At 40.3% G+C, this 72,089-nt stretch overlaps 1 protein-coding gene and 1 long non-coding RNA gene across 2 annotated transcripts in view; one reads left to right on the forward strand and one right to left on the reverse strand.

The window, feature by feature from the left end:
• LOC105269129 (uncharacterized) overlaps positions 1-4,486 on the forward strand; it is a 9,364-nt gene extending 4,878 nt beyond the window's left edge. The window contains exon 5 of the long non-coding RNA XR_892408.1: positions 4,346-4,486. This is a non-coding gene — a long non-coding RNA (uncharacterized lncRNA). The remainder of the gene's footprint in view (positions 1-4,345) is intronic.
• A 10,682-nt stretch (positions 4,487-15,168) lies between these two features.
• Positions 15,169-40,058, reverse strand: LOC105269209 (uncharacterized). The gene is made up of 2 exons (XM_011309278.1): positions 40,001-40,058; positions 15,169-15,491 (listed from the first exon to the last, which is right to left on the reverse strand). The coding sequence occupies exons 1-2, from the start codon at positions 40,014-40,016 to the stop codon at positions 15,169-15,171; spliced, it is 339 nt and encodes a 112-aa protein (XP_011307580.1). The 5' UTR covers positions 40,017-40,058.
• Positions 40,059-72,089: the final 32,031 nt, after the last annotated feature.

Raw genomic sequence — 72,089 nt, forward strand, 5'->3', positions numbered from 1 at the left:
ACATTTTGAAAAATCATCCCGGGAAGTCATTGACACCATATTTTTCTCACTCTCTCATTTTTTCACCCTTCGATATATATATTTTTTTTTTCATTTTTAGAATTGAGTGATCTCCTTTTCATATTCTTTTTTCCGGATCTTTTTTTGGGGGGGGGGGGGGGGCAGAGATTGCGTTCGCGGTAGGCGAAATTTTCGATTTTTTGGGGCGATTATTTTGAGGTGAGGAATTGGAATGTGTGATTTTTAGATGTGGATATCTGATGAATCGGATTTCGATGTTGAAATAATTTATTTTTAGAAAATGACGATTTCTCGAATGAATTGGATAGGTGGTACCGTTTTTTTTTCGCATGATACTTGAATCGATTGATTACGCAACAATTTCATCAGTCCACAATCAGAACAATGCGAAAAGAGAAAACGCGGGAGATGCAAACGAACGGATTTACGTTACAAACGAAAAATAAAGGAGATGAAGCGAGAAAAAGAGGGTGGTTTGACTGGTGTTGATCGAAAGAATGAAAAAGTTTGGGATGGGGTAGCTAGAGACAGACTTTAATCTCTCCTACCAATCGAAAGTAGCGAACAATACCAAATACTCGTTGAGTCTGAAGCGCGCGGTGCGGTCGATCAGCTCTCGATTAACCCAAAAGATTTTTGTTTCACTGTAAAAAGCGCTCTGGCCAAGCTTTTATGGGAAGTGGGGAAATTGAATGCCGTTGCACACAGAGGGCCACGATGCTCCCCGCGAACACATGGTACCCCTCCTTTTTTCCGTTATTTTCGCTTTTTCGGGGAGAGATGCGGTAGCCCGCGACTTCTGCAAATAAACAAATAAATACTACCGCAAGTTTCCGCAGGTTTGCCGTTGACTTCAACTTATAAATTCTAAGAAACCGCGAATTGAACTCGCGATTTTCCATCAATTTTTAAATTCTTGTACTCAAAAAGTGGAGATTTAAAAAAAAATGAGATATTGACGTCTCGTGGTATTCCGCGTAATTTCAGAGGAAAATTGAAGATTCGAAAAAATTGAGTGATTAGCAGCTTCCATTTGGAATGAGAAAGGGAATAAAAGGGAATGCACCGCCCCTGCACGTCGCAGCCAGCACACGACATCGAAGGGGGTGTAAAAAGGGGGTGGCTGGGTGGAAGTGGGTGGAAGAGGGTGGGAGTCGGTAGGAGTGGGTGGATTGGCGCGCAGTCGACGATCTCTGTATAACTGATGGTGCTTCTGAGTGTCAGGGCCAGGCTGTCCACTTCTTTGCGCTGAATTTGTCTGTCTCTCTCTTGCTCTCCCGCTAGTTTACCAAACGGCTTGAAGCACATTATACCAACAACTCCCCGAATACAAACACAACGGACAATATATTCTATTTAATGCACAGTCGATTTTGCACTCGCACGTTTCACCAACACACTAATATAAACTCTTCCGCTCCTCGTTCTCTCGTGGCGATGATTTTCCTGCGGTTTGTGAGAATATTCACGACAACTCCTGGCGTGAATCGAGTGCATTCCTGGCGACGAAGGATCACGATCTAATTCACAACATATTGAATATGAGAAAATGTTTTACTCACGCTAGGATCTTTCGGAAATGCGTGGGCATCAGTCGTCCAGGATTTTACAACCAATCCTGGAAATGCAGCTTTTAAAAATTCTACAATATTGGTAAAATGGAAAATTATTACCAAATCAAATTTTTAATTAATTCATTAAGTAGATGGTCAATAGGTGTGGCCTTAATTCTAGGTGAAATTCCAAAAAATATATAAAATCTGGCAATCACGCAAATTTTTTAATCAGTGCAGAAACCAAAGGAAGCTCCAAATTATTGCACGAATTTTACCTAAGGGAGGGGGTAGTGGCAGAATTTCTTTCCATTAAAAAAAAAAACGTAAGCCGAATGTATTGGCCTTTCGGTAAATCTGCGCGGATTCACTTTCGCCGGGAGTCGGCAAGTTCCGTCAACGGCTTCGTAATAAAACGCCAAGCGCAGTCAATCCAAAAAATACAGATCACCTTAATACGAAAATATCGGCAATCCTTTGGTGGATAGATTGACACCGTTTATAAGCAGTTAATCCAATAAAAATCCCCAGCTAGTGTACAGGAAACACTGGGCATCGCAATAAAAGCAAAGAAGCAAGAGTCGATAGATTAAAAAACCCGGCGATACACGAGTGAGCGAGAGGCTAGCGGAGAAATATGAGAAAAGAAGGGAGTGGGAGGTGAAAAAAATTGTCGGGGCAAAAAATAATGATGAAATAAAAAAGGAGTGCGAAAACGAGCCAATTAAGGGCGATCGAGAGAGTGGACGGCGTCACGCGCTGTCTCACTCTCTTGTCTCTCACCGTTGCACATAACCTCGTAAATACCCAACACATATCGACGAACGAGTGAGACCAGCAATGAGAAGGGAGACAAGAAAGCGTAATAATAAAAATGCACCAATGCTCAATGATAGTGAAAATGAATAAAAATAATACGTATGAATCCTTGAAAAATCCATTTTACACCCGATAACAAACTCACTTAATTAAAATTTCAATTCTCATCGTCAACTTTCGCTCTTCCGCTCCATTTTATCCTCGATAGATAATGCATTCAACTATAGAGTACCTAGATAGTGCGGGGGCCCTGAGGGGGGGTAATTTATCTCGTTATCGTGGTCAAAAACTCAGAGTCAAGAGAATCCCCAGTATCATAAGCCGGCTTTGTTGTGCCTTAATGAGCGATACGTTAAAATACGGTGGAAAATGAGGATGCAGGAGGGATGAATAATAGAGAAAAGATCGTATTATGTAACACAGAGGAAACTCGAAATATTAATTCCAGGAAATTTATCAAAGTTTCGGGTAAAATACCCCCGGACGATGCCCCACCTTCCCCTCCACCCCCTCTCATTAAATTGCCGAAGCCCCGATAGTTTTAACTAACTTTCGGTCGGGGGAAAATGTGGATTTGCGGCATCGGTAGCCAGTGAAAAAAAACATGGAATCAATTATTTATTAATTACGGGAATTAATCGATGCTTTGATGATTAAAGTGATGATGAGTTTAATTGGACTTTGAATACTAAATTTGTTCAGAATGTTAAATATTTAATGTAATTTTCATCGTCAATCGATTTTTCAATAATTTTGTATGAATTTTATTGATAAAGGTGAGAGCTCGGAAAAATCATGAATTTGGAAAATTTTAATTAATTGCAGAATTACTTTAATGAGCTACTTTCTTACTGTTGGAGGAATGTAGTGGGGCTAGTCTATTTTAATTATCAAGTCGGAATAACACGGAGTGAATTCTACTTTGCATTTAGGCCTTTATGGGCCACAGTAATTCCAGAAAAGGTCCAAATTACCGTAGACCAGTGCGGTACAACCCCGGGAGATTTCTGAGAGGGCCCTCATGGCTGCGTATATTTATGGGAGTAGTTTGGAGGTCCCTAGACCAGGTTCTTGCTGGCTGGCTCATCTCACCACCTATACCATTTCCATCCAGAACTGGCGATACAACGTCGTTCAACGTGTAACCCATCTCCCTTGGTCCCCAGCACTAACAACTGGACCTCTATAAATTCCCTGGGGCTTTTTCTTTCCTCCACTTGCCTTAATTAAAGTCCCTCTCTTACTGCCACCACTGCTTATCCCCGGCTTTACCATTCTCCTTTTATCTGCCGTGCTCAAGGTCTCAATGGACAAAGGCCAATTCAAATTCACCAACTTTTTATTTTGCTTACTCATGACATGATTGCGGAGAAAAAAAATCGAAACTCAAGATTGATTAGCCGGTTAAAAAAAATTGTAGTCGAAATATTTTTTTTTCATTTTCAACAAATTTTGTGAATACTTTTCAGAATTTTTTTTTTAATAAAAAAAAATTCGGTAACAAAACAATTGTATTTTTAGGAAATGTTTTGAATAATTTTTCAAAAAATTGTTTCGGAAGATTTTTTTTTTATTTTTTAGGAATTTCTGCAAATATAATTTTCCCTTTTAATTATAGTGTTGTTTTCTTACTTTTTTCATTTTTCAATATTCTCAAAAAATACGCGATTTAAATTATTAAAAAAATTTTCCTATTCCAATTTTTGAAAAATTTTTCAAAACCTCTCCCAAAAATAAAATTGTTTTCTTTTCCGATTTGTTTTTTGTTTCATAAAAAAAATTATCTGAAAAGTTCCCAGAAATTTTTTGATAATTTGGAAAAAATATTCCGATTACAATTTTTTTTTTACCCGTACAGTAAAGACTTGGACGGGGGAATTTTTATTTTTTCATCACTCCGCTTTACTCTCAACCATTTCTGCAATAGAAATTTCAGGATGAATTTTTTTCAGGTCTTTGACGAGACGAAGTGGAAAGAGTACCCGATGGATCCGGCGGAGTGGACATGTTTTTTTTTTTCGCCATTTCATGTTGCGGGCAGATTAGTCAAGTACAAGTGGAAAAATTACTGGAGGCCATGTAAAGTATAATTTACATACAATAATAAAATGTATAAAGATGGTAGAGGGAGCGCGGGGGGAGGGGGGAGGGGGAGGCGCAAAAAGTGAGATGGAATAAGAAAAATTATAATAAAAGAAAAAAACGATCGCAGTCTTATGCAACAATAAAAAAAAAATCTTTTTTTATCTCATCGGATCAATTGAGGATGGAGTGGTTTGAGACATGTTGAAGATAAATATCGTACGGAGATTTTGCAAGCTGAGTCAAAGTTGTCTCGTGTTGGTAATGGTGGATATTTGAAAGGGGGTGGTGGTGGTCGATGCGCTCCAGTCGGGAGGGCTGTTTTCGCGGGTGTGGCTTAAACCCACCCCTCACTATAGCCGTACTCTTGCATATTCACCTATTGCTGGTGGAGAAGTCTCTCCCTCGAGTTCCTTGAAGCCTTTGGGCCATTTTATCCCACCCCAAACCACCCAAAAAACAACCGACTACATTCGTGACGATTCCCGAGCTGAACGAGCTCGCGATACGATATTTTCGGGGAAAATATGCTGCACCCGAGGATGTGCAGAATACTCTGGTGTTCATAGCTGGTTTAATGGCCTCTGGGGCTTTATTACTGCTAAGAGAGTACGAACTTTGGTTTAATAGGAGAAGTTTAGGACGTTCATATAATGTTGTTTATGTTTTATACATTTTTAGTGTTGACTGGACAGGCTCGCAGGGAATTAAGGTTGTGGGTCAATCAGTAATTCTGTTTCGTATCATTTCAAATATAATATGTGGAATTTAATTTATGGAGTGAGAATAGTGAAAAATTTAGATGCAGTTTTTACTCAAATTAAAAAAAAATGGCAAGCTTTTTTAATCGTCTTTTAAAGTGCAATTGAGCACTTTAAAAGACTTTTTTTCATTTGGGGGGATGAATATTTAGCTTTCTCCCTTGATGACGGTATCGCGTGGGCGGTCTATTTATATTGTAATACGACTTTACGTCCGCAAAACTGGCGTACCCCTTTTGATGAAATATCAAGTCTCCCACGCGCACTCAAATTAATTTGGCGTAATTATCGTTCCACCTCGAGTTGTCTCTGAGTCGGCGATATGAGGATTTCTCAATGTGTCTTTATTATTCCTCATCAATCGGACCTTTTCACTTGAAAATTTCAAGTACTTTATGTAATACCCATATTTTATTTGGTATTTATATTTCAATTGCGTAATCTCGGTCAATTGATGAGATTTTTTGGTGGGAATTTTTTTGTGGCGCGGGGGTTTTAACTTGTTGGTGACTAATTAAGAGACGGAAAAATGAGGCAGAATTGTGGTGGCAGCACTCAGGAGAGTAAACATAATTAGAAAGCGCCGGGATGGAGATGAAGAAAAGGGAAGGTCGATTGTTTGAGGACATACGATCCGCTTTGAGAGACGATAACTGCTGTGGTCATTGCTAATGGGGTAAATGCTAGGAGTGAACAATGGGAGTAAAAAATCCGGGACTTGAGAATACCAAAAATAAATCTACTCGACTTTTTTGGGAAAATGATTGGAGATTTGAAGTGGTTTGATACTCGCTAGTCAGCCAAATTCCCGAGTGAATTCACTGGCTATATCTGACAGCGGAGGCGAGACCGCAAAGGCTAACAATCGAGAGAAGATTCGTGGTTCACCACTGCTCCATCCAGTTTCAAAATCCAATTTGTAATTCATATATTTTCTGATATATTCAGTTACAAATCAATCTACCAATTAAAAATAATAAAAATACCCCCGTTAGTCTCCGTGTAAAAAAAAAATTGTAATCGGAATATTTTTTCCAAATTATCAAAAAATTTCTGGAAAATTTTTCAGAATTTATTTTTATGAACCAGAAAAAAAAATCGGGAAACCGAATTATTTTATTTTTGGGAACAATTTTCAGTAGGATTTTTTTTTCATAATTTAGATGGCGTATTTTTCGAGAATATTGAAAAATAAAAAAAATAAAAAAACAACAGTATAATTAAAAAAAATTATATTCACAAAAATTTTTAGAAAATTGGGTCCCAATTCGATAAGTCCCAATAGGCACTCGCCAAATAAATACCTTATCAAACAAATTCAACTGAATCACATTTCCCTCGAATAAAATCTAATAAAGATATTGAAGGGATGAAAAATAAAAATAGTCACGTGAATGTAACCCCGACCTACGTGAATTCGCGGTGTGGCATCGATACAGAGTAAAAGTGGGGAAAATACCCGACGCCGTTGAAAATTGATCCCCATCCTTTCGTACACATACAACCAAGTACCGTTGCTTTCTATTCGATGAACGGACACGCCGACGCGCACTCCCGTGGAAATATGAATGAAAAACGGTGTGCGGTTTCTCGGCATGGTGGAATAACAAAAAAAATATATATATAATACACAAGGGGGGAAAAACGAGGGCGGAACGCGAGAGAGGGATGGCGGAAACAAAGTTGGAGTGGTGTGTATGGCAGATCGATTTGCCACGTGGGCTCACGGCACCTGTTCGACTTTCACCGCGCGAAATGTTCGATTATTCCCTCCAATATGAGCATCATATGACTCCCCCAGGGCCTTTAAATGTCGGAGTAAAAATAACTTTCCTTTGAATGCTGCGTTTTTTTTTTAAACATTTTTCTCGCGTTCTAACGCACCTTCATCCTTCCTTTTATTTATATTTTATTATCACCGAACGATACGATTGATAAGATGAAGACATCGGTACAATAAAATATTTTTTTTGGGGGGGATTCTGTTATTTGGATTTGGAAACTATTAACCGATCTATTGGTAAATACAATAGAATTTCGCTGGACTCGCACTTTTCCTCAATTTAATTTTTTTATTAATAAATCTTGTATTGGAATTTGTCATGAAAAAAATCCATGATCAGTCCCACTACCACTGAGCCCGTAAATCATACCGAAATAATACTCCAAGTATATCCAAAAGTCCACAGAGTTTCTCTGAGGGAAGGTGCAATTTTCCGTTTGACTGAGCGATTTGCGTTTCTGGTGGTGCATATACATGTGTGCCTGCGGCTAGAAGCGCAGATATAAGTGAAGTATGGAATGAGGACCAACATTGAGAGGAGGAGTATGGGGTTGGGTGTAGAGAAGAGAGTTAGAACTTTGTGCTTCCACTCGACGTTATGTCCGTCGTTGGGTGGCAAATGGGGTGCGCCCCCCCTCCCGGTGGGTGGATGGGTGGTGGGTTTTTGGGTGAGGAGCAATGCAGTGTATGTGCCAGGGGGAAGGCTGGACCTAAGCGAGGATAAAGGCGAAAGGACGCGGGCGATAGGAGCTCCCGAGGACGATCAATAAGGAAGAGGCACTGGTGGGGGTCTTACCAGTCTCTGTGGCCGGCCCCCTAGTCGTTTGCATTTGCTCTCTGCTTGAGGAGCGGTGGGGTTGACTCAAGAAAGAACCGAGAAAATAATCTGAAGGGGTCCAACTCTACTTGTGTTGGTGCAAATGCTCGGGGATTTTACCTCGTTACTAACACATGCAAAATAAAAGCTCGTTTGTGAGTCACTGGACGACCCGAGGATGTTCTCGTGGGGCGTGAGTGCGAAAGAGTGGAAAAGCCACTGGGGGGAATGCAAAAAGGTAAAATTCAACCCGCGAAGGTCGGATGCTCCTGACTTTCCTCACTGCCACTCTTTTCTGTTGTCCAAGGGAGAGAACCTTTTTCTTTTTATCCTGCACTTTTAGCGGTTCTTAAAGAATTTTTTTTAAAGCTACTTTTTACAACGGATCCATCGACGATTCGGATTTTTTTATGATTTCGTGGGGAAAGCCGATAATTAGTGCATTCAATTCAGTTAATAAAATTTAATTTGAAAGAAGTAAATTGTAAAAAATTGATATAAAATTATGTAATCTGATATATACCAGTTTTTTTTTTATTACTAATATATATTATGATATATATATATATATAAATCATTGGCGAACTTTTTGTTACATAATCCGAATTTTTTCAAATGAATTATTGAATTATTTTGATGCCTAATTCATTTAGCGCAATTGACTTTATCAATTATATTTTCTCTTGATTATTTTTTTATTTTGGAGAGCTTGATTTTTGAGGGAGGGAGATGTAACCTGAATTGAACTGAATTGTTGCAATTAATCAGGTATTTATCGTCGTTTATGATTCCATATATTGGGGTTTTGTTCAGGTGATGGCGAGGTTTTCGGCAGAGTCGGTTCTCATGGGGGGGGCCACCAAGGGGTGGTTAGCTTTATTGATCTGTAAGACTGCCAACCTACGTTTCTCTTCTCTCCTCTGGCTTTAACCCTCTTCCTCGGTAACCGCCTTCATCGCTGTATTCTCTCTTCAAGCACGTGTGTCTGAAAAGCACCAGGCAGGGATGGGCGCCGTCTATTCTCCCCATTTCTCCCCGATACCACCCCCATTTCCGCAATTTTTCCTCAGCAAAACCTTGACAAGGGGTGAGTCAACCCGATCTCCACATGTTCAATTCCGCGGTTCCCTTTGGGCAAAGAAATTTCAGCTTGAGACCACAAATAAAAAAAAAAAAAAAATCAATCAATCAATCAATTATTCATCAATCATCTACGAAGAAAATATCATAATTAATTTGAGTAAAAATGATGAGAATAATCCTCATAATACGATTTAAAAAAAGTACAGAGGTTGAGGTATTTCAACCCCAAAGTTCTCCCTCCACTTCCGTCCACCATATTCCAGAATACACAATTCTCCGTTTGAATCCCCACCCCCTGATTTCACCTCTCCATCTCTCTCCCGCATTTTTCTTACATCAACCCTCCTCTCGTATCCGCCTTTCCCGGGAGGCATTCTCCCTTTCTGAAATCCACCAGCTCACATTCACAAGAGACCACTCTCATCTCATTCCCTTCCACACATCTATCCCCTGGACCACATACAACAACACGTAAACCACCCCCTCACCCGAAAACCACCCACCACCCACAACCCACCCCCGAATACATTCAAACGGTGACACTAAAGCGCGCGAATACCACACACGTTCTCTCTCTCTCTCATCCCTCTCATCGCTCTCTCCTCTCTCTCTCGTGTCTCAAAGTGTGTGACGCGCACTCTTGCGCGTTCACCCTCTCTCAGCCCCGGGTACGCATATCAATTCACAAACACGCGCGCCCTGGGTCCTGAGCAACCCACCCCCCACCACCCCACGAGATTAAATTCTAACGACGCCGGCTCTCCCTCTCGTCCTTTTTCACCCTCTACTAACGTACATTTTTCTTAGCTCATCGGGGGATGAGGGGTCTGGGGAAGGACGGTCTCTTGGCTCCTAAATTAATACCACCACTCTTGCAGAATTCACATGGACGTTGGCTACACCGAGACGCGAGTTATGTACCGACATGTGGGGTAAAATTTCGCGGGGGTTGGGTGCATCACCCGGGCGCTTTTCTCTCTGGTCTTTCGAGGCAATTCAACCCCCTTCTCATACCCGTGGTACTACCCACTAGCCCCGCCATTATTTAGCGAGCTTAGAACTCACCGGTGGGAAATGGGCGCCACACCAAAAACGGAATTCAGACAATCTCAAGGTTCGGGAAATTATTTGAAAATTTTATGAGACCCGGGGCTTCTTTTTATTTTTATGCTCAATCGATATTCGAAAATTTATTAATAATGTTTTTATGGACGATGAAATATAGATTTTTTTTTTATTTTGCGGAAAAAATATCTGTCAGTGCGGTGTCTCATGGATATTACCGATTCTCAGTAATTTTTAACGGAAAAATCACCGGTAATTTACATTTTCACACTGCTGAAAAAAAATTGATAATTTGGTAATGAATCGTGTGCGATATTTCACGTCCAAGTTAAAATTCCGGTTGATATCGATTTTCTTGAACAGGAATTTCCTTAGCAAGAATTTTAAAATCACAAAAATAAATATCGAGAATTGAATTATGATAAATTATCGATTGATTAAATAATCGAACTGGACTTTTCTGATTTCTAATTGGCACATGTATTGTGCATTTTTTTAATGAATCAGGATCATTAAAAGATCTAGTTATCGGATTGAACTGCTCGAATTACATTCGCTTACCGTGAATTCAGTAATCTGAAGCAATAAACGATCAATTATTCCCTAAAACCTTTGAATTATCAAGTGATGATCCGAGATCGTCTCGATAAACGTTAACGAATTTAATTTGTCGCCTAAATTGTGAATAAAGATTTATTTGTTCACAACAACTTGTCAACATTTAACAAATATTGTTAATCCGAAAATTCCGTCCGCTATAGTCGATCGGGATAATTTCGAGGTTTCAGATCCGGAAGCGTTTCAATCGGTTTATTTAACTCGCGAAATGTTTCATGAGTCAGATCAGTGTAATTTTATTATCCCTCATTTGTTACAGGAATCGAACAATTAGAAACTCCATCGGGAATTCAAAATAATCTTCCGCTGCGGACACATTAAAATGAATAATCTTTTCACTGGTCACCTCGAATTTCGATTGAATAAATTATTTACAGACAGGAAATTATTAATTCAATTATTTTTATGCAAGAAGGAAATTCACTCGGCACTCAATAAAACATTAATGTTGATTGTACATGATATAATCTAATTTTCACCTAAATTGCATATTTTCCGCTGAATTCGATGTCGAATAATCGTTTTATAAAAAATTAATCGGGGGAATAAAAATTCATGGCACTCAAAATGAACAGGAATTAAATGAATTAAGAATTTTTCTCGTTGAAGATTATTTAAAATCCGTCAAATTACTCAACGACAAAATTATTGATTAAATTATTCTCCACTCAACGAACAATTAAAAAATTCGTCAATCTTCCGATTATCGATAAATATTTTAAATAATCAAAAAACTCACCACATCTCACCGTAAAAATTATTGAAAAATCCGAGAAAACTTCTCTCATCCTCAAATCATTCATCAATTACTTAAAAAAATAATAGATTAATAATTAAATAATTACGGATTAATAATTACTGCCGATGAAAAATTGTGATTCTACGACTAACTACCGGAAATCAGGAATGAAAAATATAAAAAATAGAGTGACAGGAAAAATCTTGAGAGAACTTTCTAAACGGACTGTATCAGCCGAGACTTAGATTTAGGGGTTGTCCAGGTCGAAAGGAGGGAGAGAGAGGGTGCGAGGTAACACTCGTTCTCCTGGCAGGGGGATGGAGGGGTTATTTTGGAGAAGGGTTTGGGGGGAGAAATAGTGGCTTGCGGGGGTTGGTTTGCATTTACATAACGTGCCCCCCCTTCCAGCTATTCGACCACCCTAGGAACTAGATGACTAGGCGGGAGGTATTAAGAGGAGAAAAGGGAAGTGGGGTGGTTTTAGAGGTGGTGTGGCAATTCTGGCAACATGGCCGCGACCACCCTCCACCTTCACCCCCGGGATTTTCTATGCTTTTCGGTGGAAACTTGCACAATTTTCACGTTATCATTTTCTACGAGCGCTGAACACTTTCTTTTTTCAAAATTCGTGAACGTCCATGGGTTATTGGATTATTAAGAACTTTTATTGGATTAAAAACGATTTTCCTATGGTTTTAAACTGACCCCGTCGTACTCGCATCTCATTGGCTGGGGAATGGCTATCAACAGTGAAGTTTATCCGTCGATGTGAAAATTTATCGCGAAATATACTCTGAAGAATTCAGTTTATGCCAGTTAATTCGCAAAAATAAAGCCAATGGCAGAAATCGCGGGAGGCAAAAAAAAAGGCTGGGAAAATCGATAGAGATGATTTTATTTTCAGAATTTGATTGATCATTGAATATTTGACTGATACGTCGCACTGTTTCGATAACGTATCAGATTAAACCGGTGTAATCATTTTTTTTTCAGAATGCCAATTAAATACTGGTATGAAAATACACAAATTGATTTAATAATGAAAGATTGAAAGAGAATCTTGAGTAGAATAAAAATGCCTTGCCGTAAAAAAGAGACCGCACCAAAAATTGCATTCAACCCTCAAAAATTGAGAAAACACTTTCAATCCGCTTACGGTGTTTCATTGCGCGTGAAGAAATAAAATAATTCCTCCATTTTCCCACACCTTAATTCTCGTTTTACAACCCTCCTACGTTTATACGATATTAGGGGAATTCCGTTGGCACTTGAGAGTGTTAAAACTAGAATAAAACAGGGAGGGGTGAAGAGAGAAAAAAAAAAGGGGGAAGAATACTGAAGAAAAGGGACTGACGTTAATCAGCGTCGGCGTAACTTTTAGCCACGGTAACTCATCCGATCAAACCCGTGGAAACTTGCGAGAGGCAAACGCGGCTTAGTCCTAATTTAAGGGTGGAAATGAAAACCACCCCTAGCGCCCAGCGCTAATTTAAGACCGACGCTCACCGCTCATTTGTTTCAACCATTTTACCCCACACTTTTGCACTCACACAAGGTAAGCTCAACTCATGACTATTGCAAGGTAACTCGTAACTGTTTCCAACTACAACGGAGATAAAGTGAAGGTTTCAGTATAAGTGCGAGTGTAATTTTTCTTCCTCTATTTTCCTAACGCCTGTACTATTTTTTTCATAACTCACGTGTCACCACCGATGTCCATTTGTTAATCACTAATTATCATTAATTTCCAGATTTTTATTCAGTAAATTCAGTAAAATAATCTGAAAAAATTGGTGTAATGTCGGGTAATTGAAATTCGTCGGCGAAATAATTGAAAGTACTCGACGATCACATAATCCATCCGTCGACGAATGAAATAACCCGACAAAATTGAAAAATTCACGTCCACCAGTATTTGTCTATTTATACTTAACAGGAAAGGAGCCACGTCACTTTAACATGATTCTGCCAGAGACAAACGGATAATTAATTTTCAAGTAATTGAGTCAATGCCGAGTGTCTGAAACCGTGTGTTAATATCTCATTGAGCCACCAGAATTATTCACAAAAGAGTTCATGTACATTGCCGGTGTACCTTCACGTACATCTGATACCAAAACCGAAACGACATCAATAATCGATTAATTCTCGAAATATTATCGGAGAAATCGCAAGAGCATCAACCGACGCTCATTTTTTATTCACCTGTGGCTATTTTTCTTCTTTTATTATCTCAAACGCGTTTATTGCCTTCACCGACGTTAATCGAGGAAAATGAGGGAGGAAAAAAAAAGAGAATATATCTGGACGACACACTCGACCCCGCAGTCAGATAAATGGATAAAAAGGGAAGAGTGTTTCATCCAAGTCGAGTTCTCGGAGGAGTTCCCGAGGTTTATCGGGTCCTTTCGATTCTCCCCCTTTTTTTTTTTCTTTTATTTTTTCCCACCCTCTCTTCACCAATCCAGTCAACACTGGCACCCGTTTGCGCCCGGTAGATCGCCTCAAGGCGATTTTTCTTCTTTTTATGAGTTTGCTTTTTATCACCACTTTTTTCTCTTTGCTCTCTCTATTATTCACCTACGATCCTCTGCACAACTTCTCCCAACCAATTGCTCCGCACAGACGAACGGGAATTAACGATGAATCATTAAGGGTTCAATTAGCTTTCGTTTTTCTTTCGTTATTTATTTATTTTCAGTTCTTCGAGTTCTTCCGTTCGCCCGGGGTAACCGCTATAAATATTACAGCGTAAATAAATCACATTGGAATAATTAAATTATTGATATTCTGACAGATTAAATATATTGAATATTTTTCTTTCACATTTCAATTTATTTCGAAGGATTCTTTTGGAGATATTCATTCTCTGTTACTCCCCGTTTATTTTTCTTCGCTCTTTTTGGCGATGAATATCGATTTGTTTTACTTACGTAATTAATTTTAATAGTAACTCGATGTTTCTGCTGCGAAGATCGGTAACCGACTGAAAAGGTGAAATACTTCGAGGTACGATGCAACACATGAAAAGGATGAATTATAAAAAAAAAAAACTGGAATGACCGCTGGGGGTCTGGCTAGTCCAGGTGGGGTCCACAGCCACCCGTCATTCTGGTACGAAACTGGACCGAATTGTGAGTCTGCTAGGGGTCCAACATCGGCATTTCGCGAAATTTACATTTTCCGGATATATGAGAATAGATCACTGGTGGAATCCCCCCTGGACCAGTCTAAGAAGAATGAGAGACTGGTTTAGAATGGAGAGGAATAGGAAATGAGAACATACGTTACACAACCGTCTTCAGTTATTTTATTCATCGGCTCGTACAATTTATCCGTTTTCTCTCGGTTTCATTCATGATTATTTTCTCTCAGAATTTCAACCAATAGAATTCTCCCATCCACTTTTTTTATTCAATTCATTATTTATATTGATTAACCATATTGATACGGAATTATACTACTTTCAAGTTTGCAGCATAACGGAGTGAAGGAAACAGAAAAAAAAAAATTACGATTGAAGTAATTTTTCTACTAGATCTGAATTTTGATAAATATACTCTCTTTTTATTACGCCATAAACCGAAGGAAAATATGATAGAGAGAATATTTTTTAGTGAAGCCCACTGGCAGCTATCAATGACTTTTTCATTAATTCCAGGTTTTGCCCGCTTTGCTTAGTATCCGGGGAGGATTTTCAGTGTTATCGTGGTAGTATCTCATATCCGACGATGCACTTGATACTAATAAAAAGGTAGAATTGCAGGATAGTGCGGCTCAGTGGTTATTGGCTGAGAGGGAGGGCGCGGTCACACACCACGAATGGTTCATAAAGCCAGAGGGACTACTGGAGGGAGAAGAGGGTTTGCCTCATCTCCTCCATAAGACAGACAGACGTGAAGAGGATGAGAGGGACGGTTAAAGGTTGGCGTTAATGATGCCCGCATGCCGTGGCTCATTCTAATCTCTTCCTCCCGCTGGGGCTTGGAAAATAAATGGCGAAGAGTCCCCCAACCCGACGTTTCTGTGTGTATGTCGTTCGCTCCAGTGATGTCTCCAGCGAGCATCCACTGTTCTCTGGATGCCATCAACCCCAACGCCATTTTACCAAGACCTATCTCCCCTGGGGTCATCAAGGAGCCGGCACAATCTGAAAATACAAAAGAAATTAGAGTGAAGAAAAATGGTGAAAATGAAAACTGGAATTTACAGGAGGAATATAACACTTGATGAATTTTTTTTTTCTCTTCCAATAATTTCAGCGCTACCTCTTTTCTCTTTTTTTTTTTTATTTCCAATGAAAGAAAAAAATCTCCATTATATTGTTCCGGACAACGCAATCACCCCGAAGAATCTCCAGAGACTCCATTGATACGAAGCTGACCACTCGGTATAATGTACCGCGATACGAAATTGTATTGGCACTTCACAACCAGATAAAAAGGAAACGACATAGTTGAGATATCGGAGTAGAGAGGGTGATGCGACACGAGAAGTCTCTCTTCAGCACTCGTTCCACACCTCGATTCGAATTTTCTCATTGTGCAGTTGGTAAAGTACACGACGAACAAACAAATTTCCCATCCACAACCAACGAAACACGGCATTTCACAGAGCAATAGTTTTGCACTATTGCGATCTCGGTGGGTAAATGGGAAACGAGAGGTTGATAGTTGGATGCTTCTAGCTTGTAACGCAGGATCAGAAGAAGTGAGAGATATATATCGTGTTACCTCTCTCTCTCTCTAACTATCCAGTCACACAACCGATGACCGATGAATAATAAACGACATCGATTAACAACGAAATGGCGCCAAGTGCCCAATGCGAATAATAATTGGCGCGTTGTACAACGATAGCAGTGACAAGAGAAATGTTGGGGAAATTGAATGGATGTTTTCAGTACTCGTGGACATCATTAACTAAACAATTAATAATATCATTTAGAAAATGATGGTGATACCTAGGATTTTATAATTCGGGATGAGAGATGGAGAGGCGATTCGACGTTTTTAAATAGATATTAAAATAAATATTTAACCAAATATTTAAATAAATATTTATAAATCACTCCAAGCTAGTAATCCAAAATTTCCTGACAAGCAATTCTGAAGAGAGTCATGTCACGCGATATACGTCATATGCCCGCGTATTTATCTAAGCAGCATAAAAAAGTCTAGATAGCAACGATCGGTAACTAAGCCACGTTAATTAAAAGTGTTTTGATAACTTTTGAAAGGGGTAAAGCGAGAGAGGCGAGCTTGATGTATAGTTCTTTGATGGTCAAAGTGAGTACATAGAAAAGCCCAGGTACAGGGGACGTTTCCAATTTCCCCACTGGTTTCTACGGTGGATGGTTGAGAAGTTTGAGATGAGTGGAGTGATAAGCCCAGTGAGTGCAAGCGAGAGAAATGAATTTGAGACGCAGTGACTCGGTATGGTACAAAGTTGAGTTGATGGAGATAGGGTTGGGAATAGATGGTATACAGAGGTGAGCGAAAGAAGATGATGGTGATGTTGATGAGAAAAAGAGAGAGAGAGAGATTTAGGTTGAAAATGTATAGAGTGAACCAATCGCACGCTGTGGCTGACAACCGTGCAACAACTATACTGCATTCGAGTACTCACCCCTCACCACCCACTCACCACCCACTCAACCACCTCTTTCTATATCGCACCTGCTCATCCCTCTTTCTGTACCTCTCTCTCTCGTTTTAGTGTACAGTCCGGATGGCTTCCCTCTTTTCCCGGTGCTTCGTCGTTTCCCTCTTTACGTTTCACCTCCTCTCGTTATGGCTTGGGTCTAGCCTGGTTGGTCTACACTGTTCAATCTACCTCGCTCTCTGTGCCCTCTCCCCCTTTCTCGTATACCCTCTCTCCTATACCCCATCCTCCATCCGATTTTGCATTTAAATTTGGGAAATTTGCCGGAGTTGGCAAATGAGCTGCAGGTATGGTGTGTCTAACACTCGCTCTCACAGGGTAGACGACCACCAGAGGTTTATATATGGGGATCTAATGCCGAGGGCTTCACCAGGGAGGATCAATGTATGAGGACAAGTACTCGTTGAAATTCCAGATTTGGAATTTTTGGAAATTTCGGGAATGAAAAAAAAATCAATCGGTTGCGGGTTTATTGATCGGGAAATCGAACGAAGGATTTACTGTGAGAAAAATTATAATAAAGAGAATAGAGAGAATAAAGAGAATAAAAAGAATAAAGGGAATGATGATAATAATAAAATATTGTCATCTTATCATGGCCACCGCTGGTTGAAATTTAAATAGACGTACACCAGCTCTCGCTAATTCCTATTAATTTTCCCAAAAACATTTTTTCCGCAAACCAGAAATCCTTGTTTTTGAGGCAAGTGAATGTTGGGCCTTCTCGGTATTATATCATACCGTGTTTTGTTCAAGGTATTTGGGTTGATTAACGCCCATACTCCATGCAAACATGATAAATTCTACCCCCGTAATTTTGCTACAATGATAATCTGATTCACAGTGAATTTTTTTTCACCAGCTCGGAATAATAATATCAGTATTACACCGAGAAAAAAAATGAATTCTCGCAATCACATTATAACGATGAAAATTTGAGAGAAACCCGCGGGGTAAATAATTCGGATCACATCATACGCCTGTGTGAACCGTATGTGTGGAGTGTAATGAACTCAGTGATGAGTATGTTTGGGTTACATGTGGATTAAATATTCCAGATATGGTCGATCTATCGGATTCCGGGGTATCAAGAGTCTCTTTTTTTTTATTTGAGGGAACTAACTAATGAAACCTTTCGAAATCCTTTCAAAGCATGTACCCTTCAAAGCCAACTACAATTTATTTAATTACCAATAAACTCCAGAGCGGATTAAAATTATTAGAGAAATCCATACAATCAGCCTCATCATCACCAATCATTTCTTCCACCCCTCCTCAACCCCTGATTAAACCCTGACCAAACCCCACCTAAAACCAACACATCAAAAAATTTTGGCAATCCAAAAATCGCTTACTCCCAACCCAAAACCCAAAATGTTGCTCTGAAAAAGGAAAAAATTCGGATTAAACGAGTGAATTCAATTTCCGCTTCCACCCGAAAGGAAAAATTGAAAATTTAATTTTTCTTGATACAAAACAGCCCCCGGTGGACAACAGGTATAAAAATACACTCATCCCAAATAAATACAGGACCCATGCTGTTTCTCTCTCATTTATTTACTCATCTCTTTTTATTTTCATTGGAGTTTTTCGGAAAAAGTTCAAACAAACGCGTAACGCAATCCGACGTAACGGAACACTATGCAAGGAGGGGGTGAGGGGGGAAAAGGGGGAGGGAAATGGGGTGAGGAGGAAGGAGGGGGGGGGGAGGGAAAGGGGATAGGACAGTAGCATTGCAAAGAGAGGAATGAGTTGGCCATGGTGAACCAGAGGGTGTCCTGTTCATTATGCAGCGACGCCACTGCAAACCCCGTAACGCCGTACACCGGAGTCTGCAACGTTGTAGAAGCCTTTCACCCACCACCCACCACCCACTCACCACCCCCTGTGCCGCTATGACGCAAAGTACAATCGGCCGACCTCCGGTTAATGAGTCCCGTTGAACAAAGGGAAAAACCGTCCATTAAATAATGCACGATGAGCCGGTCGCGAGAGAACCCTGGACTAGAGGCACTTCTCTCGTATGCGGGGATGCATATCCGCGAAAATGGGGAATGCACGCAGCGTACCGTGGAGTCTAGGGGTAAAAAATGAGGTGGTGAGTTTTTGAGAAAAAAATAAATAGATAAAAAACGGTCGGACCTGGAATTACCGTGTCGCGGTTTTTTTTTTGTTTTTTTTTTTGAAAATGTTTTCGCGATTTTGGATGATAATGCGATACGTCGAGACGATTCTTGGAAAATAAAATATTCCGTCCAATTATATCTTGATCGAGTTTCAACAGGGGACTAATTACGAGATATAGAAAATTCAATGAATCATTAAATTCAATTTACAACACATCGTCCTAGAGGAATTTCAGGGCAAGCGAAATTGTTTACTATTTTGTAGTAAATCACAATTAGGCACTCGTTTTCAATCACTTCCTCAATAATTCATTAAATTACTTTTACTACGCCATCGAACTCGCGAATGCGTGGAGAAATTTCCAAAAAAATTTTCGAACCAGCATTTTTTTTTTCATTTATTTTCAGATCGAATGCAATATTTATGATTCATCACTTTAAAATCTACATACCACTCGTCAAATACCCGATAAAATAACGGTAATTATTTGACGATCTCAATACTCAGCCGGAGAAATATCTAAAATGGGGAGCCAGAGGCATTTCATCTGAATCTTCATCTAAACTCTCATCTAACTTCCCCTATCGTCGTCTAATCGCGACGATCTAAAATACCCCCTCCCGACTCGAGTCCCCCCAATTTTCTATGAAAGGGTCTAGAGAAGGCGAATGTGGAAGGTGGAAAATAGAATAGGGAGGGAAAATAAATAGGGAGGGGGACATAACGACCGTTTCGAACTGGTGGGGATAAACCGCACACATTCTCGTGTGGAACGTACGAGAGAGACTATCGGACAACCCGGTGGGGTCATACCCAACCCTTAATAAATGCGCCATCAAAATCCTCCGGGGTTCTCGACTTAAAAACGAATTAAGGTGAAAAAATATAACAGTTAAATAAGATAATCGCCCATTCGACGATTAGCTACATCTCGTGACCCTCTTTTTACCTAAACTCCTACGTCCTAGCAACTACAAGCCATATTTATTATTAATTATTCATATCGCGTCTTATTTTTAATAACAGGCAAGATAAAATTCATGCTCGTAATTTTATTCATTGAAAAATAGAACATAAACAGTTCGGATCAATCTGAAATAAATAAACAAAATTGGAGTGAAGTAGAAAATTCAGGTGAGATAAATTATCGGGGAATGGAAAAGAGAAAAATTATTTGGATAATCGATTTCGGGGTCTTCGGGTTTTTCAGTCAGTCTTCCCTTGCACATTGCCAATTACATAATATACATAATATTTTTATTCCTGTTGAGTCACTTGATGTAAATATATCGTCAGTGAAATCCCCTTTCATCGTCGAGAGCAGGACAGGTTTCGACTAGACTAGAGACATCGATTTTTCGAGATACAGAAAAAAAAAACCGGTAATTCTTCATTTTAAGCGATCATTTACATTTCTGGGGGTCGAGATTCAGTGCTGAATTAAACTTATAACTTGTAAATCAATCATTTTAGAATAATAATAATAATTTCAGGAAGACATTAATGAAAAATAATTCTTTAACACCATTTGTGATAATTACTGCACCTGCAATTTTATAATCTTTATTTATTTACTGACATTACATAAATACCTAATTAATCCTGCATGTGGAAAATATATCCATCGACGTCCAACCGAACAGATTGACTGATAAAAAGAAATCCATTGAACGATTCAAATTTCATATCAACGTCGATCAGCTGTTGGTGGAAATCGAATGAGGATGTATTATTTTATTCATTTTTCTCGGCGGCCTTTCACCACCCGACGAGAGAAAAAACAAGTGATAGAATGCAAAAAGAAACGGTAGGAAAAATGCAGGAAGTGAAATTTTTGGCGGGGCGAGGAGTGGGAAGACGAAGGGTGGGATCTGTACTGGGAATTGCGCGCGCAGCAGGTTGATTTGGGTGGAAAAAGGCGATTCACCAGGGGCACTCGCTCAATAACGGTCACGATGGCGCACGCGCCTTCATTTTGTTTTTCCTATATCTGTCGTTAGGGCTTTCGCTTTTTCCAAGATGGCCGGTTGCTTTACGTGTGCGCGCTAATGTCGGTAAAGAGTCTCAAAGTGAGGGGTGAGAGTAGCTGCCTGTATTACCGATTACAGTCGTTTTCTTGGTAAAATCATCAGCCGAGGGGCGCACCGTGGTAATTCTTTCTTTTATTTGCGAAAAATAAAAAAAAAATTTTTTTCTGATTAAAAAAATTGAATGAATTAATTTGAAAAAATTTTTAATTCCAATTTTTCCATTTTATTTTGGTTGAGTCCCGCTTTTTTTATCTGATTTTATGGCTTTGCCCGTTTCTTTGATTGCGGTTGATTAAAAGTAATGCATGATGGATCTGAAAACATGGAGTACAAATAAACGATAATTAAATTTGATTGTCAGTGGCGTTCTGCACATATTCCTCCTCCCCATTGCCCAGCGTTCACCAAACTCGCACTGGCTCTTGTTCATACGCCGCAGAAAGGGAAAAGGGCAATGTCAACAAGGAAACAATGGGGATCCGATTTTTTTTATCGATCAATGCGGTTTCGATTATCTGTGGAGTGGATTTTTTTTTTTTGTAGATCGCACTTGATGACTTGATGTATCAAATTTTTTGGGTTTCCCCTATTTTAGTCGTTTTTTTTTTACTGTTTCAGAGAGAATGATTGGGAAGCACTGGAGACATGGAAGAAAATCCCGCGGGGTGAGTAATCACTATTTTTTAATTTCCTATCTTTTTCTAGAAAATTTTTCAAAAAATGTTTTTAAAAATTTTTCGAAAATTTGTTTCGGAATTTTTTTTTAATAATTTTCTATAAATTTTTGTGAATATAATTTTTTTGAATTATGTGGTTGTTTTCTTACTTTTTTGATTTTTCAATATTCTTAAAAAACACGCCATCTAAATTATAAAAAGAATTTTCCTATTTGAATTTTTGAAAAATTTTTCAAAACCTATCCCAAAAATAAAATTGATTAGTTTTTTTTTCTGTTTCTTAAAAAAAAAAAATTCTGAAAAGTCTTCCAGAAATTTTTTCAAAATTTGGAAAAATATTCCTGTTACATTTTTTTTTTCCTCGGCAATATGGAAAAATCGGTATTGCTTTGTCTGCTGTATATTATTAATTACAGCCAAAATTAATTGAATCTTTCTTTCCTAAAAATTTTTCTTAAACATTTTCCCCAAATGGGAAAATATTCCATCTATAATTCTTTTTGCATTAATTATTAATTACCCCCACCCACCCAATAATTCCACTACAATTATTTATTCCCAATTTCATTCGATTGAAAAAAAAAGACTCCCTTCCCTCGCGATTTCGGCAGGGAAAAATAGAGAATCATTTTCCTGTCGGGATAGAGTTGAACCGGCGTCGTAATGGGGTATATTAGAACCGTTTGGTGGTTCAGGTGAACACCGAGGGATGAAATGAGGGAGAAAAGGACGATTTAACCAAATACGAGTGGGGGGGTGTGAGTTTTTATGCCTCATGACTCTCCCCCGTACTCGGGGCACGGAGATTAGGTTTAACGGCCTTAATTTTAAAAAATTGCCGCCAGCGAAAACGTTCCCTGTTTCACTGAGGGAAAGAGTTACCTCCCGATGGGTGTCCATGTGTGGGTGGAGGGTGTCTGGGATGTTTCACCCCGGGGTGTGTTGCTGAGGAGGAATACCGGAGAAGTGGAGGTAAAATGCTCGGTGGCTTACGCCATTTGCTACGGGCACGAATATCCTCATGTACCGGGGGATTACGGGATAGCATTTTTTCGGGGAAAATGTCGAAGATAGCAGCGGACCCGTGGGTTACTGATAAGACCTGACGAAGGATTTTTCGTTCATTTTTTTAAATTTTAGGTAGAATTTTTTTAACGCTCACGTCTCTGATTTATTTTTAAACCGGTCATTCAATTATTTCAAACCGGTCCGATACAGATTTTAATCAGAAGTTTTCTATTAAAAATTATTTGAATTTCCAATCGAGAATCAATAATAAAAAAAAATTGTTGTTCTCCAGTGACGTGGTGGAGTCGGAATGAAAATTATAGATGGAATAATCGGAATTTTCTCTTTTCTGCAATTGAAAATGTTCTTTTTACAAAAATCTATATGTACTAAATTGCATTCCCATTTCCATCCACTCCCCACGAAATGCAAGGCACTTTGAATTCAAATGCGTCCGATGCCACCCGAAAAGTCGCCTAAAAAGCTCCCGTTCAGAGGTCTAAAAAAAGTGAGTAAAAAAGCCCCGAGTGGATACTTCGCAGTAGAAAAAAAATACAAAAATAAAAATACAGAAGACGAGAAAGCCGTGCGTGTATGTGTCTCGCAATAAAAATCCCACTGAGCCTCTGAGTTTTTTCCTCCGCTAAAATACTGCCGCGAATTATCATACCCGGGGCGAGGGTAAAGGGGACAGTGCGAAATTAAAGGGTTGAAATTCTTTTTTTCCCCCCAAAAAAAAATATCTCGTCCAGTCCGTCATACACTCGACGGGTACATTCGCTTTGCCATTTCTACTTCACTCATTTTCAGTGCAAAATGCCCAACCGATGCCTGATTTCTCCCCTCTCACCACCCCCTCACCCTCACGAGAAACCAAAAAAAATGAAAAAAAAAAGAAACGGCAAAAAATCCAATTTTTCTTATTTTTTTCTCATTATTTTTTTCATAACTTTTTTTTTTCCTGAAAATTCATGCTTTAATATTCTCACGCGTTGCGCGTCGTGTTCGTCCGAGTGCTGAATTTTTCTTTATCAGCGTCTGCGCAAGCCACGCCCACCCACGGCAATGGCGGCTGAACTCGGGGAAATAACGCGGTGAAAATCTGGTGGGGGCGGCAACCTCATCCGACGGACCTGCGTCTTTTTCTCCGCGTCGTTGCTGGGTGGATTTTTTTTTTTTCTTTTTCCCCATTTTCCCAACTCAACTTTCCACCCCTCTCATCTACCCCAAGCGCCGCCACCCCCTCTCGAGTCGTCACCCGTGCGAGACGTTTTATTTCCTTTATATTTTTTACCTCATTTCGCAGACCCCTTTCGCGCACACCCTCTTTCCCAGGGGTGTATTTTAAGAGGGTCTCTCTCTCGATGAGGCCCCGGGCGTCTCCACCACAACGTAAATTCACCCCCTATGTACACCGGGTACATAGAGTTTCAGGTAGTGTAGTATGTGCTCAAAGTTATTCCGGAGGGTAAATATATGGCTCTGGGTATTGCTTAAGTACGTACTTTTCGCTCTCCTGCATTTTCACAGGCGCCATCGCTGCTGAAATTATTTTCACCGTGAAAATTGTCGGTTAATTATATTACGTGGAAATAAAAATAGAAAATACCGGGTAACTGGTAGCTGCCAGGGGAATTACATGAGAATTGCGAGGAATAAGAGAAAATTCAGGCAACTCTTTGGATAAATAGTGTCAAGTCGTCACACGGTGTAATAAACCGTCGAAAAAAATCCGGGAACCATCGGGCTCTCGTTACGGTACTGTATCCCCTTGTTTTTCGCACTATTCCCGAGAAATAACACAAAAAAAAAAGCAATCGGGCACGCCGGGAGAGGGCCTTGTGGCGAATGCGCACGAAGTCCACTCTATTTTTCAATCTATTTTTTTTTATTTTCCCTCTTTTTTTTTTTATTTCACGCTATCCCGAGGGCCGACATGTTGGGAATCGGCGGGGGAAAAAATCGAAAGAGAAGAGCGGCGCGAGAGAACACCCGTCGGGGAGACGCGTCGCAAAAAAAAAAGTGAGGAAAAATAGGGGGTTGTAGGGGTGGTGAGGGGTGGAAAAAATCGAGAGGGAGGGAGTGAGGAGTAAAAAAACCATAAAGAGAGAAAATGGAAAAAAAATTTGCGATCGAGGAGGGAAGGAAGCCCGAACAACGCAAGTCAATCGTGCGTCTCTTAATAGAAAAGTGGGGTCGATTTATGGGTTATAGGTAAACTGCACATGGTCTCCCTCTTTTTATCCCCCTTACCCCTTTGATTTTTTTTTTCACCCCTTTCCCCCGATGTATGGCATATTCCATGCCTTTCGTGCTATCAAACCCCGTCCGATCACCTCCCCTGTGAATATCTCGCACGGTTGTGCAATACTTTTTTTTATGTTTTGGGATTTATTTCAACCCCCGACTTCTTTTTTACCACCCGAAGGTGAGAGATAAACGCGTCGGGCGATAGGTGAATCATTAACGAAGATCTTTAGCTCTTTGATTACTCTGTTTATCTCTTTTTGCTGCAATTTTTTTTTTTCTTTGGATTAATATTGTTGACTTTTTTGGTTTAATAACGAGAATTTTCTCGCTCCGGCGCTACAGCGCATTTGCATCCAATGGCGCGGTATTTTTATGCGCGATGGAATGGATTCAGGTGAAATCCTTAAATGTGTATATATGTAGTTTTGTGGATAATGCCGACGAGAGTTGCACATGGATATAAATATTCAATGTACGGCGTAAACGGCCGCGCCCCGTTCCATGAATATTCGCATTCATATCTGTGCACCCGTTATTTCGAATCCTCACTGTACCGGGGGACTTTTCGTTAGCTCCTCATTTGCCCTGAATAAAATATATAATATGCGGACCTCAGGGCTCGGGGTTGCATTACTCCATTTGTTGAAAATTATTTTTTTTCATCGATAAAAATTGGCCGGAACCCGCCAACCGGGCGCAACGATTCTGCCAAAGTCGATTATTTATTGGGGATTCGGCTGAATGTTGATGGGAAAATTCTAATTAGGTGTCAGTTCGAGTTTTGGACAATGGCTCCAGGTGGAGGGAATTAACGAAAATGGGGACCATCCAGGTCTTAATGTCTCCGCGGCTTTTTCCATCGCCGGCGGAATTAGTGAATATTGAAGTAGAGAATTTTAAGAATATTTTAATAATACCCATTGCTGGATTATTTGTTTATGGATTGCTTTCGGATTATTACACATTATTGCAATATGAGAAAATTAATGCTCGATGATTCTCTGGTTTAAATGGAATTTTCTAGATTAAATTTCACTGTAGTATTTTATCGAATTGTATATTCAAATGTTGGAACGCAGAGAATTCCTGAGATAAACCGGATGTTTCGACAATTAATTCCGATTCAATCACGAATTTTCCCGGTATTATTTTATTAATTAAACTTTTTTAAAATGATTTTTTTTCGGGTGAATTTTCTTTTTTCCCCAGACAATATAAATTTCCTAAACATCACCAGACAATTTGCTGGCGATGATAATAGTGAATGATTAAAAAATTAATTTTTAATTTCCCAATTATTCTGTGGCTTGCCAAAAAAAATATAGTCCGGTTGACGTCTGAGATTCAGAAGCCACAAAACATACAAAGCCACGAAACAATTTCTCAGTACAAAGCCCGAGTATCTAGTGCAATCCCCATTGTTCCCTCCCATAAGAGTCCAGTGGTTGAGATGTATTTTCACATGACTGCATCACCGTTAATATCTCCAAGTTACCTCCAGCCGCCATTTAACCTCCCAACCTTTGTGCCCTCTCCCAGCCCACCCCCTAGATATCAAAGTTATCCCCGTACCATCAGTAAAACTCCAACAATTCCCAACTTCTGCCTCAAAATTTCTATTTCCCTGACCCATCACTCTAACGAGTAAAACCTCCCGGAGCCTTTTTACCCCCCCGAAAAACTATTCATCTCCACCCACCCCCTCCTCCTCCCCCCGAATGAAGGGATAAAATAAAACACACACTGACGTCACGTAATTCGCGAAAAGCGTGACTTCTGTGCTCCGCCGGAAAGGGTTGCTCGGTTGCACGGGACGTGCACCAGTGCCCATGATGAGGTAGAAAAAGAGAGTAGTCTGGTAGAAGAGTGAAAGCACCCCTCATCCCCGTCAGGTATTTTTTCAAGAGGTGAGAGAGAAAATGGCGTTAGGAAATGGGAGAGAGCCGTTGAACAACCGCTAGGAGTGAAATATCAAAGAGGGTGGGTTGAGGAGGGGTGAGGGGGATCGGTGGTTATCAAAATTGCGCGTACCATTATAATTTTAAAGCCGGCTTTCCTCGCGGAGGCAACCTGGCAACACCGCTTCCACGGGGGAGAAGAGTAGAGACGTCGTTTTTCGGGGGTTTTTCGGTGTGTGTGCACGGATATGTGTATGTGGGGGTTGGAAGCGACGCCAGACGAAAGAGAGGTAGGAAGAGATGGTCAGCAATGGCCAGTCCAGGGGGTGCTTCCAGGGTGGGTCATTTATTTTCCAACCCCTTCTACCCCCTTTTCCTCTCTCTTGCCTCGCTGGCTGGCATAATTTATCGCGAGGATTTTCACGAAAGCACGCAGCACACGAACACCCCGGGGGTGGGCAGGGGGTGAAGGAGAGTTTAACGTTTGGAGAAGAGGTGGACGAAAATGGCTGGGGAGGGACAATGCTGAGTCTGGGTACCTCTCGGGGAAGGGGAGAGGTTAGATATCGCTTCCAATGGGAAATTACGAATTTTAATGGCGGTCGAGGTGAAAATTTGAAGGTCTATCGACTTTTTGAATTTTTTGCGAAATATTAATCTTCATTTGGTTATTAATGAATTTTTTGATCGGAATTTATGGCTTTTTACTGGAAATTTTACAGGGAAAATTTCACATAGGATTTTACATGGAAATTGAGGTGAGGACTATTTTATCGAAACATCACGGAATTTTTTTGACGGTTCTCCCATTTTTATCGGAATTTCATTGAATTTCAATTGCACGTTCTCGTGTCATTTTATTCAGTAATTTTTTTATTTTTCTGCGGGCACTTGCCAAAACTTAGAAAACATTCTCTCCTTCCAATGAACCTCATTCCATAAACAATTCATAATTACAAATAGAAATAAATAAATAAAAAATATTCTCAAAGTTACTCCCTTTTTCTTTCCCCGCGAAATAAACGTCACAGGAAAAATCTTTTTTTTTCAGAAAAAAAATTATCAGGAAATAAACAGTTCTATATGATTTTGCTGCAAGATTCCGGATTTTCGATATGTCCTGGGGTTGTTGGGGATGGGAAATTATATCCATTTCGGAAAAATAAGGGAATATTACCGCGTTGAGGAAATCTGAACTAGGAGAATTGATCGAAAGTGGCAAAATTCGATAAACCGTATCCGTGGAGTGGGACAGAGCAATACATGTGCATTGGATATTGGTAAGGGGAATGGCTTGAACCAGTGATGGGCGTCAAAGGCGATACCGAACCCTCGTAACCGCGTTCCGCGATCATCGATTTTCCAGTTTTTTTTCTGACATCGTGAGGCCAGGATAATCAGCGGTGGGTGATCTTCGGTTGAGATTCACGTTGAGGTATTTCTTCACCGACAACTAACGATCCACATCCCCAGAAAAAAAAAACAGGATTTAGAATATTTCATAATTAAAATGAGTATCGCTGATAATGAGATGATTACCCTTGAAATTTATTATCATTTGATATATTTTGAATTTTCAAAACTTTCCCGCCCCCGCCCTCAGGTCAAACTGATGTAATAATTTGGAACCTCCCCTGGTTACCGCAATGACTAGCAATCTTTTTCGATTTTTTGATTTTCCAAAATCATTTGCACTTGCAATGAGATTTTCTTAAACTAAATAAATTAAAATCCACGGAGCATGACTTTCTCAATGACTCATAATAAAAAAAAGGAGTATTTTTAAATGCTGAAAGAGACACGACGCGAGAGTATCCGGAAAATTCAGAGAAAGCTCTAAAACCTCGAGGTTCATAGGATTTACCAATTATCATCGGATTTCCAGTGAATTCGAAAGGACATAAAGAGATAGGTCGTCTGGATATCCAACCACCCGAGCATATCGATCCTGGGAAAAGGCTCGAGAAGGTATAAGGGATGTTATTTCGAAATTGATCCCTGGCACAGAGGCAACTCCAGGGCTCCGCCATCGTTCCCCGTAAAAGTTGTGTACTGCGCACACGTCAACCCCCTCTTACCCATCCACCCCCGTTCTTTCTCATTTCCACCCTCGTGTTATCTCGCTTTTAACTCGCTCTTTCTTTACCATCGAGCTTTTCCCTTTGCCAATGCCAGTCACTACTCCCTGGCCAGCTGTTCTCTCTCTCTCATTCAACCCCCTTAGTCCACCCCCTGGGATAGCAAACGCCGACGCCGAAACGTCGACGGAAGGGTGGAAGGGCGAAAGGGTGAAAAAGGGGAATGGAAATGCCTGGTCCGCACCTCAGAGGGGAAAAATGGATAGATCGGGGTGGTAAAGGGGGTGAAAAAGTACGCGGTAGTTTGCCATTGGTGCGTACAAATGGGTGGGGGGGAAGGGGGGTTACATTTACTTCCCCTTTTTGCCTCTTACCGCACCGTCAACCCGGCTTCTATCCCAAAATCACCCCAAACCTCTCCCTCACTCTTCTTTCTCGTTCCCTCGAAATTATCCGAAAAGAGAGACTCTCGTGCGTCTCGTCGGGTCCTTAAATATACCCCTTTGTAGGGGAGATAAGGGTGGGGTTTTCAAATGCACGAGGGAAGGATCAATTTTTCTTCTTCTTTTTATTTATCCTTTTTTTTGTCACTACTAGCCGTGGAATTGAGCGAAATGATGCATTTCGAACAGCTGGATAATGGGGTGGGTACCAGGGATGAAACTTCAGATTGAATATTTTTTTTTTCACCGTGAAAGGTCAAGAGACATTTTTTTTTCAGCATTCATGATTTTCATTCGCGAGTCTATGGTGGCGTATTGATTGAGTACTTTTGATTATTTTAATGTGAAGTGAACGGAGAAATTCTTTGCCCAATAAAATTATTACTCATCTTCCAGAGTTTAATTTAATGGAATCATGACGGACTCTGGATGATTCTAATTTTAATTGCGGATTAAAATTCATAATTTTATTGACAATTTCTGTCATCCTTGATGAATACTTAACTTTTGAAAAACATCTATTTACGCCTTACGGAAATGTACATTCATGTACATCAACAATTCTTCCACCGTAATTTCAATGTGGTGAAGTAATTGTACTGCCCGTGCAATACGGCCTCGGTGCGATTTGTTGCGCGATACCTCTATACACCACAGATTTTCCAATCGCCAAACTCCCCCTCCTCACCCCTCCATCCACTCTTTCGCGAAAATATGATTAAGTATCCCCGTTTAAATTATTGCAATATGCATTCAATGTTAACACAACATATGAAACAGTTTTACGTAAACAAAATTACAAATCGATCCCTCATCAATGGGTATTCCATTATTTTGTATCCCACGAAATGGAAAATTACGTATTTTCTATTTGCACTCCCAATATTTTGTTAATGTATATTATTAAATATTTAAACGCCTTGGATAATTCGGCTGTTGCCGTCACTTTCGGTATTCAACGATTTTTTAACTGACAATTAAAATTTCCTGGTGAGAATTTCTCGAGCAGATCGATCCCCTCTTTTCATGGAGAAAATAAAAATAATAAAAATTGTTGATTTATCTATTTTACATAATACAGGGATGGAGATGATCGGGGGATAATCATAAATTCATAGAATAATTTTCGTTCTAGGATGGAGATTACGCATTGGGTGGAAGGAGGTGTTGGACTATTTTGCGGTTGTCTGATAGGTGGTTATGTCGTCGTGATGGCATGGCTGACGGCTTCCGTAGACCGAGACACGGTTTTAATTATCAACTCGTCCTTCAAATTGTCGCTGAGGGGGTGAGTCAACACTTTGATTTTTGTTGTCTTTGGATTTGATCTTGAATTATTCGGTTCGTAATTTCCGACTCGTTCCAATCATCGAGCCACTCTAATGACTCCAGACATAAATGTGAATCAGCTATTGATTTTCAGTTGAATTTACCATTATTTTCTATTTTTTATTTTTTTTTTTGAGAATTTGAGGCGTCAATATTTCGACATTGGCTGCGGTTTTCATCGATATTTAATTATTTTCAAGATAATTTCACGAGTTAGAGGATATAAAATAGCGTAAATTTCCCGGTTGGTTGTTATTCAATGGAAATTAGTTTACAATTTTAAATAACCACGGCAGAATATGCAAAGTGGGTTTTGAATATGCCGTGGGGGCCTCGGCTCGTCGAGAGTACGCCGAGAAAAAAAAATCATATTTTCCCATACAATGCCTGAGTTTTGTTGTTTTTTCAAACGCAATTAATGTAGAATGAGTTCAAACATTAATGAATCCGGTCTCATGCCTCCGGAATTCCCGTGAAACCCGATCCCCCAAAAATCCTCTCCCCAAAACCCAAATACCCCCAGTCAAATTCCATCTACCAAAAAATTATCAAAAATCATTAAAACCCAAATGATGGATTTCGGCGGGAAAAATCATGCCGTCGCGCCTCATTATCTCCCACGCGTCCCAATGCATCACGCTGTCTGTCCCAAAAGAGCAAGAAAAACCATTAAAACAGAAACAAAAAAAAAAAAAATCGCCCTCAAATGATGAAAAAAGGAAAAACCCCTGCGCCGATGCCCGTCGGCGGTTTTTCCCTCACCAACCCCCACCAGTGCCCACCCCCACTTCTTACGCACTTGCGCAAGACCCCCCACTCCAATTTTTCAACTTTCTTTTCCCTTTTCCCTCGATCCCCACTCCGATTTCTCCACTTTCTTTTCTCTTTTCCCTCAATCCCCACTCCCACATCATTTTTTCGGGGTAAATCCACGAAGTGGGGGCACCCCTCATACCCACCCCCTGTCCCCCTGCTCGAGGGGATGCCTAAGAGGATGAGGATAATTTTTAAAACGTCACTTGTGGGAAAATAAAAATTATAGAGTGAAAAAAAGTGATTGGTTATCGTCATTCATCGGAGGGAGACAGAAATATCGGGGAAGGAGGGGTGGTAAAAGCGCATTTTTTTTTTATTCATCTTTTTGATAGAGTGTGAAAAGTGTGAGGAAAGGAGGGGTGGAAAATATCGAGATGAAAGGGGAGAGAAGTCCATCCGATTCTAGGAGATAGGGAACATATTTACAGGGTGTTTCAGGAAAACACCCCCTCGGTATCGGGTTTATTAGCGCGCTCTCAGCGGGTGACACCTGCGTCGAAGTGGATAAATAAGTTACGATAAAAATCAATTCCGACGTTTTCTGGGGAAAAAGCGTCGACGGGCAGTGGAAAATGAACGTTAACCGCAGACGTTATAGACTTTTTTTTTTTTTGGCTACCGATTCTCGCATCTGCGTTACCTTCAACTTTTCTCATTTTCGGAGGGGGTGGATGGCGTGAATGGGGATATTAATTGTTCCTCGGTGAGAAATGTTGGTTTTAATCGAGGAGTTTTCTCTCGATGGGAATTAATGACCCGAGAGACTAATGAGGCTGTTTCATTGGAGAGCTTCGATAAATTAAGAATCCATTCCATTTTCTTGATTTGTCTGTTTTTCATTCAGACTTTACGAGTCGAAGAATCTCCTCGATTTTACATCTCCTGTAACGAATAACATAAATTGTTGTCAAGGGTTTTAAATAATAAACTTGAGTGACTGGAGTCACAGGTGGAGATATTATTTACGCTTGGATATAATTTGACAATTGTTGCACGCAGGGGAAATTCCCAGGTTTAGTTTTTTTACTGAATTGTTTCTCTTTCATTCTGTTAATTAATCACTCTAAACTACTTAGATTTCCATCGACCACTCGAGCCGTTGTTTTGAGGCTGAAAAAAAAAGTTTTACCGAGCATTCGTAATTCTGCATTCACCCCCACCCCAACCGACACTTAACCGAAACAAATTGTATTTCGAAATCTCGTTAAAGTCGTGTTTCGACTCGAAACTGTAAATCTCATTGTGGCTACCGTAACTTTACCCAGTCAGGGCAGTATAAAACGTTGAGAAAAGACAGAGAGAGGTAAATTATTTGATAGTGGAATAAAAAACCGTGAAACGTTGTTGAAAGTTATAAACACTGGACTCAACATATAATGAAAATTAATTATTATTCATTATTATTTTTTTCTGTTACCCGGAAAATATGAATGACGGGTAATGGGCAATTCTCCTGGGCTCCGAGAGGAATCTCATTTACTCGAAATTACATATCCATCAAGTTTAATACAACATTTTAGTTATTATTCTTCGGTGATTACGTTGTCAGTTATTCTCCTTTGTTGCGCACTCGACTCTTTGCATCGTGAGTACCTCATTGCCATGCTAATAGACGTTTTAGATGAAAAACCGGTTCATATCGTGTTCCTCGGTAAGTCAATGTCGATAAAAGATTATTATTCCCTGCTATTTTTCATCCAGTAAATATTCCCCACCCCGCAACCCCTAATTTCCAAAGAATTGGAATTACAATCGAAATTGCAAAATGTCAGTTAATATTCTTCACTAGATAAAATACAAATAAAATATTCTCCATGCAGTACTGCTTTTAAATTAGATAATTTTTTCAAGGTTTAAAAATATTAATAGTATTCAAATAAATATTTAGTATATATAATAATAGTTTTTTTTTTGTCGGGGAGTATTTTAGATTAAATCCTAAAAATTCTGCAGATCCTGCAAATCCTGCAATTTTTAATTAATAACGAAAATGTGGAGACCACTATAATTTTGGGAGAGAAGGTGTAATTTTCTTGAAAATCAACAGTCAATGCTCTCATTAATATCCGTAATTCCACCTCGAATTTTCCACCAGCAGTCTCCCCATTATCGTCGCCAACTGCTTCAGCAAACAGCCCTCTCCCCCGGATTCAACCATTTTGTTGACCATTTGCCCCAGACGGTGGATAGTTTTCCCTCAGGTTCATACCCTTTTTACCCAACATTTCAACATCCCTTGAGCGAATTCCCCCGTCCCCATCCCCACACGGTCATCTAAACTTTAGCCATAATTAGTTATAAATTTCATTTGCGTTTTTCACGTAACAATATTCCGTCGGCGTCGTTGACAGGGCAGAGAGACGACAGAGTTTCACGGTGGGTGGTAGGGTGGGGTAGAGATGTGAGGGGCAGGGGTGGAAGGGGGTTGATTTTTTTACGAATGCAGAACGAAGAGAATGAAAGAGAGAAAGAGGGGGAGAGGTGGTGAGGGTGGCGAGTGGTTTTCCGAAATGGGGGGGCCATGAAAACCTGAGGGTGAAAGAGAGGGAGATTGAGTTTATGCTGGTGGTGGATAAGGGGCGGAAGTAGGGAAAATGAGAGGGTTGCTTTTGCTAGGAATGGAGGGGGTTAACACTGTGGGAAAACCATCCCCCACGGGTTGGGCTAACGAACGAATGGGGTATAAAGTGGAGTGAGATGGAGAAAATTCAGAGTGCCAGGGCCCTACCTATTTTCAGGGTTTGTACGCTGAGCTACATGTGGTGGTTTATTTTCAACTATCTGGATATGTGTGGAATGTACTTCTAACACTCCCCTCCTACGGTCATCGGGGTAAAACGAGGTCTAGGGATGGCGATGGGGGGGTAGGGGGACACCAACCAGAGAAATACGCATGAGAACTGGTGGGGGTGGCGGCCATTTTGCAGAGTTGGGAAAAACACACGCCCAGAGATAGGGTGATTCTACGATGTGCCGAGGAAACGGGACGATTCGCGGGGTGAGGGTGAGGGCTAGGGGGGTGTTGGGGTAATCGACGGGAATTTTTTTTTTTCCCATATTATGGATATTTTGATGTCTTGGTTCTTGTCTTTGGGGTGACGTCTTTTCAACGTCAACGCGAAAAAAGAAAGCTTACTTTAAACTAGTATATCGTCTTTTGTTTAGGTATGATGCATGTAATTAAATGGAGTACTGGTATTAGACTCGAGTCGAATGTTTTTTAGTATCCGCTGGATTATATTTTGTCAAGATGTTTAAGTCGATCGCGGATCGTTGGAGAGGTGGAATTTTTTTTTTGATTGGGAAGATGATTGTTTATGGATGAGTTATGGTAAATATCTTAATTCTCGGGTTTTATCTCTTTTTCATGAAAAAGTGGAAGGATTGATGGGCTTCATGAGGTTTACGATAATGCGTATTAAAAAGGAATGATTAATGAAGAATGATGGTGTCGATTGATGTGATGGATGAATTATTTTTAATTATCGTGTGCAATTCCGGGGGGAGTAATGAGACTGGTAGAAATTTAAAAAAAATATTCGAGAGAAAAAAATGAAAAAAATTTTCAATTCGAGAGAAGTGGAAAAATGGGGGAAAATCTTAGACTGGAATTACCGTGAATGCTCTTTGTTGTCTTTTCTTTTTCTCACATCGTAAAGGTAGATGAAAAAAATAATGAATCACCAACGAGAAGCGCATCCTCATTTTCCTGTTTATCCCCCGTTATTCGAGCCTTCGAAATTGGATGGACGGGTTTTATTTGATTCCATTTGTTTGAAAAGGTTGTCTCGGCTTTAGTCTCTGATGAATAACGGAGGGAAGGACCTTTCCTCCAAAAAGGGACTTGTACGGGCTTTGATGGAGTCATGAGGGTAGATGATTTCCACCCCTCGAGATGAAAAGGGTTGTCACAGGGATACGAATCCATCTCATCAGGGGGAGGGATGGGGACAGTTGAAATCTATCATCAATACTACCAGCATATTTTTCTGATTCCTCTGATTCCTCTGTTCACTCCCTCCGGTGCAAATTAATTAACGAACATTGATCAATCGTTCATGGAACACCCCAAAATTTCTAACCCAGAACCGAAAACCTGAAAATTTTCGCACCCCCGAACTTTTCAGTTGATTCTCACCCCAAAATAATCATCTATCCACAATTTATCACTATTGAAGAAAATCTAAAGGAAAAATTATTTTATTTAAACAATTATTTATTACTTTACCAGTTTCTCTCGATATCCCGCAGTAAAAATTGCTGGAATTTTTTTTTCTGTGCATAAAATCCGGGAGAAAAATGTACAAAAAAAAATCGGTGGAATAGGAAAGGACAAATTTTGTATTTCTCTCATTTTGTCGAACACCAGCGGTGAACGAGCGCATTATCCCAATTACAAGTGCTTTCATCGCACCTCACCGCAGTCATGTATGCACCCAAACGACAGTTTCTGATCATCGTGCAGAAGAGAACACGCGAGTAAAATTAGATTTTCCTCTCACATCCTTGCATCAAACTCATTTCCACGTAGCTTTATTATTCTGCCATTTTCCCTCTTTCATATTTTCATTTTCTGAATTTTTTCGCGTTTTCCATTTTTTTTTTTTCACTCTATTTTTTTTTTCCACCAAATGAAAGCACCGAGCCATGACTCCCCTCAGTTTTACGTCCCACGTGACGGACTGGTGAACTCCCGTGATTTCATTCGAATGCAGAGAAGGACAAAATTTTGATAAAAATAGTCAAATGGGGCAGCAGAATGAATTTTAAAAATACGATGAATAAAAATGTATTGAATGAGATGGAGTAAAAAAAAACACATCTCATTTTCCGGCGAGTTTCATCCCTCAAAGTCATATCACGTGGGAATTCTCATGTGGAAAAAAAAAACGATGACGAAAACTTTTTCTCCTGATATGATCTCAAAAGCTATTCCCATTTATTATAAAATCCTTGTGATTATTCTCGAATATTTCAGTTGTTTTTTCCAACTCTCTAACCAATGTGCGAATTTATCAGAAAAATATACAATAATCCGGGCAAATTTCATGGAAAAAATTTCAAACAAATCACTTTTCCCTCGAAAAAAAAAAAAATACAGCAATAATAAAAATACCCCCGATAATAACACAAAGGCCTTCATCCCCGAAAAACCTCAAAATCCGAATCAATCGGGTGAGAGTTGGGTTCGTTTGATGCCGATTGAATACCACCCTTACCCCCCCACCTCCCCGCCTCACCCCCGCAGCATAATCCACCCCTTTGTTTCATCCGGTGCTCAAAGTCGTTGAAATCACCCCTCAGAGGTTTCTTCACTCATTTTCATCGGTTCGTACACACCCTCACCAGAATCCAACCCCTCACCACCCCCAAGAAGTCCAGAAAATTCCCAAAGAGAGCAAATGAAATTCGACAAAAGGTCGGCGGCCAACATTCTCCAGCTCTCGAGTGAAAGCGTTCCCTCCAAAAGAGAAACTGAAAAAGAAAAACAAGAAAAAAGGACAAGAAAAAAATAGAAGTTGAAATAAAACAGGAAGAGGCTTGAAAAGGGAATATGGCTTTTGGTGCGGATGCAGTGGAAACGTAGCGCTTTGGGTTCAGAGTAGAGACAGACTCCCCGTAATAACAGATGTAAATTACGTGCGTTGCTCTACCACCCACCACGCACCTGCGTCTCGAATATTTGCGTAGCCCGGGTGGGTGAATCCAGCCTCCCAACCCCCCCCCCCCCCCCCTTACCACCCACCCGCGACCCCTCATTGCCCTCCCGGCACAACTACTCCCATTGCTCCTCGGTCCAGCCTCCGATCCTCAAATGGCTAGGGAGCTGAAGAGGCAAAAGTGAGATAGAAACATGGTCAACGTACATCACACACTGATGAGTTTGCCGCATACACGAAGAATGACGATAGGCGAGGCCGTATTTGCCGTTGGTGGCCGCGGGTCGAGATATTTGCAAGCCAAATTTTAATACCGGAATTAATTTGACCCGAGGAAGGAGGCTACAAGGGAGTTAAGGGAAATGGGAGTGGGTGGGATAGAGTCGTGGTTAATGCTTATGTGTGGAAGAACCTACGGCTGTGGATGAAATACAGGCAAACTTTGCAAATTTATTCACATATTAATTCGATCTGCTGTTTCTGGATAATTTTTCGGTGAAAATTTTTGCGTTTGGAGGCTTGCAGGATAGTTTTACGTCGATACAACCGGAGACGCCACGATCCGCGCCTTTTTACTTATCCCCTCCACTTTTTCTTTTTGGATCTTGAAAGGAGGGGGGTCGAAGGATTGAAGTGGTCTTTAGGTGGCGAAGAAGTTGTAGATTTCTTTGTTTTAGAGTCCTGTGGTTTCTCAAAATTTAACCAATAATTATTGACATGTAATTAATCGAAATATGCACATGTGAGGTGGGTAAAAAATTGGTTGGCGAAAAAGTTTGTTGAGAATTCCCTCCGGCTGTTTCGTCGGCAAATCCGTCAGCTAATTTATCGATGAAGTAGAGGACCAAGCGGTTTCACTCCTCCCCACCACTTTTTTTTCTCTGGGTCTGAAAACTTTGTGGTCCGTACCTCACAAGCGCGTAATTTTTCCCCTCCCGTATCGTGAATTATTACGAACAACTCTTTTCACTTCTGCCTCATCCTCCGGAGTTATACTCGGTGATGAAGAGTCCCAGCAGCGTTCAGCCCCTTGAGTACCCGTACCCTTAACTCTCGGCAAACTCGTCTGTTCTGGTATGAGGACTGAGGTATACCGGAGAACTATCGTGCATCAGTTCAGAGTGTCATGACCCCGTGGAGTTTCCAGGTTCACGACACGAATGGTTAAAGTAAACTTGGCCATTACGTTGGTGAGTTTAAACGCATAATGGAACTGAAAGTTAACTTGAAACCGAGCAATGTACCCTCCGGAGGCAAGAGCGGCCATTTTGACGATGATGAGATATAGGGACCCGGTGGCTTCGGAGACTAGGGGTAGAACAGATAACCGTGAATGTGTCTCACAGTGGAAAGTTTGAGAGCCGAAGGAGAGAGCACCTACGAGATAACGAGCAGTAGAAATTTAGGTGGCGGTTTTCCGAGGTATCCCTCTATAATTCTCTCGACTGCAAAGGGTAACAAAGGAATGGCCTGCCTTTGTTCAAGGATTATCATTTCCTCCTCATTAGTAATGACACGATTATTGTTTTAATTCAGAGCCAATGGATTGGTTGGGTAATTAGGGGTCTATTCAATTTGCTCGGACCAGTCGTTTCATCAATTAATATTGGAAATCTAATAATGGCCGAGTGATGCTCAAGGAGGCTGGGATAGGTGTTTGTTCTCGTGAGAAAATGGCTTTTAATTAAAATTACAAGGGGTTAGGTCGGGGACGAAGATCGATTACAGGGAAAAGGATGAGATTAATTAAAATCTCGGTGGGAGGGACCTTCGTAACACCTCTTCAAGGGTATCATGGTGTTGATGGGGATGGAGGTTATTTTGTAATTCAACTCCCTCGCGGTGACTGCCATCAATTTTCATCGGGACACATGAATTATTGAGACTTGTCTTTCGATTTTAATGGATTCACGTGAAAATAAATTTTATCGAGGCGATAATACTGCTGGGGTGGAATTTAATTGAGGTGCCACACCCATCTCAGAGGTAACGGCGGCTTTTTGTTTCTATTTCGCAATGTGTCACGAAAACCCGTCGGATAGTCTCCGGAGAAATGAGGCAAAAGGAAAAAAAAAAGGGGAAAAAAATGTCTCGAGAGCGTGAGTCCTCGTTGCCCTGTCTCATCAACAAAAAAGGGAAAATCGAGTTGTTGAACTCTTTCGTTCACCCGGATGCCGCCATTCCTGCCACCCGATAAACTTTGTCGATTACACTTTTCCGTACCCTCTCCGAGGTCTCGGTACAGACATCCACATGTTCTATAGAGACGTGTCTCATCTGTGCGCTTGTTGCTCAACCATTTCTCTCTTTTTACGATTACTCTTCGGCGCACATCGCCATTCACAATGCGTATGTGTTAGTGCGATGAGACGAATGCGCTGAGTTAATGAATTTAAATGCCTCTGAGGTGCACAGGAATTTAGACAGCGAAGTAAAATTATCTCCATCGTAATGACAAATTTTTGTTATAAATAATTCGTCCTCATGTTGGAACATCTCGAGAAAATATTTTACGGAGATTAATCGGTGAAATTGGAGGTGGAGATATTTTTTCCCATACGATTGGAATAGTGTAAATAACCGATAGTCACCCTTGACCCAGAAATGCCCAGTGGACAGACAATACCAATATTTTTTTTTCTCCTCAACTCACTCTTCATTTTTACCAGTTATACTCACCATCTCGCTTGGGCATTCGCTGTCGTTTGTGGTTGTCTCGTTTTTTCCTCGCGTCTAGTTTCTTCTCACTCAGTTGAATTTCTCTTTTTAGAGGTGGGTCGCCATTTTGTGGCCTTCATCGATCCTGCGCCTACGCATCGTCAATGCTTTTCCCGCCATACCCCTTTTTCCATCTTCTTCGCGCCCTTCTGGGAATTTTTTTCCCCACCACATTGCCGACCGAGGGGAGCCCAGAGATTTCTCCTGTTATCGAGACACGAGTACTTCTTTACCTTCATTATACGACATCTTGCGTTTTTTGGTGGAGAAGTGATGAAGTATTGACGAGGCTGGAGATGAGACGCGGTCGCGAGAACGGGCAGACGATAACTGACGGTCTGCAGAGAAGATGATGGGCATCATCCCTCTAACTCGTTTGGAATAATTTGCATAGAGCTAGCTCAACTGTTTCGTTCAGGGAATAAAAAGCTTGTTCCATTGATGCCTTTGTTGGGACCCCCAGCAGACGTGCAGAGACTGGCCCACCCCTTTTTCCAGGTCTGCAGAATTTTGCAGAGATATCAGAAGGCCATTCCCGTCCCATCCAAACGCCTCTTCAGCAATTAATTCATCTTCGATGATTGATTAACTTTTTGATTGATTAAGAGAAACAAAATGTCATCTCACCCGATCTACCGATGCCAAATCTGATCTAAGATTCAACCGACCGAATTCAAATTTGAACCAGAAGTTATCAATTCATCATTCAAGCATTAAATTTCCACCAATTGATCATAGAATTCAAGGAAGACTTTGAATTCCTGTTCAAATCTTTTGGACTTCCATTTGTAGAAGAGCAGCTTCTCAGGGTGACAGATCATTTCCCCAAGTCCTTGGACCCCAGCTAAATCTAATGAATAAAGCCAGAGTTCGTTGGGACTCTGACAAAATTCTCACGGCAGCCCTCCATTTTCCCTGCAAAAGTCCCAAAACGTAAAGCTAATTCGTGAGAAGAACATCCTAATGAATAAAGCTAGAGATCACGATCGTCTGACAATTAATTCGGTCTAGCTGCAATTGGAGATCTTACCCTCCGCAAGGAACTCGTTTCTGCAGACTCTGCAAAATTTCCCCCTCTCGATTGGCATTTTTAAAATCAGTGGTGGGGGGTAATATCATGCAACCAGGGGAAGGGGGGGACATTGAAAACTGGTTGAGGGGTGACGGACAGAGGCGGACCCGACAGGTTGTTACCTCGTTGCCCCAGAGGTCGGGTCGAGACCTCGCCTTTGACCCCGACACAGGTATCCATCTAAATGTACATCTGAAAACATCATAGAGACAATTATCCTCCAACTTTTCACGTCCGCGATTCATTATTTTGTCCATTAATTACGGTAATTAAGTCATTTGATTTGAAGACATAAAAGATAAATTTCCCAGTGCGCCATTTCCCATTTTTCAAGGAATTAATTATTCCTGATTGTTCCTTGAAAACGTGATGACCATGAAGACCCGCCTTGTAACACCTCTGATAGTTACAGTAGAATATAAATACCTCTGTCGAACTTTTTTCATAAAAAAGTTTTACCGTGGAATTCATAAACATCCCGATGGGCATGTCAGAAACTTTGACAATCAGCGGAATCAATTGCTTCTTGATTTTGGGTTTCAGGGCTTTTGTGGGTCTGATTAATGATGATATAATTATCTTCCGGTTGAACACCGCGTCGGTTCCAGGATTACAGGGGTAATCCACCTTCTGAGCAGCTGATGCTCAGGGTTGGAATTCACAGCCCTGAAAATGCAAGCTGCAATGTTTGAAACGAAAATCCGGAATCCGGAAATCAATGACATGATAATCATTAAATTTCTCAGTTTTTCAAATCAATTGAAAACGTCACATCACCCGCTGAAGGTCATCCCAAGGTCAAACGCTTACTAAATCCACATAGTAGCAATAAGGATCAAACAAAATGCCGTCATTGATCGAATCAATAATCCCTTCATCACTCAGCCATGAATAACCCAAACAGATTGATCTCGAAAATAATCGGTAAACAGGCCTCGATAATCGATTCCGATCGATAGTGAAAGCCTCATCCCGCCAGTAGGTCGACACCGTGCCTATTAGGCTTGAATCACATATCGGATGCAAGTATCAATGCACACCCACCAACAGCCATATATATACTCATGTATTCACATTGTATACAACCATTCCCCAAAACGTATCACAACACATTGGAACGGTGTGTGACAATGTGTGGCTCTGTGGCGCGTACGAAACACATGTCGATACGGCCACATAATGGAAACATAACCGCTGTGTAGATAGTACAGTATTTAGGTGTCATGGTGTCACAGGTTAATTGCACATGATTGGTTATTGTCTGACAGTGGACAACATCAACCTCGTCTTCGACGGCAACCTGACACCAACTTTCCATTTTCAAAACTCAAATCACTATCATCTCGCCAAATCACTTTCCCCCGCGGGTATCGGTGCTGTCCTCAGAACGCACTTTTTTCACCCAGTGAAAATACCTGACAATGGTTTCACACTCAGAGACATCACCGACAGCCCAACGACCTTGATTGGATGTTTGTCTCCATCTCCCCTGCTCGTCAAACTCCTCTTTCTCCCTCGTTGTTGATTCTGTCGATGTGTTCTTTTTTTTTTCATCCCCCGAAAACCGCAGGTTATTTTCGATCGAAACTATCGGGGGTAATTGTTATGGCACGTGGATTGAATCACATCGGTTGCTTCACTTCGGGTGAATATTGGATATAAAATTGGGGGAGGGGTGTTCAGGCTATGTGGAATGATAATTACTATTAACTGGTGAATTTGTACATTTTTGGTCCGCTGGGTGACCGATGACACTCGTTAAATAACGGGTTATTACTGGTGATAATCCAGTTGAGATTTGACCCTGACATTGAACCAATTAACACACGATGACCCCCATGTGCCAGACCCGTCTGCATGCACATACACCTTTGCATCAGAAATTTGTGGGGCAATGTTGGCTGGGTTGTATTGGATGCCGTTGCTCCACCAGAGGGTAGCGTGAGTTTGTATACACATTGTGGAATTAACCGGTGAGAGATCCGATCGGAATTCGGTTGTATCCAGAAGGTGTGTACCCGTGACCCTGAGCTATATCAGCCATGACGACGATCGACAATCGATGCTGCAAGCTATTTGGTGCAGACAATCTTACAGGTGTCGGGCTCCGGTGGATCGAAGGTATTGGGAGTATTTGGATTATTAGCACAAGGTGAGAATATTTGAGATATCTACACCAATGGATTGAGGAGAAGGATGATGACTTGGAAATTCTTCATCACGATCTGATGGATTCTTCAAAATCATCATGAATCGCTGTCCAGATGATCATGCAATTCAGGACTATTGTCGGCTTTTTGGGAATTCCACATGATGTAGTCCACAGACAGCTGTTTGACCTCGATTTAGTGCATCACCCTCGATACACATAACCCATATAGTTGTGACCGTGACACGCATATCCTATGGTAGAACGCCCGAGCCAACAATGTCGCTGTCAATGGACCGATATAACGTCAGCAACCCTAATTCAGAAATTCCAACCCGGTGCTCTCGTAAATCCTTGAGTGCAGCACCAGCAGGCACCGACCAAGATCATGACAATCATCATTATTGTCTTCATCAACGGAAGAATGTCGACGAGCTGCTGAGTTAGAACTACTTCGGTTACATCCGGTGATCGGTTTGATGTTCTCCAGAAGGCCAGAAATATTCATCGGAAGGAGAGACACGTGGAGATAGAGAATAAAGGAAACCAATCGCTTGTTTTTTTTTTTCAATTCGGTCCACAGGGACGATGGATGCTCATTCGGGTCGACCGGCTTCCCCATATATCGGTGTTAATCCAATCAATGGTTTATTAACTGACGTGTGCACGAGAGGAGGAGATGCCAGCAACAAGCTACCAAGCGAGACAAATTCTCACAGAGGAATCCCATGGTGGAAAGCTATCGCTTCTGAAGCCATTGGCACCGAGCATAGATCCCGGATAAAGATGTGTTCCTGATGGAGATCAGGTCTGCGGTATCGAAGAATGCTGGGAGGAGATAGTCGATAACATTGGCGATGAGGTGGGGAACCAGTGACGCGGGTGGAAAATAAACGAGGTACCAGTGGTGGGTACGTGGTTTGTTTGGCAAGAGCATCGGTTCAGCAAGACTGAAAAAAAAAGAGGAATTGATGAGGGATGATCGGTTGGTTGGAAAGATAGAATATTGAGAGATGTTTTATTGACAATAGGCGAGATAGAGGTAACTCGTATCGTTTATCGGAGATATCTATTTTTCGAGATTGATCGCACTTGGGGAATATTATTATTATTATTGTTGAGGATTATTCGGGATTTTTAATATCGGGAACAATGCAGTATTGTTTTTTTTTTTGTGGGCAATTGAATGAATAGGAATGGGATGATTTTTTTTTTTTTTTTGAAGGAGCTATTTTTTAAAGTGTAGTCTTAAGATTTTGAGGAGCTTGGGGTTGCTTTGAGGGGTTTTGCATTATTCTGATACGTCCTCTGCAGAGAAACTGGTTCTTGAGAAGTTAAAAATGTGCTCGCTGGGTCTCACGGTGCAGTCAACCTGCTCAGGGCCCCTTCCGCTGGCCCAAAATTCCACGTGACTCAATTTTTTCGAGATGCCATTTGCGAGGGAAATTTTTTAGCGATCAGACGTGCCAGTGATAAATTCCAAAGTTCTCACGATTTATCGGAATTCAATGGGATCTTAATGTTAATTAATCCATCCATTTGTTGTCTTGCGGATTTTACAACAATGGATACATCCGTTTAATAATACGCTTGGCTTTCAAATGGATAAAGTGAAATTGTGAAGTGTAATTAATTGTCATATTGTGATAAAAAGTGAATGCAGTGGAAAATTGGACGGGCGGTATTAACCGAATTGGCCAGTAATTATTCACAATTGCGATTGAAAGGTAAGCGATTATCGATTAATCATCATTAGCTATTTTTGCTGGTTCTCGTTCATCCCATGGCGGCATTGTTAATTGCATTAAAATCTATACTTTCAATTTTCACTGAATCGAACGTAAACATTTTCATTAACCCAGCACCAATGTATTCTGCTCGTTTACTCGGTTATATTGTGGATATTTTTTGGTCGACTTGATCGGGTACTGGTGCCAGAACAATAACACACGGTGACAATATTGTTTTTTTTTTTTTTCCAACTCCCCGACACATCGAAAACCGAGAGTTTCACTCTCATTCTCATTTACACCCAAATATCGGGTATTATTATCGAAATCACATATATCAGAGTGTGAATGGAATATTTTTGAATTTTGGGGGGAGAGATTGAATGATTTTAAATTCGATAGGTCCAAATGGTGGGATGGACCATTCCATTTTTTTACCTCCAGTGCATGTGAAAAATTTTTATCGTATTGTCTCTCACTGATTTATCATTCCGTTAATGAAAACATTATTGAGGGCCCCAAGGGGGAAGAGATTCTTCACAATAATCGATAATTATCGGTCGTTAACGATCTGGTCGAATTTTTCTAATGGATGAGTTTCGATTTTCTATTAGGTTTCGACGAAGAGTAATCGATTTTTATAATCTGCGTCGATAGTGATTGAAGAGAAAATATTTTTGATAATAATGTAATAAAAATAATAATTATCGATGATTGATAATATATTAAATCAATTGAGATGAAAAAATTCAGATTATCAATGTTGATTTTTAAAATGTACGGCGCATTCGCTTGCCGTCGGCTACATTTCGGGTCGGACGTTCCAATTCTCGACAACAATCGAGATATCAATACTTTTATCGATTAAAATATATTTTCTCATTAATGGACCAGAATTCCAGCCCTTCACATGATCGAAATTCGCTTGCGGTATTTCGGATACCAGAATAAATCGCGACGGCGAGATCTCGCGAGATTCTCGAGGTCAAGGTAAAAAAAAAATGGTGGAGTTGATCTAAAAGCTATTGAATGGGGGAGAATTTTATTGGAGAAGAACTCTCATTATTCAATTGCGAGCCGACGTGAATAACTGGAGACACTTTCTTTTTTATTCAATTTTTTTTTCAATACAGTTTTCGGAAATTGAATGAAAAGCTCTCGTTCACTTGACAGATTTTTGCTTATTAACTACCACTAGTGTTCTCGAGTATTGAATTTCATGTATTTTCCCCGGTGTACACGCTGCCTATCAATAACTTCCTTCTCCAATTTTTCAAACGTTTGATTAATTCGCATGCGCCTATAGCAACGCTTTTGCTACCGATTCCACCGTGATTTTTATGAGATATTCATAGACTCGCGACCGGTTCTCTGTAGAAATACCGATGAACAACGGAAGGCAAAACTATTGTCCATTAATTTTCTCATCAATCGGATTGTCATGAAGCCGGACTGAGGGGGCGGTTTATTCCACTGAAATATTATTGTTTGGACTGAGATTAGAGATTAAATAGCAATTGCATAAACAAATATTTCAGCGTTTCTTATTTTCTCTCGAAAATATTTTAATCAGCCTAATTATAATTATAATCAATTAGATAAATTTCTCGGAATAAATTCGCCTTTCCAAATTTCATTTAGCAGCCTCCGCCATTTCAATCTCGACAGTTTAAAAAAATTGATTTTGATAAAAAAAAATACTAGCATCAAATATTCTTGCAGTTTAAAAATTTTTCCTCCTCCAATTTCATAAATGACCAGTAAATCTCGGAATATTGAGATAGATTTTTCATTTAATTAAAATCCTCCATCACTTTTAACCCGAAAAGTCGTTGAAATTTGCTTCCACATGTGATAGGACGATTTTCGTTAAAAATCCTGAAATTTGAGTGGCACCAGACAATTACCCGAATAAAAAAAAAAAGAAATCATGAAAATCGCTGAAGCCCTTCACGTCCTTCATTTTGAAGACAGGAATGAAAGCCGAGAGGCAAGTTGCCACCCCCAAGGGCTCCTCATCTCAAAATGGTTGAAAAGGTTGTAAAAGCTTCAGGAGTCCGTTGGCACTGGCCAGCAGAACGAATTAATTAAAAATTATCCGAAAAATTCAACCCCCTCCGAGGGGAGGGTGGATGATATCTCATTGTTTGCCGGACGTTGCTTCAACGATACCGTGGAGGTCGTATAATATTTCAAAGTACCCAAACGTCGGACGGAAGGACAATGAAAACTCAGCGATGAGTTTGAGGGAGAGTGGGGTGGTACGGGGGTGGCTTTTTTCCAGAGGGGCCAACTGGAAAACAAAAAATATAACCCAGCCATCTTCCCGGGAGGCTTCCCAAACCGTTGGCCTATCAGCAACGGCCGTAGTCACTAACGAACCCCTGAGATCATTTAGCATTTTAACGTTTTTCAACCCCCCCCCTCTCGCATTGCCATGTCTCACCCTCTTTTCTCTCGTTCTGGCAACCCTTCCTTTGAATTTTTTTCGGGGGGTGGAGGCCTCTGGAAATTGTGCGCTGCCTCCCTTGGATGGAAAAGCTTCTCGGTAAACAAAGGAACATTTGCGTATTCACAAAAGCACCTACGAGGAAATCCTGATCGGGATTATGAGGGGGTTATTATGCGGGGGTGGATGTGGTGAGGTCTTCTTGGGGTGTGTTCTGGGGAGCACTATTTTTTTGGGGGATTTATGTGGCCTTTTGACGTGGCGCGTACTCTGGGGTCGACTGCGCATATGTACTGGGGAAAATTATTGTTTTTAATAATTTAAATTGTTAACAATCAGAAAATTTCGGTTTTTTGTATATTTACTGGGGCTGAGTTGAATTACTGGCCGAAAGGAATTATTTTTCTCAGACACTGCGAGTAAATTACAGTTAATTACAATTTATTACTCTCTAAAAATTCTCTTACTTGAAGTGGAACCGTAATTAACACTGAAAGTTATCTTTTTTTAAAACGTCAATAGAAAACCAAAAAATTCTGGTAAATATATTCTTTGATTCTAGAGACATTAATACGGAATGAAATTCGGGAGAAGAAAGTGAAGAAATTTTGGAGTTCACCGAGAATCCAATGCAATTTGACAATTTGATAAATTATTTATTATATTATTATTATTATTACTTCTTGTCTCACGAGAATTTCTCATACTTATGTCCGTAACAATTTGGAGACTTCATGTGTCGAGAGAATCAATTGAAAATTTTCCGAAAATTACGGTCAAAGTCCTGGGACTTGGCCCTGATATTTACATTGACAATGAATAAACATTTTTTCCATTACAAAATTTATTTCGGTAATATTACACACTCATGAATAATGAATTCCGTACGAAATCGCGACGATTTCTGAGTAGTACAGCAATGGCGTCGTCCGACGGCGAACAAACCGTTGATCTCTCCACTTCCTGGTACACCCCAGCATAAAATAACAATAATTATTAAAATTTCGACAACAAAGTGAAAACTACTGAATAAAAAATTCAGCCCATAATTTTCCTTCCGAAAATTGTGCAAAAAAAAAATCTGCAAATCTGCTCGGAACTCAAATCAATCTAAAGATTATAATAATCGATAAAATGTTAATAATATACAGATTGGCTATTGAAATGTGTGGAAATCTCTTCTAAAATCAATGGATTAATGGCTCCCCCAGAAAGAGGGGTAAATCGATAAATGTGATACAAACCTATCGTCAAAAATCGCGGGACCCCTCCCCCCGCGAAATCCACCCCAAAATATCGAATGAAATTTCCAATTTTTTCATAATTTCTATTTATCGCGACCCAGAAAAAAAAAATACAGACGCACCAGAGACCATTCTCACCCCTACGCGCAATCCAAATTCATCGGACAATACGCGAATAACGTTTTTTCGACAGTAATTTTTATAATAATATATTTCCAGCTGAAAGAGGAAGGATAAAATGGTGGGAAGGGGAGGGGTTTTCTCTGGTCCCTCGAGCTCTTTGTTACCAATAACATTTTCCCGACGCGTAATGCCGGGAAAAAAGTAATTAGAGTAAATTCAGGGCTGGCGTGCGTAGCGCATACAACCCTTTCGTACGGGCAAAATGGCGGACGAGGCGCGACTCTGTGTTGGCCTCTCACTCCGCCTTTGGTGAAAAAAAAAATATATATATATAAAAATCGCGGAGAGGGCTGTGAGAATAATAATAAAAAATGGAGAGGAGGGATGAAAAAAAAGTGGGGGGGAGAATGGGGAGGTTTGTCTCCGCGCCGTCGCGGAGGGCGGCGAATTAACATGGGGAAGCTACTCTGTCGAGGATCAACACTTTTCGGGGAAATTAAAAATATCCAGCACTTGAATCGAATAATTTTTGTACTTCATTCAAGTATGCATTTGCACTTCAAATTTATATATTAATATACTTGAATACCGTATATTTTATAATTTATTTAAATATATCCTTGGAAGGCTCATTAAAAAATTATAAATATACTTCCACAAAGAAATTGTTTTTTATATATCTATATTGTCATATATAGAGGTGATATAATTATTTATTTAAAGAAAATACCAGGCACCAGTCGCACAAGCAACTGAGGAAGTTGTGAGAATGACTTTCGACAATTGCATTTGCTAATTACAAAAAATAATTCATGTGTCTTTGTGGCAAGCAAATTTAGTTGTCAAACTTTATTTTTCTCTCGCTTCGCTCACTCACACAACGGTGCGTTGAAATGTGTGTGACCCACTGCAGATCGAACCAATAACTTCCCGACCCATTGATTCACCCCTTTTTTTTTAAAGGACGCGAATTTCCCAATGTTGTTCGAAATTTAAGTGTCCACAAGTTTTTTATGATGCGCTCGAAAATCAGTGGATTCCATCCAGAACCCGATGTATCAGTCAAATATATCCATGCAACTGATGTTTCGCGATTCCTTCGTGAAGTGTCCCGTGGAAAAAAAATTGTAATCGGAATAATTTTTGTAAACTTTTAAACAATTTTTTTGGAAAACTTTTCAGAAATTTTTTTATGAAACAAAAAAAAATCGGAAAACAAAATCATTTTATTTTTGGGAAAGGTTTTGAAAAATTTTTCAAGAATTTGAATAGGAATTTTTTTTTTATAATCCAGATGGCGTATTTTTTGAGAATATTGAAAAATCAAAAAAGGAAGAAAACAACAGTATAATTAAACTAAAAAATTATATTCTCAAAAATGTCTAGAAAATTATTTAAAAAAATTTCCCAAAAATACAACTGCTTTGTCTCCTGATTTTTTTTTTGTTTCAAAAAAAAAAAAATTTCTGCAAAGTTTTCCGAAATTTTTTGAAAATTTGGAAAAAAATATTCCGATTACAATTTTTTTTTACCCTGGGTTAAATCAAAATGTCCAGGGTAATGCCCCGATAATTTATTTGTTCGATTAAAAAATTGAATGTAAAGATTGAATAGTTGAATGGAACAATTCGCCAAAGACTGTGGACATTTTGACAGTTGGGAGGAAGTTGAAATTGGCGGTAGACGAATTGTCAAGTTGACGAGGGTTGAACCGGGGAGCAAATACATGGGATAATAATACTGAGCAAGAAGTGCCTCCTGGTGTTGTAATCGAGTTTGAGACTTCAGTGTGACTATCACCCGAGACTGAGGCCAATTAAATAGGGTGAATGGGCTCGGGGGAAAATCAATTGGATCGTCCACCTCACCTAAAGTATTCTATAGGTGAATTTTTTTACTCTCCCTCACAAAACCATCTCCCACTTTCGCTCGTAAATATTCCTTTCAACCGGGGCATATTACCAAGCAGTACGTTCTTGGCAAGGAGCCGCTGTTACTGACAGGACATTTATATTACCCAACCGTCCACTCTTTCCCTTTTCTCCTCGGTAGATTTTTTTTTCACGTTCGGGAGCTTTTGCTTCCAAGGGGAGGACGTTAACTATTCAATGCGCAAAGTTTCTGATTAGTGAATCACGCGTGCCCAGCAAAATTCCAATTTTTAATGAGACATATAGAATAATTATTACCCTCTCCTCAGTAATTCGGCGGTAATTATCGGCCGAGTAATAAATACTGTGAGCTCATAATTAATTTTCGTTTTTTTTGGAAATATCTCAAGCTCATCAACTCCGGAAATTGTAAAGAGACGAAAATTTATCATAACTCGGGTAAAAAAAATGTAATGGCAATATTTTTTCTAAATTTTCAAAACATTTCCCAAAAATACGATTGTATTGTCTCCGGATTTTTGTTTGTTTCAAAAAAAAAATTTTTTGAAAAGTTTTCTAAAAATTTTTTGAAAATTAAAAAAAATATTCCGATTACAATTTTTTTTTCAGCCGAGAACGTAGTAATATAAAATTATAAGTTGTTTTTTAGAGAGTAGAACACGTGATGGAGTTTCACCAATTTTTTAAAGACGAAAAATCCTGAGTTTTTCTGGAACTAATGGAGAAGCGAGAAGTCGTCCATAATGACCGAGTGCGGGGAATAATTTCCGGATAAAAAATAAAACGAGGAAAAAAATGTAATGATGATATATCGTGGAAGAGTAAGATGTAAGCGTTTTGAACTGAGAGTGTCGACAGTGAATATTTTTGAGAATGGAAAGGGACGCTGGAGATGGCGGAGGGTGCACCGAGGGTGAACGGCTCGAGGACATTAAGGGTAACAAATGAGACTGTGAGATCCTCCCGCAGGACTTCTCTTCCGACTGAGGTACCACGAATGAAAATAAGTGTATAAACCCATTCCTCTGTGAAGCGCCTCTACCCTTCCGACGCCAATATATCTCTTTTTCCACCCAACTCCGGGATTTTAAAACTCTTTGGGCTTTTTTTTTTTCTCCTCCCCAACATTTTTTTCCCCTTTTTTATACCTCCAACTCTGCTCACACCGTTAAACTCCACCGAGAATTCTCAACGTGGCAGCACAGATTTACGGTTTACGGTTTCAACAATTGCGAAGTCAACATTAATTGTCATGATTTGATTATTTTAATCATATGGAAGTTTACCATCTAATTTCTCTTAATTAATATGTTTATTAAATTCATTATTAAACTTTTTTAAACAATTTTTTCAATTATTATTTTACTTCAACAGCAATTGTTGTCCCACTCACGTTTAATTAAATCGATTCTAAATTTTTTCCTTTCCGGAATAAATTTGACAGTTATCTAAATTTTTTATAGAAATTACTCCAGATAAATTAATTGACTTGCTTTTCTCAGTGTCGGTTATGATTTTAGTTAGAGAGAAACTGTCGACAACAATTGAAAAATAAAATATAAATTCAAATGTTATTTGCGAATTCAACTCTTGCGGTAATGCATTGGGGAATTCAGAACTTTTAAATTGTTGGTCAACTTGTATTCAGCATAAATACCAGGAGGACCGCACATAACCATGGCCTTCCCTCTTTCCTTCTCCAGAGAGGGAAAAAAATTATTTTACGACATGAAACGAATGAAAAAAGAAAGACCGAGGATATTTACAATGGCATTCGTTCCCTTAGTTATCCACGTAATTCTGGCCAGTTTCGTACGGATTATGGGAATGCGTTAATTGCAAAATAGTACCTAGATGGTTATTAACGGGTAAATACCTGACCACTTTCAAAGTGGATTTACTTGGGAATATCTCGTCCCTCGTGCGCCCATAATGTATACCCCAAACATGCAGTTGAACTCCTGATTTTATTTTCAATTTTAAATGAACATTTTTTATTTATTTAAGAGTCTCTGATATTTGCTTCGGTTTTTTTTTTTAAATATTTAGCGCTGATATTTTCATTTTTGTGTATTAAATTCATGAATAATTGCTACGGGATAATGGACTGAAACTTTTCTCATCAATACCGGGAATACTTCTCTCTATCACTGGAATTGAACAATTTTCTAATTAATTATCTGCGTTGCAAATTTAAATAGCATTAATGAAGGCTGATGAATAAATAAATTTTGATTGCATTTTTCGTTGAAATTTTTTTTTATTGATAGCAATTTTTAAGATGAATTACTTCATGGAAATTCATAGGAATAATTCATTAATTATGTCAAATATTTATTGTAAAATGAATTTTTTAATGAATAAACAAAGTTCGCGATAAATCGATAAAGATGGACGAAAACAAAGTGATGGAAGTGCTCCAGATAAATTCCCAAAAAATTTTCACTCCGCGATTACTGATTTAAATTCTTAATTTCTCCTACAACCCCCAAATATATTCACCCCCAATAAATATATTTAGAATTTTTTCACCGAAAAAAAGCTCACCCGTACCTCAAACAAGTTTGCGGCCATTTTTCCACTCCACGACAGTGGACGAATGAGAAAGAGAAGGAGGAAATGAGTATTTCCAGGGTGGGTTGCTTGTTTCCCCCTGCGTTGTACCCAAAAAGGGGATGAAGAAGAGGGTAGTTGGTGCTGGCCAGGTTCGTCGTGGGCGTGACGATATACAAGAGCACGAAGGGGAGAGAATATATATATTTTTTACCACCACGTCGACTGTTTGAGTTTTTTCACCAGCCCCAAGTACACCCGGAGACTACGTACACGGTCATTTTTATTCCTCGAGTTTAGCAAGGGAAATGACCTACGATATATTTGTAAGGGGATTTTTTTTCCCCCTGTCTCAGGGTAGCAACTGCCGAGACAGCACGGGATGGGATTTTTTCAGGCACGATGTTACATCCAAACTAGTGCCACCCTCTTTTCCTCCTCATTTACATTCCTCAGCCATTAATCTGTCATTTTTTTTCCTCGCGTTTTTTCCACGTGTTTTAAGGATGAAATTCAGATTAAGAGGTCGCTTCCTCGAGGTGCATTTTAATTGCTAAGTTTTTCGTAATTCATTGGTTGCAGATTTTTTTTTCTCCCCAAAAAAATTGCGACAGTTATGAGAATGCATTATTTTTAATGATGAGGGATTTTTATGACGCGTCTTCCGTTTGTCCTGCGGTTTTTTCGGCAAAAAAACTTGATTGCAGAATTTTCAGCGTTCTCTATATTCGATCGGTGGCCGATGAAAAACATTGTGCACTCAAAAAATAACAGATCCATGTATTTATCCGTGTGGAAAATCGTCGAGATCGTGGGATAATTATAATTTTTTCCGAATCAAAAAATATGTCAACATATCCGCAGTTACATCTGCCCGAGAGGACCAAAAATTGGGTAATGACCGGTCGATTTATTATTTCCGGCCAATTATCCGGGAGCTTCGTCAAAAAATTATTTACACCTAAATTTAAAAAAAAAATTCAATCAAAATGACATAACAAAAGCGAAGGAAAAATTCTACTTTATTTATTTATTGTTTATTCATTTTAAAATCCATACATCCATATACAAAAAACTTAGAATTACAAATCTGAGAATCGATTTATTTATTATACATTTACGTTATATTTAAAAAATACTAATATAATAAATATTAATAAAGTAATAATATGGTGAGCATTCTCGGCTTTAATAAATTGTTTATTCACGTTTTTAAAAATGTTTGATTTTAGAATGGAAATAAAATGTTCATAGTTGAATTAAAATTTCAAGGTACGGAATAAATAAATGAACAAATTGTTATAAAATTTTTCTGAACGTGATCCGCTGATAGAGTACTCCGCGTATTAAAAACGTTCACGTATCATTTTTCAAAAGGTTTTTACTCGACAGTCACGTATCGCATGTATAAAAGAGCATCTCTGGTTATCTCCCTTAGCGACATCGCCCTCAGTGCCTAGGGGATGTGCGTGAAGAGGGTGCACCAAGTCCGACTGAATAACCACGCGGAGAAAATGAATTCCTGACGTGATAATAAATGATCACGTCGTGTATTCAATTTCGTTGGTATCTTTTTTTTTTTACTTTCCCCTCGCACAACGAGGCATTTTGAAAAATTCTCAATGATTCGTTATCGGGAGCTCTCGCTTTCAGGGGGATACATTTCCTTTTCAAGGATTAATCCTTGTAGTACCCTCGCATCACGAGGAAACTCTTTATTCTCCATCATCACTTATTCCTGTACATCCACCGATTTTTTAGGGCCATTTCGCCGCACGTTCTCCCAATCTTTAAACTCTTAATGAGGGTTTATAGCTCGAATTATTTATTGGGGATGATCGAGGGGTGGGAGAGGCCATTTTCGCCGCTTCCACCGTCAAGAATTCATGGGTCATTCGTGATTATTTATTTTTTTTTATTACTTACACTGGTTTAAATTTCTTTACAGTCATTTGAATTTTTTATTTGATTTTCTATTTCTCATTTCTCACTTGTGGTGAACATTTTTTTTAATTGCTTTTTATGGTAAATCATAATTGAATTTTTAACAAATTGAAAATTACCAGAATTACGGTAATTCTGCTGTTGAGAATCACAAGTGTAATTTCACAACGGCATATGCATTTTCTTAATTTTTTTTACTTCCCATTAATTCTGGGAATAAAATATACGATTTGTTTGTATTTTTCGGAGGGAACCTGGATAAAAAAAAATTGTAATGGGAATATTTTCTCCAAATTTTCAAAAAATTTCTGGAATACTTTTGAGAATTTTTTTTTATGAAACAAAAAAAAATCGGAAAGCCAAACAATTTTATTTTTCGAAATGGTTTTGAAAAATTTGAATAGAATTTTTTTTTTATAATTTAGATGGCTTTTTTTTTGAGAATATTTAAAAATAAAAAAAGTAAGAAAGCAATAGTACACTTAAAAAAAAAAATTATATCCGCAAAAATTTCTAGAAAATCATTAAAAAAAATACGTAACTCCACAATTTATTTATTACCTGACTATTGAAATCACCGGAAAGATCCCCGAAACAATAAAACCGCCAATTCCACTTGGTAAAACCCCAACCCGCGGAATTCATCGGCAATCGCCCCGATCTGCGGGCATTATCATTCACCCCCTGCGCCGATAAAATTATCAAACATCAAGAGACATCGCCGAACAAATCCAACTGACTCCATTCATCCCCCTCATCAAAATTACCCCTAAACAACCAGTTCGCAATCGAATTCATCATCGAAATGCATTGATCCCGATGAAAGCCAATTTCGTGGTGCATCTGACGACGCGAAAAACCACTTAAGCCCCAAAAAATCGTTTTAAAAAAAAATCCCTTTGAAGCGTACGTTCTTGTCGTGTTTCCGTGTTTGTCCATGTCGTTGGTAATGGTGGATAAATAAAGTAGGACCGAGGCTAATCAACGCGGCCCTATTTTTGTTTAATTTTCTTTGAGAACACGAAAATATAAAAGAAAAAATATAATTTGTCGGTGTATAAAAAAAAAAAAGAAGACGAAACGAATTGCATTTCTTGTGCCCGTCGTCGTATCGCATTAGCCGGTGACAGAACATGTATAAGGTTCACCAAAATGGCGAGGTCCAGCCAATCCCCTTTTGCTCTGAGTTGTCTCATCCCCATCTCCACACACCCCACGCATCTCACGTTCCCTTTTGGGTCGCTAACTCTCTACAATTCTCTCTCTCAGTTGTTCCATCCCTCTTTCCGTGCTTTAGTCTCGTCTCCTGACCCTTGGGGAAATGCCCTGGGGGTATGATGCCGCATTCATCTCACTCCCACCCTCTTCGGACCTCTGGACTGGCTAATTTATTCATTCCAGGGGTCCTTTTACACCGAGCCAACAGACGAGCCTATCCCCCAAACCCCTATATACACTTTTCGGGGAACACACCCTTTGTAAAAAGCACCCAGCGAATGCTTACCCATTGCTATGTCCCGTATTTACCCACCACGATTTTTCCACCTCATGTCCAGCCCCTTTTGACTCCGAATTCAAACCACCCCTTCTGACGAGGGTGACCAATGTCCAACCATCTTTCCTGAGGATCTCATATAAAGACCATCTTTTTTGCTCAATCATTTTTTTTTTTTTAAATAATGTCTCATCCACTGAGAGGAAATACCAGCAATTATTTCCAGTCGAGTCCAGAAAAATCACCCTATTCTTTGTTGATCAGAAAAAAAAAATGTTAGAAAAATAATAAATACATTTTTCGATTAAACAATTTAATGCAGAACATTTATTTCGAAAATTTCTGCTTAATTTATTATTAGAAACCGAATGATCGTAAGCACAATAAAATCGTAAAAGCGTAAGTGGGAGATACGCTCTTCTGATTTTACATACAAATAATTTACAATTCTCCACACCACAATATATAATATTAAAAAAACCGTAAATATGATGAATTAAAATGAAACACGCGACGTGACCACGACAACCCTTCCTCATTATAAATTAATCATTACCCCTAATTATAACTTTGATTTCACGAGCGATTGAACCCTCTCTCTGACCGCCAAAAAATATCCCAAGATGAAATAGAGAGTGAATCCCGGAATGTTCTGACGCGTCTTCATCGCCCCAAGACAGGGAGCCCCCCAGTCCCGTACCTCAGGAATTCCCCGACCTTCAGCAATGCCACCCCCTCTCCAGCCGATTGCACGTATTGGCCTCGTCCATATCACCGATTGACCGCCAAGGTATCCCCCCCTCGAGCTCCCCCTCCAACCGATAACACAGGAGAGGGCGCGCGAGGGACCACGATGAAAACAGGGTCAGGATGGCGCGGACCTTGAATCGGATATTGGCATCGACACCTGTTGCGATAAAGTGTCCAAGCATCGAGATATCGATGGCCTCTGAATACAGCCCCCCTTTCTCCTCACTCCACCACCCCCTCCTTTCCCTCCGCCTCTTATACCCCCGCGTTGCCCATCCACCCCTTCGCCCCTTCGCGCATACCCCGCATTCCTCATCCCCCCAAAATCGACTGGGGAAGTATCCACGGTCATATCGTTCCAATACTCCATAACCAAACGGCAACAAATCCCCCCCCCATCCCCTTTCCCCGAAAAAAAAAAAATAAAGACGCTCATCGACCATGAATGCGGAAGATAAATATACATGTCGTCAGAAAAAAAAAAGAAATTATGTAAAATCAACTGAAAACCCCTCACCCCCTTGTTGCCCTCTCCTCGCCCCCTGCACCACCCACCGAATCCTCCCAAGGACCGATAAAAAAAAAACGTCATAACCAAACACATAAAGGCGGGAAGAGCGCAGATTAGTCTGCGCAATGGGTATTTTTTTTCCCGCGCTCAAAAAATTGCGGCTCCGCACAGCCGGAAATGGAGCGACGCGTCTACATATCCAAATCCATGTGCCAACTTCTTCATGTATGTGCCAGTCGCCATGTACTTCACACAACCCACCCTCGAGAATATCCACTCCTCCCGCAACCCCCCCAGCCCAAAGCCCACTCCAACGGTAGGAAAATACTGACGGAAGGGTTGCCACTCTCGTGGGAGAGAGTGTAGGTTTTGCGGAGAGAAGGGCCGATGGGGGATGTGGGGGGATGTGTGGGGGAGAGGGCAGGGGATGAAAAAAAAAAAAATTCAACGCGGAATGATGGCGGCCTCTCACGTATACACATTGGCTCTCTCTCGTGTACGTCAACTCTTTCGCTTTCACCCCCTTCTCACCCCTGGGGGCACGGGAAAATTTCCATGTGTTGGCAAACTTTCTCTCCCTTCCCCTTTCTCATTGAACCTCATTCTCTCCCTCTGTATTTGTGCGGAAAACGGGGAGAGGAGTGTAGCTCCACGTAAACGCCAGGATAACGGTTATACGCGGGTACTTTTGGTGAAGGCATGTATGGAGGTGAAACCCTGGGAGGCGGGGATTTGCGCAAACTTTTCAACGAATAAGGCGTTACGACGCATCGGTCGCATTGACCACGCCCATAACGGTTTGGAGGGCACCTTTAACTGTCTCTGTCGTGCCTTTACTCCTGGCTACGGTATTTGTCGTTTGTTAAACCGTATGGTTCTTCGTTTTCCTTCTCATTTTCCAATGCGGTGGACAAATTTTGCCGTCTTTCTCGGGTAATCAATGAGGTTTCGCGGGCCTGGGGGAGGAGGTGGAGGAGATAAAATGAGGGAATTCAGGATACGTGGACTCTCTATAGGTGAATTTTACGAAATGTACGAAATAGGCGTCCTTATGCTTTGATATCAACGAGCACCGAGGAACTGTGTTCCCGCGGAATATGTGCGGAATGAGTTCATTCATTTCGGGGGGGTGGTGCGGGGAGGGAGGGGGGAAGGGTGGACGGGCTGACTAATGCGGAAAGTATCTACTGACCTTAGATCATCTTTCGGTCATTTTGGGAGTTATTACTCGGCGGGGAGGGATTTTTTTTTATTAAAAAACAAGCAGATCTGTAAAAAATATAGCGAATGTCGGCCTATTTGAAAGAGCTACCGAGATATTTTGGAAAACTCGTTTCGCCATTACGCTCTGTGGAATTTTTATTTGACGGTGGTACGTTTTGTTTTGGATTTTCTTTCGGAGAAGCTGTTTCTCCACTGGGAAAGAATTTTATTGGTCGTAAAGGTACACCTGTGATGCTCCGCAGCCATTACAATAAAGCGAGAAAAAACGGAGGAAAAATCGGAGATTTTTTTTTTAATCATTTTTTTGCAATTTAAACGAGTCTTTTTTTTTAGATATTAAAATGAGAACCCGAAGTTGTTTTGCGCGCATGGATGGACACAGAAGGATGGAGACAGAGGAGCGAATACCTCATTTCCTCCAGTCGATGCACTTCCTTCCTCTATTACGAGATTTCGTTTTAGGTGTTTCTGTCTACCATCTGCAATTTTTCGCGTTTTTATACTCTTGGGGTTTTTTTTCACGCTTTCAAACGTATAAATTCGCGGATTTTTGCACGCTCGGGATGATGAAACGTACGGTAATCTTTATATTAAAAAGTGGGGGGAATGGGCCGGGGTGAGTGCCGATAAGCGAAATTACGAGGTGAAGTCACTTCCGAATTCACATATTTGTGCTGACCCCGGGTATTACCATTTGAGAGTTTAAAAAATGAGTATGATGATTAAGGACGCTGAATTTCCGGGCGATAGAGCACGATGCTGAGCCAGAAATTTTTACCAAATTTTTCGAGAGGTACAATCTTCTCATTACGCCCTTCCCCATTTTTTTTATTATTTTTCATTGAAACCTGGGAGATATTTAATGCTATTCCCGAGAGCTATTATTTTTTGCAGCATGTACCAGTGGAGCGTTCAAACTCCAAGGGATAAAAAAACGGGAAATAAATTTCCCATTGAATTATTTTGGGGGATGAAACCCTCGGTGCTCTTATCGACCGAGCAAAAAGGACTCGGAATGATGAGCAAGGAAAGAGTGTTACCGACCAGGATAAGAACGAATACCAAATTCCGAGGGTCGACGAGAGCGTCGCCACCATCATGCGTTAAAAAAAAATAGAAAAAAAAAAATCCGTCTAAAACCGCGAATCGACCCCGCGAAGGATTCATCATCGATTCCAAAAGAATTTCCACTTCATTCTCCCGAAATTTCATAATTCATTACTCCCCGCCCGCCAGTCCCATCAAAGCTTCCCTTTCCTCCTTAAATATTAAATAGATTTCTAAAAAGCAACAAAACGAGACAATATTATTAACAAAACGATGATTTCGCGACGGAGTGAAGCCGCGGGGGAAAAATCGCGTGAAAAAAAACGGGATGGGAAGCAGGACAGGGCGCAGTGCCGAGGGAGACAACATCCCCCATAAATGAAAAACTCCGATAACAAAAAAAAAAAGGAGGAAAAAAGCAACAAAGGGAGAAAGCTGCACAGGCGAATGGGCTGGCTCGACTCTGGGAGATGGAAATTTGCGGGAGCGAGATGGCCTCATATGTATTCCTGAAACAAACGTTCGATCAGGGTGCCGATTGTTGCCAATCATACTCTACCCCGCTCTCTCTCTCTCACACTATATTCTGCTCAACCATTCCCCCTCTCACTCTTCGTATCGTTGAACGTTTCACAGTATTTTCAGTTCTGCGTTTTTCCGCGAACCGACAACGTCTCTCCTTACAATATCCAAAAATGTAAACATTAGATTGATGGAGTTTGGAGTGAAGTTCGCGAGGTTGAATTAAATAAAAGCCATCATCGAGTGATTGGGTGGCAAGGGGGGAGGGAGGGGGGCGATGAGAGGCGAGGGCCGATGACCGAATGCCCGTCATGAGGGTGGGGGTTGCTAAAGCTTTGGCACAGTGAAATGCGTCTCGGGTTATCGTGTGTTTTTGCGGGGAAAATGTCGGAGAGCTGCCGTTGGCATTCGATGATTGATGACGACGGGAAATCTCCCGTTCTCCACCACCCACCCACCCTCTCTTTCCCTCTCTCAACCCTCCATTTACTGTGCGTGAGGGAAAATTGCGTGTGTTCTAGGCAAAACCCAACCCTCATTTTTACAGACCTCCCACCGCTGGTTGCAAATCATTTTTTTGTTTCACATTTTTTTTTTTTTTTCGTCGGGTGGTGGAGTGATGGTGACGGCCAATGATTTTTCGAGAGGCGAACAATTGCTGGATGGGAAGGGGCGGGAGGGGATGGATTACATGATGAAATGAGACGCCGCGGGCGGTGGGTGGAAGGGGGTGGAAGAGGGTGGAAGGGGGTGGTGAAACAGAATGATGAATATTTGGTGATATTTCGAGTTATTCGTCCGTTTGCTATTTCATCATCGAAAGAAAAGCCTCCACTGAAATTCATCAATGCAATTGTTTATTTGGTAATTGACGAAAGTATTGATGGAATATCCCCGCAGTCGTATAAATTCATTTTTATTTATATTTATTTAGTATTATGGGAATTTAGCGGTAAATAAATATGTAACTGGAATCGATGTACAGTGGTGTATCGTTTTGTTAGGCGTGACTAAGTACAGAAGACAGGAGAGACAATGGACCCGTGGGGATTGAACCCGATAGATGCTTAATTATTTAACCGGCACCGAAGTAGCGATTGATGGGCAATGGGGGCCCGTCGATCCAGAGAATTCATCCCTCCAACACGTGTACAATGTGACGCACCGTTTGTCGTGTCTGTTAACTCAGAGGGAGTGATTCTGAGCGACACGTGAGGAGTCATGAATTAATACTTTTCACAGACTCCACGAAGTTGTCCGATTATCGAACACCGCCTTCTGACTCCTCAATGGTCGACGCGTTGCGTTAAGTTGGCGTTGAAAGAATGCGCGGGATTTTCAAACATGTCATTTTTACACCGTCCATTTTAATTCCCTTAATGCACCCCAGAAAAACTGTGGGTTCTTAAGGTAATTCCTAATTCCTAAACTTGGGAAACTAATTCCGGGTTTGATTATTTTATTATTGATTGGGGTGATTGGCTGTCGATTTTTTAGAAGGAAAATCAAGTTTTTCGGGGGTTCAGAGGGATTTTTTGCGGGGGAAATGCGGGTTTGGGTGGAAAATGTCTCGCATATATGCGAAAACTCTAGGCAATAGTGCGAAGGGCAGATTTGCGCGTGCGCTTTTTGCGAAAAATCAATAAAATGAAAAGCTTACCTAATGCCTGGTGTAACCGGGTAGGGCAGAGACCCCGCCTTCGAATCTAGTAGGTGCTGTTGGTCTTTCTCTTCGGGGTTGGGAGTCTCGCTCTTCTGCTTTTGTGGATATTAATCGGAGAGGGAGACTGTGGTGGTGGTAGCCGCGTCCTTCAGATGAATCCGGTTACTCTCCACCCGGCGTTTTCCGTATTATCTAGATTGTTCAGATATTCGAGAAGGGTTTATCAAGTATCTTCACTATTCCCACAGCTACACAGAAGAAAAATGCACAAAAAATTACCCGCCAGTCAATCTCGCAAAAATTACCACGAAAAATAAAACTGGAAATTTTTCCTGCATTTCCGTGTATCCGAATTATTGCAATCCAAAAATTATTTCATTTGATTTCTTTATGTTTAGCATTTCTTATTATATTTATATAAGACTGAACAGTAATGATTTTTTATTATTTGATTATTGCAGGTCTGGAGTAATAATAATTTGAAGAATTTGAAAAAAAAAAACAATTCAGAGGAATTGAGGGGAATGGGGAGGAATGGAGAGCTGGAGAACGAAGGGTGAGGCTTGAGTTTGTTTGGGAAAATTTTTAATGATTAAGAATTCATGGCAAGGAAACAATAGTCCAATGGAAGCACTTCATCCCCAGACGCAGATAGAAAGTAAAATGGTGAATGCGAATGTGGCATACCATGATTAGATTGCGGCTTGTGCTTCAGGCGTTCAGGCCACCCCGGACTAGGTACCCGGGCGCGTTAGCGAATTCGCTCCGTTGAGTGTTGACAAGTCCGCATCCTCCGGTGCCTTTAGCGTCCGTACCTTGTAATTCTAACGAGCTTAGAGGTACGCCAGAATAACGTTGTGAATTTTCAATTGAATTTGTCTCTTTTGCCCTCGGTGCACGTATTCCTCAATCGCCAAATAATTAATCACAAAAAAAATTCATCCATTACACGTACTTGTATTTTAATCAAGAATTGTTTGAATCTGTGGGAAAAATTGAGATTTTCGAGTGAATTTTTGGGTATACCTTTTATCGGGGGAATACGCGAGCTGTGTTTGATTAAACCGTTCATTCGATTTTCGCGTTGGTTGCAGTTACAGCCCACCTCTCTCCCAAAACCAAAGCCTAAATTGACGCCTATATTCTCGTTTATTATTATTTTCTACCTTTTTTTTTCTGTTTAAATTTTATCTTGTTAGTCGGGTAAAATCATTCCTGTTAAACTCACCGATTTCAATCTCCAAATTGGGGGAAAATTCGATTCAGTAATTAATCTCGAAAAACAATCCCACCCCATTATCATTGCATGAGGTCCAAAGATCGTCAATAATTAATTCCACATCCGAAGAAAAGCAATGATTTTTTTAGATCTTCACTTGCCTATTTTTTATTCAGCTTCTCTTGAAAAGAACGGCTCCATAAAATTAATTGTAGCGAAATAAAAATTCCAATTGCATAATAAAGAAGTTTAAAGAAAATAGAAGGAAGAGAGTCAGCACAAATAAATTATAAATATATTCAATCGTCATTACAAGATTTAAAAAAAAGTATCCCATATTTATCCACCCTCGCAATCCCTCAAAACATCCCACAATTTATCTTTCCAAATGCCGCAATTAGTAAAAGCCAAACAATAATAATCCCTTAACTCAATAAACCCTGAGGAAGTAAATAATTCTATCACCTTGCCAACGAGGGCAATCCCGAAAAAATGACCTCCTCCAATTAACACATCTTAGACAACCCATCGATAAACAGCCGGTGGAGGTCGAGAAAAGGGAAAGCGGAAAGTAAAACCAATACAAAAAGTGTTGTTACAGGGGTAACGAACTTTTTGCCAAACGGGTATGTAGAGGGGCGAGAGAGAAAGAGAGAGAAAGAGAGAGGGAGAAAAAAAAAAAAACGAGGTCGGTGGCTGTTGATCCAAACGGTTTCCACTCTGTAGTTTTCCAGTGGATTTTGCCGGGACTGTACACAGCCCTCAAGTATAAACCAAATGACCCCTCTACCCTCTCCTTCCTTCCTTTCGTATATGGTAACCATGGTGACGATGGGTAACGGTTGAGTATTCGTATGCGTTGATACCGAGAGAGAAGGCAACCCCCAGGATAAAATCTATCCCCCCCCTTCCTTCCCCCCTTCAACCGCCCACCACCCACTTCGTCATTGCTTTTGCCACCGCCTTCCACTACCTCCTAAAAACAACGTGTGGTAGTGGAGCCCACGTACGGAATCACGTGGACCAGATCCATCCGTTTTACCATGTGTGGGTGAGGGTGGTAGAGGAGACTGGAGAGGATATGAGGTTGCGATGGGCGAATGAAACGAGAAACAGGGAGGATGAGAAGAGCCTAGGTTCACAGGGAAATGAGGGGAAGAGGTCGCCTAATTGCAACGGGTAGAAACCGAGAATTGATGCTGGAATTTTGGGGTTAGATCTAACCTCTTTTGGGGGGGTTGTCCAGGGGTTGGTGAGACCCGTGAAAAAATCGCGGTCAACCGGAATCGCGAGATATTGTTCTAATTTTCAAGGAATTGTCGATGGAAAAATATGTGATCGGTTGGGGACACCATTTTGAAGAGTGAAGAGATGAAACAAAATGGAGGGGTCTTGGGTGGACTTGTCTTGAATTTTTTTTTGGGTGACAATTTTTTTTCTCCTTTTTTTTTTTGAGTTTCGGTTTGTCCGTTTTTTGGGGCACCGCCCTGAATGCGAAGGGCGTTCGGGGCTTCCCTTTGCCCGCAGGAGGACCGAAAGAGAAGAGGGAAAGAGGGCCAGGTTTGTTGGAGGCAAATGAGAGCCACCGGAATACGAAACGACTGGTGCGATCAATGAAGGGGTGGCGCGCGCAGCTATCTCAATTTTTTGAAAATCTACCCGCCAACGACTAGCCGCCAAACCCCTTGCACCCCCTCCTAGGGGTTCTGGATCGTCTCACGTGGGGAAGGGTGTTTCCAGGGGATGTTAAAGACAAAATGATGGTTGACGAAAATCTGAAAAATTTCTCCCGTGTCCAGATCAAGAAAAAAAACAGAATAATAATTATAATAATAATTATAAACAATTATAATACAATTATAATTGTTGGAAACACTCAGAAAAAAATTGATTTTTGTTTTAAACATTTCGTTCAGAAAAAAATTCGACAATCATTTTTTTATTGCTTAGGGAATAATTTTTTTATGAATTTATTCGAATATTTTTTAAGGGATGAAATTAAACCGGAAAACCTCCCCAATTCATTCCACTGCTGCCATCTACTGGCATTTTTCCCTTGCCCGTTGAAAAAATTAAACTGAAAGACTTGAACAGAACTCTGGCAGATGGCGCAATCTACTGCATTCCTAAAAGATCCCTTAAAAAATTTGGTAAGTGAAAAATTTCCGAACCCTCAATCGGCCATGCAGTATCAACCCTCGAAATTCTTTGAGCAATTGCTTTATGATTTTTCTTTTTTTTCCCCCAGTCCAGAATTTATGAATGAATGAATTTTTCACTCAACCCATATTTTAATCAATTTTTTTTTTATAGTGATGAAATTTTTTTATCGATTAAACTGATTAAAGGAATTTCTTCCCTATTCGTATTTCGAATGACCACCTATTTCTAGAAATACCTCATCACAGAATTCAAGACTCCATCCGCATCTCTCTCGAATTCAACAAAAAGCCACTCCTCCCCATCCGGTTGAATTTTCCCTACAGTACCCACGGTTTTCGCGTGAAATTGCTAAAGTTTTAATGAGAAAGTCATTTAACTAGAACTTTCAGTCGCAATACGATGGCACCGTCCACCGCTGCAGTTACAACTCTTTCCAAACATTCAAAATAGTTTTCTCTCTCCGAGCGTAACATTCCCCCGTATTTCCGATTTTTCGCTAATTAATCTCCTCTCCGCGACTCATTACCACGATATCCAACGATCACGATCTAAATAAATCAAAAAAATTTATTGAATGAAAAAAAAAATTAAATTCCCTACGCCTGAATTTTCGTTTCATCGCATTTCATTTTGCTTCGGAGTTTAATTTTGACCCGCGATATAGTCAATCCCGATCTCTCCCACCGATTGACCATCCACAACCAATTTCCATCACCAGCACCCCGGGTATCACTCACCGCCTGGACCACCCTCTCAGACGCATTTCAGGTATATTCTTGTACCACCTGAATTAGCGAGTGTTCAAAGCCCGCGGCGTTGACCATCGCGGGATAATAAATTATTCGAGATAGATGATGTTGCCACGCCACAACGGTCTGGGACTGTGCACGAGGCTACTGTTCCCTGCAACCGGAGTATTTATGCCGAGTCTGGTTGCCATGCTTCATACAACCCAGGGATAACCCAGACCCAGTGGAAATCCCCCTGAGTTATGTCCACCGCGTTGCTCTTGATAGATTTAACAATTTACGATCATGTGTCGTCCCACCAGTCACCTGAAAAGTCTCAAGTACTCGAAGATCTTGAAGATCTCCACGAACAATCAAATAACCATTTACTTACATCATCTAATTTATTTAATTTCACATTACAAATGATAAACAGACAACTCGAACAACTCGCGATAACAATGAGAACTCGATTTCAACTCCTGAGATGATCTCCCCAGTCTCCAGTTGGTATCCAGTTGTCCAGCAGAAATCTGACCTTTCTCATGACCATCTCATCTCCCCGAGTTGGCCAACTGGTTTTCTGCAACGAATTTCAAAAAAACCTGCGGATAAAATAAAATTTAACAATGAGTTCTCCCCTCAGCCATGTCTATCAGCATTGAAATAATAATTCATTGATTTGATATTCATGAACAGGTGTAAAATCACAGCGTATTCCCTAGCTCGAGGACAGCAATTACCAAGCACTAATTAAATGAGCGCCTCACTACCGACTCTATCAATTGAAATGAACCAAAAATTCCCAGCAATAACCAGAAATGGAGTTACCCAAATGGAGTTGGTCAATATCATCTCCAATCAGTTCTGACTTTCTGAAAGACCTCATTCAGGATGAAATACTAATGCAATTACATACCCAGGGTACCCAGGGTTATTGGCACTTCTGGAAATCGTCCAATTCTATTACAATCCAGTGTTTCAACGAATAGGTACACACAACCTTTACTCGCACCCCGATGAATCCCCATTTCCCGCAATCGAAGACTGCGAAACAAAGCAAGTGCCGTTCACCTCGCACAATCGTTCAATTTGTCAGTGGAATTTATCGATTTTAACTGAAGCCCAAATGAATAACAGTTCCACCATTTTTCAAATCTCCGGAAAACACTCCGATTATTCCCATTTCACTCCACCTTAATTAAAGAAGATAATTAGTTAACAACAATCAACGCCAGCCCATCAGTTATTTTTTATATGCACCTCGATAAATAATTACGCAATTAAATTCAAATGATAAAATAAGAAAGGGGTGAGAAGATCCAGATGTGAAAAAGCTCTTGAATTCTAAATTGAAGACTCGGTGGACCACCGGAATTCAGTTCTTCTCCCAATGTCAATCTATTGTTGGAACCCGTGGTCCGTATAAAGCCCTTAATACTCGTCCCTGTCTAACGACACATCGGCTTGCCGGGTCTCAGAGGGTTATTACTGGCATAGATGAAAGGTAGATTGAGTTAGAGCCGAAATTATAGCAGCGTCTACGGAGATACTGCAAAAGGGAGGGATAGTTTCTCTGATACCGTGCAGAGTCACTAAAGCTCCAGGGGAGGGATGTGTAATGCGGAGAGGAAGATGGAGGGATTGGATAAGGGATGTGGGAGGTGAGATGAGCCGAATTTGTCAGGCTAACAAGGTGTTGGCTTCTCGTCGTGGCCCACCTCGACATCTGTAATACTCAGAGTTAATTTTCAAATGGCCAAACTCAGTATTTCTCTTATCCTTACGATACACCGAACATATATCTCTATTTTATCAATATTTATTCCTCCAGGTACGTTGCAGTTACCATTACTCGAATAATTAATTACAAGGCTATCACATTTAAATGCAAAATTAACTGCCGAGCTATTCATTTGGATCTATTACAAATTTGTAATTACATTTTTGGGTAGGTAATTTCATGTTCGAGTTGCAAGGTCTTTCTTTTGAAACTGGGCGGTAGGAGGTATTGGAATTGATTGATATGACTGGTGCACGGAGAATTGAAGAATCTCAGAGTAAACGAGATGCACCCGAGGGTGATGACCAGGTGGTGGAGACGGCAACAGTGCAGCGTCGACCGGAATATTATGGACTTATCAAGCCATCCTAATAGTCTCATCAGGATGCAAGCCTGCAGATCTCATCATCCTCGGTGTTTCCCCGGTTTCACCGTATTTACGGAGAAAACGAGCGAGCAATGGTGGTGGACAGTAAAGATTGTCCGATAGGATGTAACAGCAAGTGTTAGCGTTCAAAAGCTTGGGGATCGATGTGAAGTTTCGAGTGAGAGAAAAACTTGAGGTAAAACAAGGTAACAAGTAATTCTAATGAATTTATAATCATATGGCGCTTATTTTTACTGTGTCCTCAAACTCTTCAAGTAATCAAGAACGAAATCCATGTTTCCACCGATACATCTCACTCGTACCAAAGCCTCACTCCACTCGAAGCATTGCATACCATTCGTGCAATATCCCGAGAATTACATAGTTTTGAGGTATATATTGTTGTTTAGTACGGTTTAGAATTTCCATAGATAACGGAGAATTATAACAGGCGTTTCCCCCTAGTGCAATGCGGGAACCCCAAGAGAGGATGCTACTATTATACACGCTCGATTCTCTCCATGGAAGGCAACTGCACTCGTCTTTGAAAACATGACACAAAGTTTCAGCACAATTGGAGGGACGATGGTGTACAGTAGCTGGGTACGTGCATTCAAGGTGACTCCAAAAGCATTCTCAGTGGTGGGCTTTATCTTCAGGGCCTCAAGCAAGTCTAATAACTGTTGATTTTTCTTTTCACCCACTTGAGAAAACTAATCTGCGAGTACTCGAGCAAGCTGGAGATGTATTGACAAGCCTCATCGCATCATCAACAGTCTTGAAGACAATTCGCTGGGCAGGTTGGCTTGAGGTTCAATCTGGACAGACGAGAGGATGTGATGGGGATGATGTGTGATGATTTGGCAGGGTAGTCGGAGGGTGGGCTGAAATTATTGTGCCTGAATTTTCATTTTCAGACGAGACTTGATCATCGCTGATAGAGGATGGGTTCAGGTTAGGTTTAAGCAACTCTGTGGAAGTTGCGGCGAGGGCTGGCCAATTCACGTACAGGAGATGGTGTTGAGGAGTGTGAGTATATGCGAGAGCGCACAGCAACTATTATAAACTGTAGCACCTCGAACTACCGCCTCTGGGCCACCCTCTCTTCTTCCAGCCAAACCCACCTAGCCAAAACCATCTACCCTCTTCCTCGGTGAACACTGGATGGTATATATAACGTTGCATACATACCTAGCCCCACCAAATAACCCAGGGGCCATACCAAACTAAACCCTCACCTCAGCTTCCAAGCAACTTTCTCACTCACTCGCCTTTTCTCGAGGGGGTGGGTCACTCTATGACTCGACTCAAACTCAACTAAACTACCGGCTGTCTCACTCTCTTAGGTATACCCTCTAATCAATCAAACCCCAGGCATTTTCGAACGGTACAGCTACAGCGAATGTTCCCCCGGGGGCTCAAGTAGAGACCACTAAGGCTCGCTTTGAGATCAACTACTTCGGCGGTGAAGTTTCATTAAAAAAATTCAAATAAAACTATTACTTATCACCAGTAAAAGCTCGTTAGAGAGACTTTGAGAAAACTTACCGAAATTTTTGAATTGTGGAAAAGAATGGTGATGGAGATATTCGGATATTTTGAGGGGTAGGATGAGAAAAAATTGGTGCTTCATCCTCCCCTTGAGCAACGACTACAGACAGTGCATTTAATAGGTAATTATCAGGGTGCGCTTCTCCCATTGCCCAATCCCATTCATTTCCTTGATATCTTTGGGGTAAAGGTCTCCGCAGTTCCCCTTACAGATTCATTCCATTGGCTGCCATGAAATTGCATGCTCCAGTCCAGGTTTGGCTTCGAATGCCCGATTTTCTACCATCGATTCTCACTATCGCCTCATGGCACCGTATATACCACAGACTACACCGGTGAATTGGTACTAGAACGAGGGAAACGTTATAGCGTATTGCGAAGAGGCAAAACGAACAGGGGGGGACAAAGGAAATGGAGTAATTATAAGGAAATGACGGGCGTTACCCGGTGGTGGGAAGCTTGAGGGTCTTACAGTCACAAATTTTATTGTCTACATTATGAACACATCGATTGCACAATCAGTGAATTATCGAGCATGATTTTCTGGGTGAAAATAAATTTTTTGAAATTATTTTCCAGCACTGAGAGTTTAATTGAAAAATAATTGCGCGTGGAGAGAGTTTTGATAGTTTACGCAAATATTTTTAATCGGTAATTTTGGTGGGTACCGGGGGTGGAGGGATAAATTGAATATAAACATTTATAGACTCCCTCTGAAGGACCTAAACGTCTCGCCCAGATGTTAACGGGTGTTTCAGTTTAATTGTGCGCTCCAACTCCTTCTGACAGATACACCGAGGAGTTGTATCTCACACCAGTTTTCCTGGTTGAATTAACTGCGCGACTATCCAATGTCCCTCACTCTGTCTGTAATGTAACGACTCCACGGGAATTTCATTCTCCGCATTGCAATTAATATAATTACTTTCGATTAAACTGAGACCTCGGAGAAATTTATTTGATTCGAGAGACGTTCAACCTCATCGATTCGATATTTATCGAATATTTATCGAATATTTATTGAATGTTTATCGAATATTTATCGAATTTTTATCGAATTTTTATTGAATGTTTATCAAATATTTATGGAATATTTATTGAATGTTTATCGAATATTTATTGAATATTCATCGACCCGATGGCAATACAATTATGACTATCGGTCATGAGGGGAAAGTTTTTCGGACAAGTTGCAAAATTATCAGTGGTACTCGCTGTATGCAATTTTCAAGAGATTAACGCTGCATTATTCAGTTAATTAACTAGGTATAGTGCCTTGGTATTCTCCAACGTTCGCGGTGAGAGCGGGTAGTTTGTCTTGAAACTCTTGTCTCGTACCATCTCGGTCCAATGAAATTTTCAATGCATGGAGCACATTTGGCGAAAGTTTATATCGAACGGCGATCGAGCTGCGAACCAACTCTCAACTTCTCCTGTTGTGGAAATTTCACATTTCGCAAGTCCCCGATAATAAAATATTAAAAGTATCCGGCTAAAAAAAAAATTGTAATCGGAATATTTTTTTTCCAAATTTTCAAAAAATTTCTAGAAATCTTTTCAGAATTTTTTTTAACAAAAGAAAATGGGGAAAGGATACAATCGTATTTTTGGGAAATGTTTTGAAAAATTTTTCTAAAATTTGTTTCGGAAAATGTTTTTTATAATTTTCTAGAAATTTTTGTTTTTTGAAATATGATTTTTATTAATAATACTGCTGTTTTTTTACTTTTTTTAATTTTTCAATAGTCTCAAAGAATACGCCATCTAGATTATACGAAAAAATTTCCTATTTAAATTTTTGAAAAATTTCTCAAAACCATTCTCAAAAATAAAATTTTTTTGTTTTCCGACTTTTTTTCTGTTTCATAAAA

The sequence above is a fragment of the Fopius arisanus genome, unplaced genomic scaffold, assembly GCF_000806365.1.
Source record: "Fopius arisanus strain USDA-PBARC FA_bdor unplaced genomic scaffold, ASM80636v1 scaffold00065, whole genome shotgun sequence".
NCBI lineage: Eukaryota > Metazoa > Arthropoda > Insecta > Hymenoptera > Braconidae > Fopius > Fopius arisanus.